Genomic DNA, 72,089 nt, shown 5'->3' on the forward strand with positions numbered 1-72,089 from the left:
GTTCTCCACTTAGCGGTTCTTTCAAAAGTTGGGCCACACACCTCTTGGAAAGATCAAGTTACTTTGGCCTAGCCTTCGATTGGTCTGGAGAAGCAATCGCCATTCCTAGCTGATGAAGCAAATGATTCTGAAAGGAACGGTGAAAAGTGCGGATCCTGTTTCAGTCTTTAGACTGAAACAGGATCCGCACTATTCACCTGTCCCACAAAGGCGCACTTCTCATGTCTGGCGCTAGTCCAAGAAACCCAGGACTGACAGAGGCCCTGCACTTGCCACCCCAGAAAAATATCTCATCTACAAGGAAGGATTCTTCCGCTAGCGGTTGAAAAGGGCTCCCGTTCTTGAAACAGTGGTGAAAAAATGGTGAAATAATACTGAAAACAATCCTATCTTCCAAGGCTCCTGTGCCAGCTATGGGAAATAGCAAGTTACCTGGGCCTCAGCAGAGGTTTCTCTGCGAAAAGCATCATAGGCTTCAGGATGCAGAGACGGACCTCAAGACTATTACGGTGCCAAACACCATGGAAATGGCAAATAATTACCAACACACTGGTCATTTCAAAGTGACTGGATGTAATCTGAAGCACGATCCGCACTTTTCCCATCTCACGCACATATGCACTTTCCACCTCTGGAGGTAAACAAATCAAAGGCAGGGCTGACAGAAGCCCCCCACGTACACCCCTCCCAGAAATCTCAACTACCAGGCAGGATTCTTATGCTAATGCGAGAACCCTGCTCGGGTTCTGAAAATAATGCTGAAACCACAACAGAATAATACTTAAAAGAACACTTTCTTGCTAGTCTCTAGGACCAACTATTGGAAATGCCAAATTTAATGGGCCTCAGCCTGTTTCCTCTGTGAAAACTCTGGTATGCTTAAGGATGCAGAGACCAACCTTAGGACAATTACGGTGAAAAGTGCTTAGGAAAAATACCAAATAGTTCTCCACTTAGCGGTTCTTTCAAAAGTTGGGCCACACACCTCTTGGAAAGATCGAGTTACTTTGGCCTAGCCTTCGATTGGTCTGGAGAAGCAATCGCCATTCCTAGCTGAAGAATCAAATGATTCTGAAAGGAACGGTGAAAAGTGCGGATCCTGTTTCAGTCTTTAGACTGAAACAGGATCCGCACTATTCACCTGCCCCACAAAGGCGCACTTCTCATGTCTGGCGCTAGTCCAACAAACCCAGGACTGACAGAGGCCCTGCACTTGCCACCCCAGAAAAATATCTCATCTCCAAAGAAGGATTTTTCCGCTAACGGTTGAAAAGGGCTCCGGTTCTTGAAACAGTGGTGAAAAAATGGTGAAATAATACTGAAAACAATCCTATCTTCCAAGGCTCCTGTGCCAGCTATGGGAAATACCAAGTTACCTGGGCCTCAGCAGAGGTTTCTCTGCAAAAAGCATCATAGGCTTCAGGATGCAGAGACCGACCTCATGACTATTACGGTGCCAAACGCCATGGAAATGGCAAATAATTACCAACACACTGGTCATTTTAAAGTGTCAGGATGAAATGTAAAGCACGATCCACACTTTTCCCATCTCACGCAAATATGCACTTTCCAACTCTGGAGGTAAACAAATCAAAGGCAGGGCTGACAGAAGCCCCGCACTTACACCCGACCCAGAAATCTCAATTGCCAGGCAGGATTCTTATGCTAATGCGAGAACCCTGCTCGGGTTCTGAAAATAATGCTGAAACCACAACAGAATAATACTTAAAAGAACACTTTCTTGGTAGTCTCTAGGACAAACTATTGGAAATGCCAACATTAATGGGCCTCAGCCTGTTTCGTCTGTGAAAACTCTGGTATGCTTAAGGATGCAGAGACCAACCTTAGGACAATTACGGTGAAAAGTGATTCGGAAAAATACCAAATAGTTCTCCACTTAGCGGTTCTTTCAAAAGTTGGGCCACACACCTCTTGGAAAGATCGAGTTACTTTGGTCTAGCCTTCGATTGGTCTGGAGAAGCAATCGCCATTCCTAGCTGATGAATCAAATGATTCTGAAAGGAACGGTGAAAAGTGCGGATCCTGTTTCAGTCTTTAGACTGAAACAGGATCCGCACTATTCACCTGTCCCACAAAGGCGCACTTCTCATGTCTGGCGCTAGTCCAACAAACCCAGGACTGACAGAGGCCCTGCACTTGCCACCCCAGAAAAATATCTCATCTCCAAAGAAGGATTCTTCCGCTAACGGTTGAAAAGGGCTCCCGTTCTTGAAACAGTGGTGAAAAAATGGTGAAATAATACTGAAAACAATCCTATCTTCCAAGGCTCCTGTGCCAGCTATGGGAAATAGCAAGTTACCTGGGCCTCAGCAGAGGTTTCTCTGCAAAAAGCATCATAGGCTTCAGGATGCAGAGACCGACCTCATGACTATTACGGGGCCAAACGCCATGGAAATGGCAAATAATTACCAACACACTGATCATTTCAAATGTCAGTATGAAATCTGAAGCACGATCCACACTTTTCCCATCTCACGCAATTATGCACTTTCCAACTCTGGAGGTAAACAAATCAAAGGCAGGGGTGACAGAATCCCCCAACTTATACTCCACCCAGAAATCTCAACTACCAGGCAGGATTCTTATGCTAATGCGAGAACCCTGCTCGGGTTCTGAAAATAATGCTGAAACCGCAACGGAATAATACTTAAAAGAACACTTTCTTGCTAGTCTCTAGGACCAACTATTGGAAATACCAAGATTACTGGGCCTCAGCCTGTTTCGTCTGTGAAAACTCTGGTATGCTTAAGGATGCAGAGACCAACCTTAGGACAATTACGGTGAAAAGTGCTTAGGAAAAATACCAAACAGTTCTCCACTTAGCGGTTCTTTCAAAAGTTGGGCCACACACCTCTTGGAAAGATCGGGTTACTTTGGCGTAGCCTTTGATTGGTCTGGAGAAGCAATCGCCATTCCTAGCTGATGAATCAAATGATTCTGAAACGAACGGTGAAAAGTGCGGATCCTGTTTCAGTCTTTAGACTGAAACAGGATCCGCACTATTCACCTGTCCCACAAAGGCGCACTTCTCATGTCTGGCGCTAGTCCAACAAACCCAGGACTGACAGAGGCCCTGCACTTGCCACCCCAGAAAAATATCTCATCTCCAAAGAAGGATTTTTCCGCTAACGGTTGAAAAGGGCTCCGGTTCTTGAAACAGTGGTGAAAAAATGGTGAAATAATACTGAAAACAATCCTATCTTCCAAGGCTCCTGTGCCAGCTATGGGAAATAGCAAGTTACCTGGGCCTCAGCAGAGGTTTCCCTGCAAAAAGCATCATAGGCTTCAGGATGCAGAGACCGACCTCATGACTATTACGGGGCCAAACGCCATGGAAATGGCAAATAATTACCAACACACTGGTCATTTCAAAGTGTCAGGATGAAATCTGAAGCACGATCCACACTTTTCCCATCTCACGCAAATATGCACTTTCCAACTCTGGAGGTAAACAAATCAAAGGCAGGGCTGACAGAAGCCCCGCACTTACACCCCACCATGAAATCTCAACTACCAGGCAGGATTCTTATGCTAATGCGAGAACCCTCCTCGGGTACTGAAAATAATGGTGAAACCACAAAGGAATAATACTTAAAAGAACACTTTCTTGGCAGTCTCTAAGACCAACTATTGGAAATGCCAAGATTACTGGGCCTCAGCCTGTTTCGTCTGTGAAGACACTGGTATGCTTAAGGACGCAGAGACCAACCTTAGGACAATTACGGTGAAAAGTGCTTAGGAAAAATACCAAATAGTTCTCCACTTAGCGGTTCTTTCAAAAGTTGGGCCACACACCTCTTGGAAAGATCGAGGTACATTGGACTAGCCTTCGATTGGTCTGGAGAAGCAATCGCCATTCCAAGCTGAAGAATCAAATGATTCTGAAAGGAACGGTGAAAAGTGCGGATCCTGTTTCAGTCTTTAGACTGAAACAGGATCCGCACTATTCACCTGTCCCACAAAGGCGCACTTCTCATGTCTGGCGCTAGTCCAACAAACCCAGGACTGACAGAGGCCCTGCACTTGCCACCCCAGAAAAATATCTCATCTCCAAAGAAGGATTTTTTTTCCGCTAACGGTTGAAAAGTGCTCCGGTTCTTGAAACAGTTTTGAAAAAATGGTGAAATAATACTGAAAACAATCCTATCTTCCAAGGCTCCTGTGCCAGCTATGGGAAATAGCAAGTTACCTGGGCCTCAGCAGAGGTTTCTCTGCAAAAAGCATCATAGGCTTCAGGATGCAGAGACCGACCTCATGACTATTACGGTGCCAAACGACATGGAAATGGCAAATAATTACCAACACACTGATCATTTCAAATGTCAGTATGAAATCTGAAACACGATCCACACTTTGCCCATCTCACGCAATTATGCACTTTTCAACTCTGGAGGTAAACAAATCAAAGGCAGGGCTGACAGAATCCCCCAACTTATACCCCACCCAGAAATCTCAACTACCAGCCAGGATTCTTATGTTAATGCGAGAACCCTGCTCGGGTTCTGAAAATAATGCTGAAACCACAACAGAATAATACTTAAAAGAACACTTTCTTGCTAGTCTCTAGGATCAACTATTGGAGAGGCCAAATTTAATGGGCCTCAGCCTGTTTCCTCTGTGAAAACTCTGGTATGCTTAAGGATGCAGAGACCAACCTTATGACAACTACGGTGAAAAGTGCTCGGAAAAATACCAAATAGTTCTCCACTTAGCGGTTCTTTCAAAAGTTGGGCCACACACCTCTTGGAAAGATCGAGGTACTTTGGCCTAGCCTTCGATTGGTCTGGAGAAGCAATCGCCATTCCTAGCTGATGAATCAAATGATTCTGAAAGGAACGGTGAAAAGTGCGGATCCTGTTTCAGTCTTTAGACTGAAACAGGATCCACACTATTCACCTGTCCCACAAAGGCACACTTCTCATGTCTGGCGCTAGTCCAACAAACCCAGGACTGACAGAGGCCCTGCACTTGCCACCCCAGAAAAATATCTCATCTCCAAAGAAGGATTCTTCCGCTAACGGTTGAAAAGGGCTCCCGTTCTTGAAACAGTGGTGAAAAAATGGTGAAATAATACTGAAAACAATCCTATCTTCCAAGGCTCCTGTGCCAGCTATGGGAAATAGCAAGTTACCTGGGCCTCAGCAGAGGTTTCTCTGCAAAAAGCATCATAGGCTTCAGGATGCAGAGACCGACCTCATGACTATTACGGGGCCAAACGCCATGGAAATGGCAAATAATTACCAACACACTGATCATTTCAAATGTCAGTATGAAATCTGAAGCACGATCCACACTTTTCCCATCTCACGCAATTATGCACTTTCCAACTCTGGAGGTAAACAAATCAAAGGCAGGGGTGACAGAATCCCCCAACTTATACTCCACCCAGAAATCTCAACTACCAGGCAGGATTCTTATGCTAATGCGAGAACCCTGCTCGGGTTCTGAAAATAATGCTGAAACCGCAATGGAATAATACTTAAAAGAACACTTTCTTGCTAGTCTCTAGGACCAACTATTGGAAATACCAAGATTACTGGGCCTCAGCCTGTTTCGTCTGTGAAAACTCTCGTAAGCTTAAGGATGCAGAGACCAACCTTATGAAAACTACGGTGAAAAGTGCTTCGGAAAAATACCAAATAGTTCTCCACTTAGCGGTTCTTTCAAAAGTTGGGCCACACACCTCTTGGAAAGATCGAGTTACTTTGGCCTAGCCTTCAATTGGTCTGGAGAAGCAATCGCCATTCCTAGCTGATGAATCAAATGATTCTGAAAGGAACGGTGAAAAGTGCTAATCCTGTTTCAGTCTTTAGACTGAAACAGGATCCGCACTATTCACCTGTCCCACAAAGGCGCACTTCTCATGTCTGGCGCTAGTCCAACAAACCCAGGACTGACAGAGGCCATGCACTTGCCACCCCAGAAAAATATCTCATCTCCAAAGAAGGATTCTTCTGCTAACGGTTGAAAAGGGCTCCGGTTCTTGAAACAGTGGTGAAAAAATGGTGAAATAATACTGAAAACAATCCTACCTTCCAAGGCTCCTGTGCCAGCTATGGGAAATACCAAGTTACCTGGGCCTCAGCAGAGGTTTCTCTGCAAAAAGCATCATAGGCTTCAGGATGCAGAGACCGACCTCATGACTATTACGGTGCCAAACGCCATGGAAATGGCAAATAATTACCAACACACTGGTCATTTCAAAGTGTCAGGATGAAATCTGAAGCACGATCCACACTTTTCTCATCTCACGCAAATATGCACTTTCCAGCTCTGGAGGTAAACAAATCAAAGGCAGGGCTGACAGATGCCCCGCACTTAAACCCCACCATGAAATCTCAACTAACAGGCAGGATTCTTATGCTAATGCGAGAAACCTGCTCGGGTTCTGAAAATAACGCTGAAAGCACAACGGAATAATACTTAAAAAAACACTTTCTTGGTAGTCTCTAGGACGAACTATTGGAAATGCCAAGATTACTGGGCCTCAGCCTGTTTCGTCTCTGAAAACTCTCGTATGCTTAAGGATGCAGAGACCAACCCTATGACAATTACGGTGAAAAGTGCTTCCGAAAAATACCAAATAGTTCTCCACTTAGCAGTTCTTTCAAAAGTTGGGCCACACACCTCTTGGAAAGATCGAGTTACTTTGGCCTAGCCTTCGATTGGTCTGGAGAAGCAATCGGCATTCCTAGCTGATGAATCAAATGATTCTGAAAGGAACGGTGAAAAGTGCGGATCCTGTTTCAGTCTTTACCTGAAACAGGATCCGCACTATTCACCTGTCCCACAAAGGCGCACTTCTCATGTCTGGCGCTAGTCCAACAAACCCAGGACTGACAGAGGCCATGCACTTGCCACCCCAGAAAAATATCTCATCTCCAAAGAAGGATTCTTCAACTAACGGTTGAAAAGGGCTCCGGTTCTTGAAACAGTTTTGAAAAAATGGTGAAATAATACTGAAAACAATCCTATCTTCCAAGGCTCCTGTGCCAGCTATGGGAAATAGCAAGTTACCTGGGCCTCAGCAGAGGTTTCTCTGCAAAAAGCATCATAGGCTTCAGGATGCAGAGACCGACCTCAAGACTATTACGGTGCCAATCACCATGGAAATGGCAAATAATTACCAACACACTGGTCATTTCAAAGTGACTGGATGTAATCTGAAGCACGATCCGCACTTTTCCCATCTCACGCACATATGCACTTTCCACCTCTGGAGGTAAACAAATCAAAGGCAGGGCTGACAGAAGCCCCCCACGTACACCCCTCCAAGAAATCTCAACTACCAGGCAGGATTCCTATGCTAATGCGAGAACCCTGCTCGGGTTCTGAAAATAATGCTGAAACCACAACAGAATAATACTTAAAAGAACACTTTCTTGCTAGTCTCTAGGACCAACTATTGGAAATGCCAAATTTAATGGGCCTCAGCCTGTTTCCTCTGTGAAAACTCTGGTATGCTTAAGGATGCAGAGACCAACCTTAGGACAATTACGGTGAAAAGTGCTTAGGAAAAATACCAAATAGTTCTCCACTTAGCGGTTCTTTCAAAAGTTGGGCCACACACCTCTTGGAAAGATCGAGGTACTTTGGCCTAGCCTTCGATTGGTCTGGAGAAGAAATCGCCATTCCTAGCTGAAGAATCAAATGATTCTGAAAGGAACGGTGAAAAGTGCGGATCCTGTTTCAGTCTTTAGACTGAAACAGGATCCGCACTATTCACCTGTCCCACAAAGGCTCACTTCTCATGTCTGGCGCTAGTCCAACAAACCCAGGACTGACAGAGGCCCTGCACTTGCCACCCCAGAAAAATATCCCATCTACAAGGAAGGATTCTTCCGCTAGCGGTTGAAAAGGGCTCCCGTTCTTGAAACAGTGGTGAAAAAATGGTGAAATAATACTGAAAACAATCCTATCTTCCAAGGCTCCTGTGCCAGCTATGGGAAATAACAAGTTACCTGGGCCTCAGCAGAGGTTTCTCTGCGAAAAGCATCATAGGCTTCAGGATGCAGAGACCGACCTCAAGACTATTACGGTGCCAAACACCATGGAAATGGCAAATAATTACCAACACACTGGTCATTTCAAAGTGACTGGATGAAATCTGAAGCACGATCCACACTTTTCCCATCTCACGCACATATGCACTGTCCAACTCTGGAGGTAAACAAATCAAAGGCAGGGCTGACAGAAGCCCCGCACGTACACCCCTCCCAGAAATCTCAACTACCAGGCAGGATTCTTATGCTAGTGCGAGAACCCTGCTCGGGTTCTGAAAATAATGCTGAAACCACAACAGAATAATACTTAAAAGAACACTTTCTTGGTAGTCTCTAGGACAAACTATTGGAAATGCCAACATTAATGGGCCTCAGCCTGTTTCGTCTGTGAAAACTCTGGTATGCTTAAGGATGCAGAGACCAACCTTAGGACAATTACGGTGAAAAGTGCTTAGGAAAAATACCAAATAGTTCTCCACTTAGCGGTTCTTTCAAAAGTTGGGCCACACACCTCTTGGAAAGATCGAGTTACTGTGGTCTAGCCTTCGATTGGTCTGGAGAAGCAATCGCCATTCCTAGCTGATGAATCAAATGATTCTGAAAGGAACGGTGAAAAGTGCGGATCCTGTTTCAGTCTTTAGACTGAAACAGGATCCGCACTATTCACCTGTCCCACAAAGGCGCACTTCTCATGTCTGGCGCTAGTCCAACAAACCCAGGACTGACAGAGGACCTGCACTTGCCACCCCAGAAAAATATCTCATCTCCAAAGACGGATTCTTCCGCTAACGGTTGAAAAGGGCTCCCGTTCTTGAAACAGTGGTGAAAAAATGGGGAAATAATACTGAAAACAATCCTATCTTCCAAGGCTCCTGTGCCAGCTATGGGAAATAGCAAGTTACCTGGGCCTCAGCAGAGGTTTCCCTGCAAAAAGCATCATAGGCTTCAGGATGCAGAGACCGACCTCATGACTATTACGGGGCCAAACGCCATGGAAATGGCAAATAATTACCAACACACTGGTCATTTCAAAGTGTCAGGATGAAATCTGAAGCACGATCCACACTTTTCCCATCTCACGCAAATATGCACTTTCCAACTCTGGAGGTAAACAAATCAAAGGCAGGGCTGACAGAAGCCCCGCACTTACACCCCACCATGAAATCTCAACTACCAGGCAGGATTCTTATGCTAATGCGAGAACCCTCCTCGGGTACTGAAAATAATGGTGAAACCACAAAGGAATAATACTTAAAAGAACACTTTCTTGGCAGTCTCTAAGACCAACTATTGGAAATGCCAAGATTACTGGGCCTCAGCCTGTTTCGTCTGTGAAGACACTGGTATGCTTAAGGACGCAGAGACCAACCTTAGGACAATTACGGTGAAAAGTGCTTAGGAAAAATACCAAATAGTTCTCCACTTAGCGGTTCTTTCAAAAGTTGGGCCACAAACCTCTTGGAAAGATCGAGGTACTTTGGCCTAGCCTTCGATTGGTCTGGAGAAGCAATCGCCATTCCTAGCTGATGAATCAAATGATTCTGAAAGGAACGGTGAAAAGTGCAGATCCTGTTTCAGTCTTTAGACTGAAACAGGATCCGCACTATTCACCTGTCCCACAAAGGCGCACTTCTCATGTCTGGCGCTAGTCCAACAAACCCAGGACTGACAGAGGCCCTGCACTTGCCACCCCAGAAAAATATCTCATCTCCAAAGAAGGATTCTTCCGCTAACGGTTGAAAAGGGCTCCCGTTCTTGAAACAGTGGTGAAAAAATGGTGAAATAATACTGAAAACAATCCTATCTTCCAAGGCTCCTGTGCCAGCTATGGGAAATAGCAAGTTACCTGGGCCTCAGCAGAGCTTTCTCTGCAAAAAGCATCATAGGCTTCTGGATGCAGAGACCGACCTCATGACTATTACGGGGCCAAACGCCATGGAAATGGCAAATAATTACCAACACACTGATCATTTCAAATGTCAGTATGAAATCTGAAGCACGATCCACACTTTTCCCATCTCACGCAATTATGCACTTTCCACCTCTGGAGGTAAACAAATCAAAGGCAGGGGTGACAGAATCCCCCAACTTATACTCCACCCAGAAATCTCAACTACCAGGCAGGATTCTTATGCTAATGCGAGAACCCTGCTCGGGTTCTGAAAATAATGCTGAAACCGCAACGGAATAATACTTAAAAGAACACTTTCTTGCTAGTCTCTAGGACCAACTATTGGAAATGCCAAGATTAATGGGCCTCAGCCTGTTTCGTCTGTGAAAACTCTCGTAAGCTTAAGGATGCAGAGACCAACCTTATGAAAACTACGGTGAAAAGTGCTTCGGAAAAATACCAAATAGTTCTCCACTTAGCGGTTCTTTCAAAAGTTGGGCCACACACCTCTTGGAAAGATCGAGGTACTTTGGCCTAGCCTTCGATTGGTCTGGAGAAGCAATCGCCATTCCTAGCTGATGAATCAAATGATTCTGAAAGGAACGGTGAAAAGTGCTAATCCTGTTTCAGTCTTTAGACTGAAACAGGATCCGCACTATTCACCTGTCCCACAAAGGCGCACTTCTCATGTCTGGCGCTAGTCCAACAAACCCAGGACTGACAGAGGCCCTGCACTTGCCACCCCAGAAAAATATCTCATCTCCAAAGAAGGATTCTTCCGCTAACGGTTGAAAAGGGCTCCCGTTCTTGAAACAGTGGTGAAAAAATGGTGAAATAATACTGAAAACAATCCTATCTTCCAAGGCTCCTGTGCCAGCTATGGGAAATAGCAAGTTACCTGGGCCTCAGCAGAGGTTTCCCTGCAAAAAGCATCATAGGCTTCAGGATGCAGAGACCGACCTCATGACTATTACGGGGCCAAACGCCATGGAAATGGCAAATAATTACCAACACACTGGTCATTTCAAAGTGTCAGGATGAAATCTGAAGCACGATCCACACTTTTCCCATCTCACGCAAATATGCACTTTCCAACTCTGGAGGTAAACAAATCAAAGGCAGGGCTGACAGAAGCCCCGCACTTACACCCCACCATGAAATCTCAACTACCAGGCAGGATTCTTATGGTAATGCGAGAGCCCTCCTCGGGTACTGAAAATAATGGTAAAATGGCAAAGGAATAATACTTAAAAGAACACTTTCTTAGCAGTCTCTAAGACCAACTATTGGAAATGCCAGGATTACTGGGCCTCAGCCTGTTTCGTCTGTGAAGACACTGGTATGCTTAAGGACGCAGAGACCAACCTTAGGACAATTACGGTGAAAAGTGCTTAGGAAAAATACCAAATAGTTCTCCACTTAGCGGTTCTTTCAAAAGTTGGGCCACAAACCTCTTGGAAAATCGAGTTACTTTGGCCTAGCCTTCGATTGGTCTGGAGAAGCAATCGCCATTCCTAGCTGATGAATCAAATGATTCTGAAAGGAACGGTGAAAAGTGCGGATCCTGTTTCAGTCTTTAGACTGAAACAGGATCCGCACTATTCACCTCTCCCACAAAGGCGCACTTCTCATGTCTGGCGCTACTCCAACAAACCCAGGACTGACAGAGGCCCTGCACTTGCCACCCCAGAAAAATATCTCATCTCCAAAGAAGGATTCTTCCGCTAACGGTTGAAAAGGGCTCCCGTTCTTGAAACAGTGGTGAAAAAATGGTGAAATAATACTGAAAACAATCCTATCTTCCAAGGCTCCTGTGCCAGCTATGGAAAAGAGCAAGTTACCTGGGCCTCAGCAGAGGTTTCTCTGCAAAAAGCATCATAGGCTTCAGGATGCAGAGACCGACCTCATGACTATTACGGTGCCAAACGCCATGGAAATGGCAAATAATTACCAACATACTGATCATTTCAAATGTCAGAATGAAATCTGAAGCACGATCCACACTTTTCCCATCTCACGCAATTATGCACTTTCCAACTCTGGAGGTAAACAAATCAAAGGCAGGGCAGACAGAATCCCCCAACTTATACCCCACCCAGAAATCTCAACTACCAGGGAGGATTCTTATGCTAATGTGAGAACCCTGCTCGGGTTCTGAAAATAATGCTGAAACCACAACGGAATAATACTTAAAAGAACACTTTCTTGGTTGTCTCTAGGACAAACCATTGGAAATGCCAAGATTACTGGGCCTCAGCCTGTTTCGTCTGTGAAAACTCTCGTATGCTTAAGGGTGCAGAGACCAACCTTATGACAACAACGGTGAAAAGTGCTTCGGAAAAATACCAAATAGTTCTCCACTTAGCGGTTCTTTCAAAAGTTGGGCCACACACCTCTTGGAAAGATCGAGGTACTTTGGCCTAGCCTTCGATTGGTCTGGAGAAGCAATCGCCATTCCTAGCTGATGAATCAAATGATTCTGAAAGGAACGGTGAAAAGTGCGGATCCTGTTTCAGTCTTTAGACTGAAACAGGATCCGCACTATTCACCTGTCCCACAAAGGCGCAATTCTCATGTCTGGTGCTAGTCCAACAAACCCAGGACTGACAGAGGCCCTGCACTTGCCACCCCAGAAAAATATCTCATCTCCAAAGAAGGATTCTTCCGCTAACGGTTGAAAAGGGCTCCCGCTCTTGAAACAGTGGTGAAAAAATGGTGAAATAATACTGAAAACAATCCTATCTTCCAAGGCTCCTGTGCCAGCTATGGGAAATAGCAAGTTACCTGGGCCTCAGCAGAGGTTTCTCTGCAAAAAGCATCATAGGCTTCAGGATGCAGAGACCGACCTCATGACTATTACGGTGCCAAACGCCATGGAAATGGCAAATAATTACCAACACACTGGTCATTTCAAAGTGTCTGGATGAAATCTGAAGCACGATCCACACTTTTCCCATCTCACGCAACTATGCACTTTCCAACTCTGGAGGTAAACAAATCAAAGGCGGGGCTGACAGAAGCCCCGCACTTACACCCCACCATGAAATCTCAACTACCAGGCAGGATTCTTACTCTAATGCGAGAACCTTGCTCGGGTTCTGAAAATAATGCTGAAACCACAAAGAATAATACTTAAAGGAAAACTTTCCTGGTAGTCTCTAAGACCAACTATTGGAAATGCCAAGATTACTGGGCCTCAGCCTTTTTCGTCTGTGAAGACACTGGTATGCTTAAGGATGCAGAGACCAACCTTATGAAAACAACGGTGAAAAGTGCTTCGGAAAAATACCAAATAGTTCTCCACTTAGCGGTTCTTTCAAAAGTTGGGCCACACACCTCTTGGAAAGATCGAGGTACTTTGGCCTAGCCTTCGATTGGTCTGGAGAAGCAATCGCCATTCCTAGCTGATGAATCAAATGATTCTGAAAGGAACGGTGAAAAGTGCGGATCCTGTTTCAGTCTTTAGACTGAAACAGGATCCGCACTATTCACCTGTCCCACAAAGGCGCACTTCTCATGTCTGGCGCTAGTCCAACAAACCCAGGACTGACAGAGGCCCTGCACTTGCCACCCGAGAAAAATATCTCATCTCCAAAGAAGGATTCTTCCGCTAACGGTTAAAAAGGGCTCCCGTTCTTGATACAGTGGTGAAAAAATGGTGAAGTAATACTGAAAACAATCCTATCTTCCAAGTCTCCTGTGCCAGCTATGGGAAATAGCAAGTTACCTGGGCCTCAGCAGAGGTTTCTCTGCAAAAAGCATCATAGGCTTCAGGATGCAGAGACCGACCTCATGACTATTAGGGGGCCAAACGCCATGTAAATGGCAAATAATTACCAACACACTGGTCATTTCAAAGTGTCAGGATGAAATCTGAAGCACGATCCACACTTTTCCCATCTCACGCAACTATGCACTTTCCAACTCTGGAGGTAAACAAATCAAAGGCTGGGCTGACAGAAGCCCCTGCACTTACACCCCACCCAGAAATCTCAACTACCAGGCAGGATTCTTATGCTAATGCGAGAACCCTGCTAGAGTTCTGAAAATAATGCTGAAACCACAATGGAATAATACTTAAAAAAACACTTTCTTGGTAGTCTCTAGGACCAACTATTGGAAATGCCAAGATTAATGGTCCTCAGCCTGTTTCGTCTGTGAAAACTCTCGTATGCTTAAGGTTGCAGAGACCAACCTTATGACAACTAGGGTGATAATTGCTTCGGAAAAATACCAAATAGTTCTCCACTTAGCGGTTCTTTCAAAAGTTGGGCCACACACCTCTTGGAAAGACCGAGGTACTTTGGCCTAGCCTTCGATTGGTCTGGAGAAGCAATCGCCATTCCTAGCTGATGAATCAAATGATTCTGAAAGGAACGGTGAAAAGTGCGGATCCTGTTTCAGTCTTTAGACTGAAACAGGATCCGCACTATTCACCTGTCCCACAAAGGCGCACTTCTCATGTCTGGCGCTAGTCCAACAAACCCAGGACTGACAGAGGCCCTGCACTTGCCACCCCAGAAAAATATCTCCTCTCCAAAGAAGGATTCTTCCGCTAACGGTTGAAAAGGGCTCCCGGTCTTGAAACAGTGGTGAAAAAATGGTGAAATAATACTGAAAACAATCCTATCTTCCAAGGCTCCTGTGCCAGCTATGGGAAATAGCAAGTTACCTGGGCCTCAGCAGCGGTTTCCCTGCAAAAAGCATCATAGGCTTCAGGATGCAGAGACCGACCTCATGACTATTACGGGGCCAAACGCCATGGAAATGACAAATACTTACCAACACACTGGTCATTTCAAAGTGTCTGGATGAAATCTGAAGCACGATCCACACTTTTCCCATCTCACGCAAATATGCACTTTCCAACTCTGGAGGTAAACAAATCAAAGGCAGGGCTGACAGAAGCCCCGCACTTACACCCCACCATGAAATCTCAACTACCAGGCAGGATTCTTATGCTAATGCGAGAACCCTGCTCGGGTTCTGAAAATAATGCTGAAACCACAACAGAGTAATACTTAAAAGAACACTTTCTTGGTAGTCTCTAGGACCAACTATTGGAAATGCCAATATTACTGGGCCTCAGCCTGTTTCGTCTGTGAAAACTCTAGTATGCTTAAGGATGCAGAGACCAACCTTAGGACAATTACGGTGAAAAGTGCCTCGGAAAAATACCAAATAGTTCTCCACTTAGCGGTTCTTTCAAGAGTTGGGCCACACACCTCTTGGAACGATCGAGTTACTTTGGCGTAGCCTTCGATTGGTCTGGAGAAGCAATCGCCATTCCTAGCTGATGAATCAAATGATTCTGAAAGGAACGGTGAAAAGTGCGGATCCTGTTTCAGTCTTTAGACTGAAACAGGATCCCCACTATTCACCTGTCCCACAAAGGCGCACTTCTCATGTCTGGCGCTAGTCCAACAAACCCAGGACTGACAGAGTCCCTGCACTTGCCTCCCCAGAAAAATATCTCATCTCCAAAGAAGGATTCTTCCGCTAACGGTTGAAAAGGGCTCCCGGTCTTGAAACAGTGGTGAAAAAATGGTGAAATAATAATGAAAACAACCCTATCTTCCAAGGCTCCTGTGCCACCTATGGGAAATAGCAAGTTACCTGGGCCTCAGCAGAGGTTTCTCTGCAAAAAGCATCATAGGCTTCAGGATGCAGAGACCGACCTCATGACTATTACGGGGCCAAACGCCATGGAAATGACAAATAATTACCAACACACTGGTCATTTCAAAGTGCCAGGATGAAATCTGAAGCACGATCCACACTTTTCCCATCTCACGCAAATATGCACTTTCCAACTCTGGAGGTAAACAAATCAAAGGCAGGCCTGACAGAAGCCCCGCACTTACACCCCACCATGAAATCTCAACTACCAGGCAGGATTCTTATGCTAATGCGAGAACCCTGCTCGGGTTCTGAAAATAATGCTGAAACCACAACAGAATAATACTTAAAAGAACACTTTCTTGGTAGTCTCTAGGACCCACTATTGGAAATGCCAAGATTAATGGGCCTCAGCCTGTTTCGTCTGTGAAAACTCTGGTATGCTTAAGGATGCAGAGACCAACCTTAGGACAATTACGGTGAAAAGTGCTTAGGAAAAATACCAAATAGTTCTCCACTTAGCGGTTCTTTCAAAAGTTGGGCAACACACCTCTTTGAAAGATCGAGTTACTTTGGCCTAGCCTTCGATTGGGCTGGAGAAGCAATCGCCATTCCTAGCTGATGAATCAAATGATTCTGAAAGGAACGGTGAAAAGTGCGGATCCTGTTTCAGTCTTTAGACTGAAACAGGATCCGCACTATTCACCTGTCCCACAAAGGCGCACTTCTCATGTCTGGCGCTAGTCCAACAAACCCAGGACTGACAGAGGCCCTGCACTTGCCACCCCAGAAAATTATCTCATCTCCAAAGAAGGATTCTTCCGCTAACGGTTGAAAAGGGCTCCCGGTCTTGAAACAGTTGTGAAAAAATGGTGAAATAATACTGAAAACAATCCTATCTTCCAAGGCTCCTGTGCCAGCTATGGGAAATAGCAAGTTACCTGGGCCTCAGCAGAGGTTTCTCTGCAAAAAGCATCATAGGCTTCAGGATGCAGAGACCGACCTCATGACTATTACGGGGCCAAACGCCATGGAAATGGCAAATAATTACCAACACACTGGTCATTTCAAAGTGTCTGCATGAAATCTGAAGCACGATCCACACTTTTCCCATCTCACGCAAATATGCACTTTCCAACTCTGGAGGTAAACAAATCAAAGGCAGGGCCTACAGAAGCCCTGAGCTTATACTCCACCCAGAAATCTCAACTACCAGGCAGAATTCTTATGCTAATGCGAGACCCCTGCTCGGGTTCTGAAAATAATGCTGAAACCACAAGGGAATAATACTTAAAAAAACACTTTCTTGGTAGTCTCTAGGAGCAACTATTGGAAATACCAAGATTACTGGGCCTCAGCCTGTTTCGTCTGTGAAAACTCTCGTATGCTTAAGGATGCAGAGACCAACCTTATGACAATTACGGTGAAAAGTGCTTCGGAAAAATACCAAATAGTTCTCCACTTAGCGGTTCTTTCAAAACTTGGGCCACACACCTCTTGGAAAGATCGAGGTACTTTGGCCTAGCCTTCGATTGGTCTGGAGAAGCAATCGCCATTCCTAGCTGATGAATCAAATGATTCTGAAAGGAACGGTGAAAAGTGCGGATCCTGTTTCAGTCTTTAGACTGAAACAGGATCCGCACTATTCACCTGTCCCACAAAGGCGCACTTCTCATGTCTGGCGCTAGTCCAACAAACCCAGGACTGACAGAGGCCCTGCACTTGCCTCCCCAGAAAAATATCTCATCTCCAAAGAAGGATTCTTCCGCTAACGGTTGAAAAGGGCTCCCGGTCTTGAAACAGTGGTCAAAAAATGGTGAAATAATACTGAAAACAACCCTATCTTCCAAGGCTCCTGTGCCAGCTATGGGAAATAGCAAGTTACCTGGGCCTCAGCAGAGGTTTCTCTGCAAAAAGCATCATAGGCTTCAGGATGCAGAGACCGACCTCATGACTATTACGGTGCCAAACGCCATGGAAATGGCAAATAATTACCAACACACTGGCCATTTCAAAGTGTCAGGATGAAATCTGAAGCACGATCCACACTTTTCCCATCTCACGCAAATATGCACTTTCCAACTCTGGAGGTAAACAAATCAAAGGCAGGGCTGACAGAAGCCCCGCACTTACACCCCACCCAGAAATCTCAACTACCAGGCAGGATTCTTATGCTAATGCAAGAACCCTGCTCAGGTTCTGAAAATAATGCTGAAGCCACAATGGAATAATACTTAAAAAAACACTTTCTTGGTAGTCTCTAGGAGCAACTATTGGATATACCAAGATTACTGGGCCTCAGCCTGTTTCGTCTGTGAAAACTCTCGTATGCATAAGGATGCAGAGACCAACCTTATGACAATTACGGTGAAAAGTGCTTCGGAAAAATACCAAATAGTTCTCCACTTAGCGGTTCTTTCAAAAGTTGGGCCACACACCTCTTGGAAAGATCGAGGTACTTTGGCCTAGCCTTCGATTGGTCTGGAGAAGCAATCGCCATTCCTAGCTGATGAATCAAATGATTCTGAAAGGAACGGTGAAAAGTGCGTATCCTGTTTCAGTCTTTAGACTGAAACAGGATCCGCACTATTCACCTGTCCCACAAAGGCGCACTTCTCATGTCTGGCGCTAGTCCAACCAACCCAGGACTGACAGAGGCCCTGCACTTGCCACCCCAGAAAAATATCTCCTCTCCAAAGAAGGATTCTTCCGCTAACGGTTGAAAAGGGCTCCCGGTCTTGAAACAGTGGTGAAAAAATGGTGAAATGATACTGAAAACAACCCTATCTTCCAAGGCTCCTGTGCCAGCTATGGGAAATAGCAAGTTACCTGGGCCTCAGCAGAGGTTTCTCTGCAAAAAGCATCATAGGCTTCAGGATGCAGAGACCGACCTCATGACTATTACGGTGCCAAACGCCATGGAAATGGCAAATAATTACCAACACACTGGTCATTTCAAAGTGTCAGGATGAAATCTGAAGCACGATCCACACTTTTCCCATCTCACGCAAGTATGCACTTTCCAACTCTGGAGGTAAACAAATCAAAGGCAGGGCTGACAGAAGCCCCGCACTTACACCCCACCCAGAAATCTCAACTACCAGGCAGGATTCTTATGCTAATGCGAGAACCCTGCTCGGGTTCTGAAAATAATGCTGAAGCCACAACGGAATAATACTTAAAAGAACACTTTCTTGGTAGTCTCTAGGACCAACTATTGGAAATGCCAAGATTAATGGGCCTCAGCCTGTTTCGTCTGTGAAAACTCTCGTATGCTTAACGATGCAGAGACCAACCTTAGGGCAATTACGGTGAAAAGTGCTTCGGAAAAATGCCAAATAGTTCTCCACTTAGCGGTTCTTTCAAAAGTTGGGCCACACACCTCTTGGAAAGATCGAGGTACTTTGGCCTAGCCTTCGATTGGTCTGGAGAAGGAATCGCTATTCCTAGCTGATGAATCAAATGATTCTGAAAGGAACGGTCAAAAGTGCGGATCCTGTTTCAGTCTTTAGACTGAAACAGGATCCGCACTATTCACCTGTCCCACAAAGGCGCACTTCTCATGTCTGGCGCTAGTCCAACAAACCCAGGACTGACAGAGGCCCTGCACTTGCCTCCCCAGAAAAATATCTCATCTCCAAAGAAGGATTCTTCCGCTAACGGTTGAAAAGGGCTCCCGTTCTTGAAACAGTGGTGAAAAAATGGTGAAATAATACTGAAAACAACCCTATCTTCCAAGGCTCCTGTGCCAGCTATGGGAAATAGCAAGTTACCTGGGCCTCAGCAGAGGTTTCTCTGCAAAAAGCATCATAGGCTTCAGGATGCAGAGACCGACCTCCTGACTATTACGGTGCCAAACGCCATGGAAATGGCAAATAATTACCAACACACTGGTCATTTCAAAGTGTCAGGATGAAATCTGAAGCACGATCCACACTTTTCCCATCTCACGCAAGTATGCACTTTCCAACTCTGGAGGTAAACAAATCAAAGGCAGGGCTGACAGAAGCCCCGCACTTACACCCCACCATGAAATCTCAACTACCAGGCAGGATTCTTATGCTAATGCGAGAACCCTGCTCGGGTTCTGAAAATAATGCTGAAACCACAAAGGAATAATACTTAAAGGAACACTTTCTTGGTAGTCTCTAGGACCAACTATTGGAAATGCCAAGATTACTGGGCCTCAGCCTGTTTCGTCTGTGAAAACTCTCGTATGCATAAGGATGCAGAGACCAACCTTATGACAATTAAGGTGAAAAGTGCTTCGGAAAAATACCAAATAGTTCTCCACTTAGCGGTTCTTTCAAAAGTTGGGCCACACACCTCTTGGAAAGATCGAGGTACTTTGGCATAGCCTTCGATTAGTCTGGAGAAGCAATCGCCATTCCTAGCTGATGAATCAAATGATTCTGAAAGGAACGGTGAAAAGTGCGGATCCTGTTTCAGTCTTTAGACTGAAACAGAATCCGCACTATTCACCTGTCCCACAAAGGCACACTTCTCATGTTTGGCGCTAGTCCAACAAACCCAGGACTGACAGAGGCCCTGCACTTGCCGCCCCAGAAAAATACCTCATCTCCAAAGAAGGATTCTTCCGCTAACGGTTGAAAAGGGCTCCCGTTCTTGAAACAGTGGTGAAAAAATGATGAAATAATACTGAAAACAGTCCTATCTTCCAAGGCTCCTGTGCCAGCTATGGGAAATAGCAAGTTACCTGGGCCTCAGCAGAGGTTTCTCTGCAAAAAGCATCATAGGCTTCAGGATGCAGAGACCGACCTCATGACTATTACGGGGCCAATCGCCATGGAAATGGCAAATAATTACCAACACACTGGTCATTTCAAAGTGTCAGGATGAAATCTGAAGCACGATCCACACTTTTCCCATCTCACGCAAATATGCACTTTCCAACTCTGGAGGTAAACAAATCAAAGGCAAGGCTGACAGAAGCCCCGCACTTACACCCCACCATGAAATCTCAACTACCAGGCAGGATTCTTATGCTAATGCGAGAACCCTGCTCCGGTACTGAAAATAATGCTGAAACCACAAAGGAATAATACTTAAAGGAACACTTTCTTGGTAGTCTCTAGGACAAACTATTGGAAATGCCAAGATTACTGGGCCTCAGCCTGTTTCGTCTGTGAAAACTCTCGTATGCTTAAGGATGCAGAGACCAACCTTATGACAATTACGGTGAAAAGTGCTTCGGAAAAATACCAAATAGTTCTCCACTTAGCGGTTCTTTCAAAAGTTGGGCCACACACCTCTTGGAAAGATCGAGGTACTTTGGCCTAGCCTTCGATTGGTCTGGAGAAGCAATCGCCATTCCTAGCTGATGAATCAAATGATTCTGAAAGGAACGGTGAAAAGTGCGGATCCTGTTTCAGTCTTTAGACTGAAACATGATCCGCACTATTCACCTGTCCCACAAAGGCGCACTTCTCATGTCTGGCGCTAGTCCAACAAACCCAGGACTGACAGAGGCCCTGCACTTGCCTCCCCAGAAAAATATCTCATCTCCAAAGAAGGATTCTTCCGCTAACGGTTGAAAAGGGCTCCCGGTCTTGAAACAGTGGTGAAAAAATGGTGAAATAATACTGAAAACAACCCTATCTTCCAATGCTCCTGTGCCAGCTATGGGAAATAGCAAGTTACCTGGGCCTCAGCAGAGGTTTCTCTGCAAAAAGCATCATAGGCTTCAGGATGCAGAGACCGACCTCATGACTATTATGGAGCCAAACGCCATGGAAATGGCAAATAATTACCAACACACTGGTCATTTCAAAGTGTCAGGATGAAATCTGAAGCACGATCCACACTTTTCCCATCTCACGCAATTATGCACTTTCCAACTCTGGAGGTAAACAAATCAAAGGCAGGGCTGACAGAAGCCCCGCACTTACACCCCACCATGAAATCTCAACTACCAGGCAGGATTCTTATGCTAATGCGAGAACCCTGCTCCGGTACTGAAAATAATGCTGAAACCACAACGGAATAATACTTAAAAGAACACTTTCTTGGTAGTCTCTAGGACCAACTATTGGAAATGCCAAGATTAATGGGCCTCAGCCTGTTTCGTCTGTGAAAACTCTCGTATGCTTAAGGATGCAGAGACCAACCTTAGGACAATTACGGTGAAAAGTGCTTCGGAAAAATACCAAATAGTTCTCCACTTAGCGGTTCTTTCAAAAGTTGGGCCACACACCTCTTGGAAAGATCGAGGTACTTTGGCCTAGCCTTCGATTGGTCTGGAGAAGCAATCGCCATTCCTAGCTGATGAATCAAATGATTCTGAAAGGAACGGTGAAAAGTGCGGATCCTGTTTCAGTCTTTAGACTGAAACAGGATCCGCACTATTCACCTGTCCCACAAAGGCGCACTTCTCATGTCTGGCGCTAGTCCAACAAACCCAGGACAGACAGAGGCCCTGCACTTGCCGCCGGAGAAAAATACCTCATCTCCAAAGAAGGATTCTTCCGCTAACGGTTGAAAAGGGCTCCCGTTCTTGAAACAGTGGTGAAAAAATGATGTAATAATACTGAAAACAGTCCTATCTTCCAAGGCTCCTGTGCCAGCTATGGGAAATAGCAAGTTACCTGGGCCTCAGCAGAGGTTTCTCTGCAAAAAGCATCATAGGCTTCAGGATGCAGAGACCGACCTCATGACTATTACGGTGCCAAACGCCATGGAAATGGCAAATAATTACCAACACACTGGTCATTTCAAAGTGCCAGGATGAAATCTGAAGCACGATCCACACTTTTCCCATCTCACGCAAATATGCACTTTCCAACTCTGGAGGTAAACAAATCAAAGGCAGGGCTGACAGAAGCCCCGCACTTACACCCCACCATGAAATCTCAACTACCAGGCAGGATTCTTATGCTAATGCGAGAACCCTGCTCGGGTACTGAAAACAATGCTGAAACCACAACGGAATAATACCTAAGAGAACACTTTCTTGGTAGTCTCTAGGACCAACTATTGGAAATGCCATGATTAATGGGCCAAGATTAATGTTTCGTCTGTGAAAACTCTCGTATGCTTAAGGATGCAGAGACCAACCTTATGACAATTACGGTGAAAAGTGCTTCGGAAAAATAACAAATAGTTCTCCACTTAGCGGTTCTTTCAAAAGTTGGGCCACACACCTGTTGGAAAGATCGATTTACTTTCGCCTAGCCTTCGATTGGTCTGGAGAAGCAATCGCCATTCCTAGCTGATGAATCAAATGATTCTGAAAGGAACGGTGAAAAGTGCGGATCCTGTTTCAGTCTTTAGACTGAAACAGGATCCGCACTATTCACCTGTCCCACAAAGGCGCACTTCTCATGTGTGGCGCTAGTCCAACAAACCCAGGACTGACAGAGGCCCTGCACTTGCCACCCCAGAAAAATATCTCATCTCCAAAGAAGGATTCTTCCGCTAACGGTTGAAAAGGGCTCCCGTTCTTGAAACAGTGGTGAAAAAATGGTGAAATAATACTGAAAACAATCCTATCTTCCAAGGCTCCTGTGCCAGCTATGGGAAATAGCAAGTTACCTGGGCCTCAGCAGAGGTTTCTCTGCAAAAAGCATCATAGGCTTCAGGATGCAGAGACCGAACTCATGACTATTACGGGGCCAAACGCCATGGAAATGGCAAATAATTACCAACACACTGGTCATTTCAAAGAGTCAGGATGAAATCTGAAGCACGATCCACACTTTTCCCATCTCACGCAAATATGCACTTTCCAACTCTGGAGGTAAACAAATCAAAGGCAGGCCTGACAGAAGCCCCGCACTTACACCCCACCATGAAATCTCAACTACCAGGCAGGATTCTTATGCTAATGCGAGAACCCTGCTCGGGTTCTGAAAATAATGCTGAAACCACAACAGAATAATACTTAAAAGAACACTTTCTTGGTAGTCTCTAGGACCCACTATTGGAAATGCCAAGATTAATGGGCCTCAGCCTGTTTCGTCTGTGAAAACTCTGGTATGCTTAAGGATGCAGAGACCAACCTTAGGACAATTACGGTGAAAAGTGCTTAGGAAAAATACCAAATAGTTCTCCACTTAGCGGTTCTTTCAAAAGTTGGGCCACACACCTCTTGGAAAGATCGAGTTACTTTGGCCTAGCCTTCGATTGGGCTGGAGAAGCAATCGCCATTCCTAGCTGATGAATCAAATGATTCTGAAAGGAACGGTGAAAAGTGCGGATCCTGTTTCAGTCTTTAGACTGAAACAGGATCCGCACTATTCACCTGTCCCACAAAGGCGCACTTCTCATGTCTGGCGCTAGTCCAACAAACCCAGGACTGACAGAGGCCCTGCACTTGCCACCCCAGAAAAATATCTCATCTCCAAAGAAGGATTCTTCCGCTAACGTTTGAAAAGGGCTCCCGGTCTTGAAACAGTTGTGAAAAAATGGTGAAATAATACTGAAAACAATCCTATCTTCCAAGGCTCCTGTGCCAGCTATGGGAAATAGCAAGTTACCTGGGCCTCAGCAGAGGTTTCTCTGCAAAAAGCATCATAGGCTTCAGGATGCAGAGACCGACCTCATGACTATTACGGGGCCAAACGCCATGGAAATGGCAAATAATTACCAACACACTGGTCATTTCAAAGTGTCTGCATGAAATCTGAAGCACGATCCACACTTTTCCCATCTCACACAAATATGCACTTTCCAACTCTGGAGGTAAACAAATCAAAGGCAGGGCCTACAGAAGCCCTGAGCTTATACTCCACCCAGAAATCTCAACTACCAGGCAGAATTCTTATGCTAATGCGAGACCCCTGCTGGGGTTCTGAAAATAATGCTAAAACCACAAGGGAATAATACTTAAAAGAACACTTTCTTGGTAGTCTCTAGGACCCACTATTGGAAATGCCAAGATTACTGGTCTTCAGCCAGTTTCTTCTGTTAAAACTGTGGTAGGCTTAAGGATGCAGCGACCAACCTTATGACAATTACGGAGAAAAGTGCTGTGGAAAAATAACAAACAGTTCTCCACTTAGCGGTTCTTTCAAAACTTGGGCCACACACCTCTTGGAATGATCGAGTTACTTTGGCCTAGCCTTCGATTGGTCTGGAGAAGCAATCGCCATTCCTAGCTGATGAATCAAATGATTCTGAAAGGAACGGTGAAAAGTGCGGATCCTGTTTCAGTCTTTAGACTGAAACAGGATCCGCACTATTCACCTGTCCCACAAAGGCGCACTTTCATGTCTGGCGCTAGTCCAACAAACCCAGGACTGACAGAGGCCCTGCACTTCCCACCCCAGAAAAATATCTCATCTCCAAAGAAGGATTCTTCGGCTAATGGTTGAAAAGGGCTCCCGTTCTTGAAACAGTGGTGAAAAAATGGTGAAATAATACTGAAAACAATCCTATCTTCCAAAGCTCCTGTGCCAGTTATGGGAAATAGCAAGTTACCTGGGCCTCAGCAGAGGTTTCTCTGCAAAAAGCATCATAGGCTTCAGGATGCAGAGACCGACCTCATGACTATTACGGTGCCAAACGCCATGGAAATGGCAAATAATTACCAACACACTGGTCATTTCAAAGTGTCAGGATGAAATCTGAGGCAGGATCCACACTTTATCCATCTTCCGCAAACATGCACGTTAAAACTCTGGAGGTAAACAAATCAAAGGCAGGGCATACAGAAGCCCCATGCTTACACTCCTCCTAGAAATCTCAACTACCAGGCAGAATTCTTATGCTAATGCGAGAACCCTGCTGGGGTTCTGAAAATAATGCTGAAACCACAAGGGAATAATACTTAAAAGAACACTTTCTTGGTAGTCTCTAGGACCAACTATTGGAAATGCCAAGATTACTGGGCCTCAGCCTGTTTCGTCTGTGAAGACTCTCCTATGCTTAAGGATGCAGAGACCAACCTTATGACAATTACGGTGAAAAGTGCTTTGGAAAAATAACAAATATTTCTCCACTTAGCGGTTCTTTCAAAAGTTGGGCCTCACACCTCTTGGAAAGATCGAGTTACTTTGGCCTAGCCTTCGATTGGTCTGGAGAAGCAATCGCCATTCCTAGCTGATGAATCAAATGATTCTGAAAGGAACGGTGAAAAGTGCGGATCCTGTTTCAGTCTTTAGACTGAAACAGGATCCGCACTATTCACCTGTCCCACAAAGGCGCACTTCCCATGTCTGGCGCTAGTCCAACAAACCCAGGACTGACAGAGGCCCTGCACTTGCCACCCCAGAAAAATATCTCATCTCCAAAGAAGGATTCTTCCGCTAACGGTTGAAAAGTGCTCCCGTTCTTGAAACAGTGGTGAAAAAATGGTGAAATAATACTGAAAACAATCCTGTCTTCCAAGGCTACTGTGCCAGCTATGGGAAATAGCAAGTTACCTGGGCCTCAGCAGAGGTTTCTCTGCAAAAAGCATCATAGGCTTCAGGATGCAGAGACCGACCTCATGACTATTACGGTGCCAAACGCCATGGAAATGGCAAATAATTACCAACACACTGGTCATTTCAAATTGTCTGGATGAAATATGAAGCACGATCCACACTTTTCCCATCTCACGCAAATATGCACTTTCCAACTCTGGAGGTAAACAAATCAAAGGCAGGGCTGACAGAAGCCCTGCACTTACACCCCAGCATGAAATCTCAACTACCAGGCAGGATTCTTATGCTAATGCCAGAACCCTGCTCGGGTTCTGAAAATAATGCTGAAATCACAACGGAATAATACTTAAAAAAACACTTTCTTGGTAGTCTCTAGGACCAACTATTGGAAATGCCAAGATTACTGGGCCTCAGCCTGTTTCGTCTGTGAAAACTCTCGTATGCTTAAGGATGCAGAGACCAACCTTATGACAATTACGGTGAAAAGTGCTTCGGAAAAATACCAAATAGTTCTCCACTTAGCAGTTCTTTCAAAAGTTGGGCCACACACCTCTTGGAAAGATCGAGTTACTTTGGCCTAGCCTTCGATTGGTCTGGAGAAGCAATCGCCATTCCTAGCTGATGAATCAAATGATTCTGAAAGGAACGGTGAAAAGTGCGGATCCTGTTTCAGTCTTTAGACTGAAACAGGATCCGCACTATTCACCTGTCCCACAAAGGCGCACTTCTCATGTCTGGCGCTAGTCCAACAAACCCAGGACTGACAGAGGCCCTGCACTTGCCACCCCAGAAAAATATCTCATCTCCAAAGAAGGATTCTTCCGCTAACGGTTGAAAAGGGCTCCCGTTCTTGAAACAGTGGTGAAAAAATGGTGAAATAATACTGAAAACAATCCTATCTTCCAAGGCTCCTGTGCCAGCTATGGGAAATAGCAAGTTACCTGGGCCTCAGCAGAGGTTTCTCTGCAAAAAGCATCATAGGATTCAGGATGCAGAGACCGACCTCATGACTATTACGGTGCCAAACGCCATGGAAATGGCAAATAATTACCAACACACTGGTCATTTCAAAGTGTCAGGATGAAATCTGAAGCACGATCCACAGTTTTCCCATCTCACCCAAATATGCACTTTCCAACTCTGGAGGTAAACAAATCAAAGGCAGGGCTGACAGAAGCCCCGCACTTACACCCCACCATGAAATCTCAACTACCAGGCAGGATTCTTATGCTAATGCGAGAACCCTGCTCGGGTTCTGAAAATAATGCTGAAACCACAACAGAATAATACTTAAAAGAACACTTTCTTGGTAGTCTCTAGGACCAACTATTGGAAATGCCAAGATTACTGGGCCTCAGCCTGTTTCGTCTGTGAAAACTCTGGTATGCTTAAGGATGCAGAGACCAACCTTAGGACAATTTCGGTGAAAAGTGCTGTGCAAAAATAACAAATAGTTCTCCAATGAGCGGTTCTTTCAAAAGTTGGGCCACACACCTCTTGGAAAGATCGAGTTACTTTGGCCTAGCCTTCGATTGGTCTGGAGAAGCAATCGCCATTCCTAGCTGATGAATCAAATGATTCTGAAAGGAATGGTGAAATGTGCGGATCCTGTTTCAGTCTTTAGACTGAAACAGGATCCGCACTATTCACCTGTCCCACAAAGGGGCACTTCTCATCTCTGGCGCTAGTCCAACAAACCCAGGACTGACAGAGGCCCTGCACTTGCCACCCCAGAAAAATATCTCATCTCCAAAGAAGGATTCTTCCGCTAACGGTTGAAAAGGGCTCCCGTCCTTGAAACACTGGTGAAAAAATGGTGAAATAATACTGAAAACAATCCTATCTTCCAAGGCTCCTGTGCCAGCTATGGGAAATAGCAAGTTACCTGGGCCTCAGCAGAGGTTTCTCTGCAAAAAGCGTCATAGGCTTCAGGATGCAGAGCCCGACCTCATGACTATTACGGTGCCAAACGCCATGGAATTGGCAAATAATTACCAACACACTGGTCATTTCAAAGTGTCAGGATGAAATCTGAAGCACGATCCACACTGTTCCCATCTCACGCAAATATGCACTTTCCAACTCTGGAGGTAAACAAATCAAAGGCAGGGCTCACAGAAGCCCCGAACTTACACCCCACCATGAAATCTCAACTACCAGGCAGGATTCTTATGCTAATGCGAGAACCCTGCTCGGGTTCTGAAAATAATGCTGAAACCACAATGGAATAATACTTAAAATAACACTTTCTTGGTAGTCTCTAGGACCAACTATTGGAAATGCCAAGATTACTGGGCCTCAGCCTGTTTCATCTGTGAAAACTCTGGTATGCTTAAGGATGCAGCGACCAACCTTATGACAATTACGGAGAAAAGTGCTGTGGAAAAATAACAAACAGTTCTCCACTTAGCGGTTCTTTCAAAACTTGAGCCACACACCTCTTGGAAAGATCGAGTTACTTTGGCGTAGCCTTCGATTGGTCTGGAGAAGCAATCGCCATTCCTAGCTTATGAATCAAATGATTCTGAAAGAAACGGTGAAAAGTGCGTATCCTGTTTCAGTCTTTAGACTGAAACAGGATCCGCACTATTCTCCTGTCCCACAAAGGCGCACTTTCATGTCTGGCGCTAGTCCAACAAACCCAGGACTGACAGAGGCCCTGCACTTGCCACCCCAGAAAAATATCTCATCTCCAAAGAAGCATTCTTCGGCTAACGGTTGAAAAGGGCTCCCGTTCTTGAAACAGTGGTGAAAAAATGGTGAAATAATACTGAAAACAATCCTATCTTCCAAAGCTCCTGTGCCAGCTATGGGAAATAGCAAGTTACCTGGGCCTCAGCAGAGGTTTCTCTGCAAAAAGCATCATAGCCTTCAGGATGCAGAGACAGACCGCATGACTATTACGGTGCCAAACGCCATGGAAATGGCAAATAATTACCAACACACTGGTCATTTCAAAGTGTCAGGATGAAATCTGAAGCACGATCCACACTTTTCCCATCTTCCGCAAACATGCACTTTAAAACTCTGGAGGTAAACAAATCAAAGGCAGAGCATACAGAAGCCCCATGCTTACACTCCTCCTAGAAATCTCCACTACCAGGCAGAATTCTTATGCTATTGCGAGAACCCTGCTGGGGTTCTGAAAATAATGCTGAAACCACAAGGGAATAATACTTAAAAGAACACTTTCTTGGTAGTCTCTAGGACCAACTATTTGAAATGCCAAGATTACTGGGCCTCAGCCTGTTTCGTCTGTGAAGACTCTCCTATGCTTAAGGATGCAGAGACCAACCTTATGACAATTACGGTGAAAAGTGCTTTGGAAAAATAACAAATATTTCTCCACTTAGCGGTTCTTTCAAAAGGTGGGCCACACACCTCTTGGAAAGATCGAGTTACTTAGGCCTAGCCTTCGATTGGTCTGGAGAAACAATCGCCATTCCTAGCTGATGAATCAAATGATTCTGAAAGGAACGGTGAAAAGTGCGGATCCTGTTTCAGTCTTTAGACTGAAACAGGATCCGCACTATTCACCTGTCCCACAAAGGCGCACTTCTCTTGTCTGGCGCTAGTCCAACAAACCCAGGACTGACAGAGGCCCTGCACTTGCCACCCCAGAAAAATATCTCATCTCCAAAGAAGGATTCTTCCGCTAACGGTTGAAAAGGGCTCCCGTTCTTGAAACAGTGGTGAAAAAATGGTGAAATAATACTGAAAACAATCCTATCTTCCAAGGCTCCTGTGCCAGCTATGGGAAATAGCAAGTTACCTGGGCCTCAGCAGAGGTTTCTCTGCAAAAAGCATCATAGGCTTCAGGATGCAGAGCCCGACCTCATGACTATTACGGTGCCAAACGCCATGGAAATGGCAAATAATTACCAACACACTGGTCATTTCAAAGTGTCTGGATGAAATCTGAAGCATGATCCACACTTTTCCCATCTCACGCAAATATGCACTTTCCAACTCTGGAGGTAAACAAATCAAAGGCAGGGCCTACAGAAGCCCTGAGCTTACACTCCACCCAGAAATCTCAACTACCAGGCAGAATTCTTATGCTAATGCGAGAACCCTGCTGGGGTTCTGAAAATAATGCTGAAACCACAAGGGAATAATACTTAAAAGAACACTTTCTTGGTAGTCTCTAGGACCAACTATTGGAAATGCCAAGATTACTGGTCCTCAGCCAGTTTCGTCTGTGAAAACTCTGGTAGGCTTAAGGATGCAGCGACCAACCTTATGACAATTACGGAGAAAAGTGCTGTGGAAAAATACCAAATAGTTCTCCACTTAGCGGTTCTTTCAAAACTTGGGCCACACACCTCTTGGAAAGATCGAGTTACTTTGGCCTAGCCTTCGATTGGTCTGGAGAAGCAATCGCCATTCCTATCTGATGAATCAAATGATTCTGAAATAAACGGTGAAAAGTGCGGATCCTGTTTCAGTCTAAAGACTGAAACAGGATCCGCACTATTCCCCTGTCCCACAAAGGCGCACTTCTCATGTCTGGCGCTAGTCCAACAAACCCAGGATGACAGAGGCCCTGCACTTGCCACCCCAGAAAAATATCTCATCTCCAAGGAAGGATTCTTCCGCTAACGGTTGAAAAGGGCTCCCGTTCTTGAAACAGTGGTGAAAAAATGGTGAAATAATACTGAAAACAATCCTATCTTCCAAGGCTCCTGTGCCAGCTATGGGAAATAGCAAGTTACCTGGGCCTCAGCAGAGGTTTCTCTGCAAAAAGCATCATAGGCTTCAGGATGCAGAGACCGACCTCATGACTATTACGGTGCCAAACGCCATGGAAATGGCAAATAATTACCAACACACTGGTCATTTCAAAGTGTCAGGATGAAATCTGAAGCACGATCCACACTTTTCTCATCTCAAGCAAATATGCACTTTAAAACTCTGGAGGTAAACAAATCAAAGGCAGGGCCTACAAAAGACCCGCACTTACACCCCACCCTGAAATCTCAACTACCAGGCAGAATTCTTATGCTAATGCGAGACCCCTGCTCGGGGTCTGAAAATAATGCTGAAACCACAACGGAATAATACTTAAAAGAACACTTTCTTGGGAGTCTGTAGGACCAACTATTGGAAATGCCAAGATTAATGGGTCTCAGCTTGTTTCGTCTGTCAAAACTCTGGTAGGCTTAAGGATGCAGTGACCAACCTTATGACAATTACGGTGAAAAGTGCTGTGGAAAAATAACACATAGTTCTCCACTTAGCGGTTCTTTCAAAAGTTGGGCCACACACCTCTTGGAAAGATCGAGTTACTTTGGCCTAGCCTTCGATTGGTCTGGAGAAGCAATCGCCATTCCTAGCTGATGAATCAAATGATTCTGAAAGGAACGGTGAAAAGTGCGGATCCTGTTTCAGTCTTTAGACTGAAACAGGATCCGCACTATTCACCTGTCCCTCAAAGGCGCACTTCTCATGTCTGGCGCTAGTCCAACGAACCCAGGAATGACAGAGGCCCTGCACTTGCCCCCCCAGAAAAATGTCTCATCTCCAAAGAAGGATTCTTCCGCTAACGGTTGAAAAGGGCTCCCGTTCTTGAAACAGTGGTGAAAAAATGGTGAAATAATACTGAAAACAATCCTATCTTCCAAGGCTCCTGTGCCAGCTATGGGAAATAGCAAGTTACGTGGGCCTCAGCAGAGGTTTCTCTGCAAAAACCATCATAGGCTTCAGGATGCAGAGACCGACCTCATGACTATTACGGGGCCAAACGCCATGGAAATGGCAAATAATTACCAACACACTGGTCATTGCAAAGTGTCAGAATGAAATCTGAAGCACGATCCACACTTTTCCCATCTCACGCAAATATGCACTTTCCAACTCTGAAGGTAAACAAATCAAAGGCAGGGCTGACAGAAGCCCCGCACTTACAACCCACCATGAAATCTCAACTACCAGGCAGAATTCTTATGCTAATGCGAGAACCCTGCCCGGGTACTGAAAATAATGCTGAAACCACAACGGAATAGTACTTAAAAGAACACTTTCTTGGTAGTCTCTAGGACCAACTATTGGAAATGCCAAGATTAATGGGCCTCAGCCTGTTTCGTCTGTGAAAACTCTGGTATGCCTAAGGATGCAGAGACCAACCTTAGGACAATTAAGGTGAAAAGTGCTTGGGAAAAATACCAAATAGTTCTCCACTTAGCGGTTCTTTCAAAAGTTGGGCCACACACCTCTTGGAAAGATCGAGTTACTTTGGCCTAGCCTTCGATTGGTCTGGAGAAGCAATCGCCATTCCTAGCTGAGGAATCAAATGATTCTGATAGGAAGGGTGAAAAGTGCGGATCCTGTTTCAGTCTTTAGACTGAAACAGGATCCGCACTATTCTCCTGTCCCACAAAGACGCACTTCTCATGTCTGGCGCTAGTCCAACAAACCCAGGACTGACAGATGCCCTGCACTTGCCACCCCAGAAAAATATCTCATCTCCAAAGAAGGATTCTTCCGCTAACGGTTGAAAAGGGCTCCCGTTCTTGAAACAGTGGTGAAAAAATGGTGAAATAATACTGAAAACAATCCTATCTTCCAAGGCTCCTGTGCCAGCTATGGGAAATAGCAAGTTACCTTGGCCTCAGCAGAGGTTTCTCTGCAAAAAGCATCATAGGCTTCAGGATGCAGAGACCGACCTCATGACTATTACGGTGCCAAACGCCATGGAAATGGCAAATAATTACCAACACACTGGTCATTTCAAAGTGTCAGGATGAATTCTGAAGCACGATCCACACTTTTCCCATCTCACGCAAATATGCACTTTCCAACTCTGGAGGTAAACAAATCAGAGGCAGGGCTGACAGAAGCCCCGCACTTACACCCCACCATGAAATCTCAACTACCAGGCAGGATTCTTATGCTAATGCGAGAACCCCGCTCGGGTACTGAAAATAATGCTGAAACCACAATGGAATAATACTTAAAAGAACACTTTCTTGGTAGTCTCTAGGACCAACTATTGGAAATGCCAAGATTACTGGGCCTCAGCCTTTTCGCCTGTGAAAACTGTCCTATGCTTAAGGATGCAGAGACCAACCTTAGGACATTTACGGTGAAAAGTGCTTCGGAAAAATACCAAATAGTTCTCCACTTAGCGGTTCTTTCAAAAGTTGGGCCACACACCTCTTGGAAAGATCGAGTTACTTTGGCCTAGCCTTCGATTGGTCTGGAGAAGCAATCGCCATTCCTAGCTGATGAATCAAATGATTCTGAAAGGAACGGTGAAAAGTGCGGATCCTGTTTCAGTCTTTAGACTGAAACAGGATCCGCACTATTCACCTGTCCCACAAAGGCGCACTTCTCATGTCTGGCGCTAGTCCAACAAACCCAGGACTGACAGAGGCCCTGCACTTGCCACCCCAGAAAAATGTCTCATCTGCAAAGAAGGATTCTTCCGCTAACGGTTGAAAAGGGCTCCCGTTCTTGAAACAGTGGTGAAAAAATGGTGAAATAATACTGAAAACAATCCTATCTTCCAAGGCTCCTGTGCCAGCTATGGGAAATAGCAAGTTACCTGGGCCGCAGCAGAGATTTCTCTGCAAAAAGCATGATAGCCTTCAGGATGCAGAGACCGACCTCATTACTATTACGGTGCCAAACGCCATGGAAATGGCAAATAATTACCAACACACTGATCATTTCAAATGTCAGGATGAAATGTGAAGCACGATCCACACTTTTAACAACTCATGCAAATATGCACTTTCCAACTCTGGAGGTAAACAAATCAAAGGCAGGGCCTACAGAAGCCCCGCACTTCCACCTCACCCAGAAATCTCAACTACCAGGCAGGATTCTTATGCTAATGCTAGAACCCTGCTCGGGTTCTGAAAATAATGCTGAAACCACAATGGAATAATACTTAAAAAAAAACACTTTCTTGATAATCTCTAGGACCAACTATTGGAAATGCCAAGATTAATGGGCCTCAGCCTGTTTCGTCTGTGAAAACTCTGGTATGCTTAAGGATGCAGAGACCAACCTTAGGACAATTACGGAGAAAAGTGCTTCGGAAAAATACCAAATAGTTCTCCACTTAGCGGTTCTTTCAAAAGTTGGGCCACACACCTCTTGGAAAGATCCAGTTACTTTGGCCTAGCCTTCGATTGGTCTGGAGAAGCAATCGCCATTCCTAGCTGATGTATCAAATGATTCTGAAAGGAATGGTGAAAAGTGCGGATCCTGTTTCAGTCTTTAGACTGAAACAGGATCCGCACTATTCACCTGTCCCACAAAGGCGCACTTCTCATGTCTGGCGCTAGTCCAACAAACCCAGGACTGACAGAGGCCCTGCACTTGCCACCCCAGAAAAATATCTCATCTCCAAAGACGGATTCTTCCGCTAACGGTTGAAAAGTGCTCCCGTTCTTGAAACAGTGGTGAAAAAATGGTGAAAAAATACTGAAAACAATCCTATCTTCCAAGGCTCCTGTGCCAGCTATGGGAAATAGCAAGTTACCTGGGCCTCAGCAGATATTTCTCTGCAAAAAGCATCATAGGCTTCAGGATGCAGAGCCCGACCTCATGACTATTACGGTGCCAAACGCCATGGAAATGGCAAATAATTACCAACACACTGGTCATTTCAAAGTGTCAGGATGAAATCTGAAGCACGATCCACACTGTTCCCATCTCACGCAAATATGCACTTTCCAACTCTGGAGGTAAACAAATCAAAGGCAGGGCTGACAGAAGCCCCACACTTACACCCCACCATGAAATCTCAACTACCAGGCAGGATTCTTATGCTAATGCGAGAACCCTGCTCCGGTACTGAAAATAATGCTGAAACCACAACGGAATAATACTTAAAAGAACACTTTCTTGGTAGTCTCTAGGACCAACTATTGGAAATGCCAAGATTACTGGGCCTCAGCCTGTTTCGTCTGTGAAAACTCTCGTATGCTTAAGGATGCAGAGACCAACCTTATGACAATTACGGTGAAAAGTGCTTAGGAAAAATACCAAATAGTTCTCCACTCTAGCGGTTCTTTCAAAAGTTGGGCCACACACCTCTTGGAAAGATCGAGTTACTTCGGCCTAGCCTTCGATTGGTCTGGAGAAGCAATCGCCATTCCTAGCTGATGAATGAAATGATTCTGAAAGGAACGGAGAAAAGTGCGGATCCTGTTTCAGTCTTTAGACTGAAACAGGATCCGCACTATTCACCTGTCCCACAAAGGCGCACTTCTCATGTCCGGCACTAGTCCAACAAACCCAGGACTGACAGAGGCCCTGCACTTGCCACCACAGAAAAATATCTCATCTCCAAAGAAGGATTCTTCCGCTAACGGTTGAAAAGGGCTCCCGTTCTTGAAACAGTGGTGAAAAAATGGTGAAATAATACTGAAAACAATCCTATCTTCCAATGCTCCTTTGCCAGCTATGGGAAACAGCAAGTTACCTGGGCCTCAGCAGAGGTTTCTCTGCAAAAAGCATCATTGGCTTCAGGATGCAGAGACCGACCTCATGACTATTACGGTGCCAAAAGCCATGGAAATGGCAAATAATTACCAACACACTGGTTATTTCAAAGTGTCAGGATGAAATCTGAAGCACGATCCACACTCTTCCCATCTCACGCAAATATGCACTTTCCAACTCTGGAGGTAAACAAATCAAGGCAGGGCTGACAGAAGCCCCGCACTTACACCCCACCATGAAATCACAACTACCAGGCAGGATTCTTATGCTAATGCGAGAACCCTGCTCGGGTTCTGAAAATAATGCTGAAACCACAACGGAATCATACTTAAAAGAACACTTTCTTGGTAGTCTCTAGGACCAACTATTGGAAATGCCAAGATTACTGGGCCTCAGACTGTTTCGTCTGTGAAAACTCTCGTATGCTTAAGCATGCAGAGACCAACCTTATGACAATTAGGGTGAAAAGTGCTTCGGAAAAATACCAAATAGTTCTCCACTTATCAGTTCTTTCAAAAGTTGGGCCACACACCTCTTGGAAAGATCGAGTTACTTTGGCCTAGCCTTCGATTTGTCTGGAGAAGCAATCGCCATTCCTAGCTGATGAATCAAATGATTCTGAAAGGAACGGTGAAAAGTGCGGATGTTGTTTCAGTCTTTAGACTGAAACAGGATCCGCAGTATTCACCTGTCCCACAAAGGCGCACTTCTCATGTCCGACGCTAGTCCAACAAACCCAGGACTGACAGAGGCCCTGCACTTGCCACCCCAGAAAAATATCTCATCTGCAAAGAAGGATTCTTCCGCTAACGGTTGAAAAGGGCTCCCGTTCTTGAAACAGTGGTGAAAAAATGGTGAAATAATACTGAAAATAATCCTATCTTCCAATGCTCCTGTGCCAGCTATGGGAAACAGCAAGTTACCTGGGCCTCAGCAGAGGTTTCTCTGCAAAAAGCATCATAGGCTTCAGGATGCAGAGACCGACCTCATGACTATTACGGTGCCAAACGCCATGGAAATGGCAAATAATTACCAACACACTGATCATTTCAAATGTCAGGATGAAATGTGAAGCACGATCCACACTTTTAACAACTCATGCAAATATGCACTTTCCAACTCTGGAGGTAAACAAATCAAAGGCAGGGCCTACAGAAGCCCCGCACTTCCACCTCACCCAGAAATCTCAACTACCAGGCAGGATTCTTATGCTAATGCGAGAACCCTGCTCGGGTTCTGAAAATAATGCTGAAACCACAATGGAATAATACTTAAAAGAACAATTTCTTGGTAGTCTCTAGGACCAACTATTGGAAATGCCAAGATTACTGGGCCTCAGCCTGTTTCGCCTGTGAAAACTGTCGTATGCTTAAGGATGCAGAGACTAACCTTATGACAATTACGGTGAAAAGTGCTTCGGAAAAATACCAAATAGTTCTCCACTTAGCGGTTCTTTCAAAAGTTGGGCCACACACCTCTTGGAAAGATCGAGTTACTTAGGCCTAGCCTTCGATTGGTCTGGAGAAGCAATCGCCATTCCTAGCTGATGAATCAAATGATTCTGAAAGGAACGGTGAAAAGTGCGGATGTTGTTTCAGTCTTTAGACTGAAACAGGATCCGAACTATTCACCTGTCCCACAAAGGCGCACTTCTCATGTCCGACGCTAGTCCAACAAACCCAGGACTGACAGAGGCCCTGCACTTGCCACCCCAGAAAAATATCTCATCTGCAAAGAAGGATTCTTCCGCTAACGGTTGAAAAGGGCTCCCGTTCTTGAAACAGTGGTGAAAAAATGGTGAAATAATACTGAAAACAATCCTATCTTCCAAGGCTCCTGTGCCAGCTATGGGAAATAGCAAGTTACCTGGGCCGCAGCAGAGATTTCTCTGCAAAAAGCATGATAGCCTTCAGGATGCAGAGACCGACCTCATTACTATTACGGTGCCAAACGCCATGGAAATGGCAAATAATTACCAACACACTGATCATTTCAAATGTCAGGATGAAATGTGAAGCACGATCCACACTTTTAACAACTCATGCAAATATGCACTTTCCAACTCTGGAGGTAAACAAATCAAAGGCAGGGCTGACAGAAGCCCCACACTTACACCCCACCATGAAATCTCAACTACCAGGCAGGATTCTTATGCTAATGCGAGAACCCTGCTCCGGTACTGAAAATAATGCTGAAACCACAATGGAATAATACTTAAAAGAACAATTTCTTGGTAGTCTCTAGGACCAACTATTGGAAATGCCAAGATTACTGGGCCTCAGCCTGTTTCGCCTGTGAAAACTGTCGTATGCTTAAGGATGCAGAGACTAACCTTAGGACAATTACGGTGAAAAGTGCTTCGGAACAATACCAAATAGTTCTCCACTTAGCGGTTCTTTCAAAAGTTGGGCCACACACCTCTTGGAAAGATCGAGTTACTTTGGCCTAGCCTTCGATTGGTCTGGTGAAGCAATCGCCATTCCTAGCTGATGAATCAAATGATTCTGAAAGGAACGGTGAAAAGTGCGGATCCTGTTTCAGTCTTTAGACTGAAACAGGATCCGCACTATTCACCTGTCCCACAAAGGCGCACTTCTCATGTCTGGCGCTAGTCCAACAAACCCAGGACTGACAGAGGCCCTGCACTTTCCTCCCCAGAAAAATATCTCGTCTCCAAAGAAGGATTCTTCCGCTAACGGTTGAAAAGGGCTCCCGGTCTTGAAACAGTGGTGAAAAAATGGTGAAATAATACTGAAAACAACCCTATCTTCCAAGGCTCCTGTGCCAGCTATGGGAAATAGCAAGTTACCTGGGCCTCAGCAGAGGTTTCTCTGCAAAAAGCATCATAGGCTTCAGGATGCAGAGACCGACCTCATGACTATTACGGTGCCAAACGCCATGGAAATGGCAAATAATTACCAACACACTGGCCATTTCAAAGTGTCAGGATGAAATGTGAAGCACGATCCACACTTTTCTCATCTCACGCAAATATGCACTTTCCAACTCTGGAGGTAAACAAATCAAAGGCAGGGCTGACAGAAGCCCCGCACTTACACCCCACCCAGAAATCTCAACTACCAGGCAGGATTCTTATGCTAATGCAAGAACCCTGCTCGGGTTCTGAAAATAATGCTGAAGCCACAATGGAATAATACTTAAAAAAACACTTTCTTGGTAGTCTCTAGGAGCAACTATTGGATATACCAAGATTACTGGGCCTCAGCCTGTTTCGTCTGTGAAAACTCTCGTATGCATAAGGATGCAGAGACCAACCTTATGACAATTACGGTGAAAAGTGCTTCGGAAAAATACCAAATAGTTCTCCACTTAGCGGTTCTTTCAAAAGTTGGGCCACACACCTCTTGGAAAGATCGAGGTACTTTGGCCTAGCCTTCGATTGGTCTGGAGAAGCAATCGCCATTCCTAGCTGATGAATCAAATGATTCTGAAAGGAACGGTGAAAAGTGCGGATCCTGTTTCAGTCTTTAGACTGAAACAGGATCCGCACTATTCACCTGTCCCACAAAGGCGCACTTCTCATGTCTGGCGCTAGTCCAACCAACCCAGGACTGACAGAGGCCCTGCACTTGCCAACCCAGAAAAATATCTCCTCTCCAAAGAGGGATTCTTCCGATAACGGTTGAAAAGGGCTCCCGGTCTTGAAACAGTGGTGAAAAAATGGTGAAATGATACTGAAAACAACCCTATCTTCCAAGGCTCCTGTGCCAGCTATGGGAAATAGCAAGTTACCTGGGCCTCAGCAGAGGTTTCTCTGCAAAAAGCCTCATAGGCTTCAGGATGCAGAGACCAACCTCATGACTATTACGGGGCCAAACGCCAAGGAAATGGCAAATAATTACCAACACACTGGTCAATTCGAAGTGTCAGGAGGAAATCTGAAGCACGATCCACACTTTTCCCATCTCACACAAATATGCACTTTCCAACTCTGGAGGTAAACAAATCAAAGGCAGGGCTGACAGAAGCCCCGCACTTACACCCCACCATGAAATCTCAACTACCAGGCAGGATTCTTATGCTAATGCGAGAACCCTGCTCCGGTACTGAAAATAATGCTGAAACCACAAAGGAATAATACTTAAAAGAACACTTTCTTGGTAGTCTCTAAGACCAACTATTGGAAATGCAAAGATTACTGGGCCTCAGCCTGTTTCGTCTGTGAAGACACTGGTATGCTTAAGGATGCAGAGACCAACCTTATGACAATTACGGTGAAAAGTGCTTCGGAAAAATACCAAATAGTTCTCCACTTAGCGGTTCTTTCAAAAGTTGGGCCACACAACTCTTGGAAAGATCGAGGTACTTTGGCCTAGCCTTCGATTGGTCTGGAGAAACAATCGCCATTCCTAGCTGATGAATCAAATGATTCTGAAAGGAACGGTGAAAAGTGCGGATCCTGTTTCAGTCTTTAGACTGAAACAGGATCCGCACTATTCACCTGTCCCACAAAGGCGCACTTCTCATGTCTGGCGCTAGTCCAACAAACCCAGGACTGACAGAGGCCCTGCACTTGCCTCCCCAGAAAAATATCTCATCTCCAAAGAAGGATTCTTCCGCTAACGGTTGAAAAGGGCTCCCGTTCTTGAAGCAGTGGTGAAAAAATGGTGAAATAATACTGAAAACAACCCTATCTTCCAAGGCTCCTGTGCCAGCTATGGGAAATAGCAAGTTACCTGGGCCTCAGCAGAGGTTTCTCTGCAAAAAGCATCATAGGCTTCAGGATGCAGAGACCGACCTCATGACTATTACGGTGCCAAACGCCATGGAAATGGCAAATAATTACCAACACACTGGTCATTTCAAAGTGTCAGGATGAAATCTGAAGCACGATCCACACTTTTCCCATCTCACGCAAATATGCACTTTCCAACTCTGGAGGTAAACAAATCAAAGGCAGGGCTGACAGAAGCCCCGCACTTACACCCCACCATGAAATCTCCACTACCAGGCAGGATTCTTATGCTAATGCGAGAACGCTGCTCGGGTACTGAAAACAATGCTGAAACCACAACGGAATAATACCTAAGAGAACACTTTCTTGGTAGTCTCTAGGACCAACTATTGGAAATGCCATGATTAATGGGCCAAGATTAATGTTTCGTCTGTGAAAACTCTCGTATGCTTAAGGATGCAGAGACCAACGTTATGACAATTACGGTGAAAAGTGCTTCGGAAAAATACCAAATAGTTCTCCACTTAGCGGTTCTTTCAGGAGTTGGGCCACACACCTCTTGGAAAGATCGAGGTACTTTGGCCTAGCCTTCGATTGGTCTGGAGAAGCAATCGCCATTCCTAGCTGATGAATCAAATGATTCTGAAAGGAACGGTGAAAAGTGCGGATCCTGTTTCAGTCTTTAGACTTAAACAAGATCCGCACTATTCACCTGTCCCACAAAGGCGCACTTCTCATGTCTGGTGCTAGTCCAACAAACCCAGGACTGACAGAGGCCCTGCACTTGCCACCCCAGAAAAATATCTCATCTCCAAAGAAGGATTCTTCCGCTAACGGATGAAAAGGGCTCCCGTTCTTGAAACAGTGGTGAAAAAATGGTGAAATAATACTGAAAACAATCCTATCTTCCAAGGCTCCTGTGCCAGCTATGGGAAATAGCAAGTTACCTGGGCCTCAGCAGAGGTTTCTCTGCAAAAAGCATCATAGGCTTCAGGATGCAGAGACCGACCTCATGACTATTACGGTGCCAAACGCCATGGAAATGGCAAATAATTACCAACACACTGGTCATTTCTAAGTGCCAGGATGAAATCTGAAGCACGATCGACAGTTTTCCCATCTCACGCAACTATGCGCTTTCCAACTCTGGAGGTAAACAAATCAAAGGCAGGGCTGACAGAAGCCCCGCACTTACACCCCACCATGAAATCTCAACTACCAGGCAGGATTCTTATGCTAATGCGAGAACCCTGCTCGGGTTCTGAAAATAATGCTGAAACCACAACGGAATAATACTTAAAAAAAACTTTCTTGGTAGTCTCTAGGACCAACTATTGGAAATGCCAAGATTACTGGGCCTCAGCCTGTTTCGTCTGTGAAAACTCTCGTATGCTTAAGGATGCAGAGACAAACCTTATGACAATTACCGTGAAAGTGCTTCGGAAAAATACCAAATAGTTCTCCACTTAGCGGTTCTTTCAAAAGTTGGGCCACACACCTCTTGGAAAGATCGAGTTACTTAGGCCTAGCCTTCGATTGGTCTGGAGAAGCAATCGCCATTCCTAGCTGATGAATCAAATGATTCTGAAAGGAACGGTGAAAAGTGCGGATGTTGTTTCAGTCTTTAGACTGAAACAGGATCCGCACTATTCACCTGTCCCACAAAGGCGCACTTCTCATGTCCGACGCTAGTCCAACAAACCCAGGACTGACAGAGGCCCTGCACTTGCCACCCCAGAAAAATATCTCATCTGCAAAGAAGGATTCTTCCGCTAACGGTTGAAAAGGGCTCCCGTTCTTGAAACAGTGGTGAAAAAATGGTGAAATAATACTGAAAACAATCCTATCTTCCAAGGCTCCTGTGCCAGCTATGGGAAATAGCAAGTTACCTGGGCCGCAGCAGAGATTTCTCTGCAAAAAGCATGATAGCCTTCAGGATGCAGAGACCGACCTCATTACTATTACGGTGCCAAACGCCATGGAAATGGCAAATAATTACCAACACACTGATCATTTCAAATGTCAGGATGAAATGTGAAGCACGATCCACACTTTTAACAACTCATGCAAATATGCACTTTCCAACTCTGGAGGTAAACAAATCAAAGGCAGGGCCTACAGAAGCCCCGCACTTCCACCTCACCCAGAAATCTCAACTACCAGGCAGGATTCTTATGCTAATGCGAGAACCCTGCTCGGGTTCTGAAAATAATGCTGAAACCACAATGGAATAATACTTAAAAAAAAACACTTTCTTGATAATCTCTAGGACCAACTATTGGAAATGCCAAGATTAATGGGCCTCAGCCTGTTTCGTCTGTGAAAACTCTGGTATGCTTAAGGATGCAGAGACCAACCTTAGGACAATTACGGTGAAAAGTGCTTCGGAAAAATACCAAATAGTTCTCCACTTAGCGGTTCTTTCAAAAGTTGGGCCACACACCTCTTGGAAAGATCCAGTTACTTTGGCCTAGCCTTCGATTGGTCTGGAGAAGCAATCGCCAATCCTAGCTGATGAATCAAATGATTCTGAAAGGAATGGTGAAAAGTGCGGATCCTGTTTCAGTCTTTAGACTGAAACAGGATCCGCACTATTCACCTGTCCCACAAAGGCGCACTTCTCATGTCTGGCGCTAGTCCAACAAACCCAGGACTGACAGAGGCCCTGCACTTGCCACCCCAGAAAAATATCTCATCTCCAAAGACGGATTCTTCCGCTAACGGTTGAAAAGTGCTCCCGTTCTTGAAACAGTGGTGAAAAAATGGTGAAATAATACTGAAAACAATCCTATCTTCCAATGCTCCTTTGCCAGCTATGGGAAACAGCAAGTTACCTGGGCCTCAGCAGAGGTTTCTCTGCAAAAAGCATCATTGGCTTCAGGATGCAGAGACCGACCTCATGACTATTACGGTGCCAAACGCCATGGAAATGGCAAATAATTACCAACACACTGATCATTTCAAATGTCAGGATGAAATGTGAAGCACGATCCACACTTTTCCCAACTCACGCAAATATGCACTTTCCAACTCTGGAGGTAAACAAATCAAGGCAGGTCTGACAGAAGCCCCGCACTTACACCCCACCAAGAAATCTCAACTACCAGGCAGGATTCTTATGCTAATGCGAGAACCCTGCTCGGGTTCTGAAAATAATGCTGAAACCACAACGGGATAATACTTAAAAAAAACTTTCTTGGTAGTCTCTAGGACCAACTATTGGAAATGCCAAGATTACTGGGCCTCAGCCTGTTTCGTCTGTGAAAACTCTCGTATGCTTAAGGATGCAGAGACAAACCTTATGACAATTACCGTGAAAGTGCTTCGGAAAAATACCAAATAGTTCTCCACTTAGCGGTTCTTTCAAAAGTTGGGCCACACACCTCTTGGAAAGATCGAGTTACTTAGGCCTAGCCTTCGATTGGTCTGGAGAAGCAATCGCCATTCCTAGCTGATGAATCAAATGATTCTGAAAGGAACGGTGAAAAGTGCGGATGTTGTTTCAGTCTTTAGACTGAAACAGGATCCGAACTATTCACCTGTCCCACAAAGGCGCACTTCTCATGTCCGACGCTAGTCCAACAAACCCAGGACTGACAGAGGCCCTGCACTTGCCACCCCAGAAAAATATCTCATCTGCAAAGAAGGATTCTTCCGCTAACGGTTGAAAAGGGCTCCCGTTCTTGAAACAGTGGTGAAAAAATGGTGAAATAATACTGAAAACAATCCTATCTTCCAAGGCTCCTGTGCCAGCTATGGGAAATAGCAAGTTACCTGGGCCGCAGCAGAGATTTCTCTGCAAAAAGCATGATAGCCTTCAGGATGCAGAGACCGACCTCATTACTATTACGGTGCCAAACGCCATGGAAATGGCAAATAATTACCAACACACTGATCATTTCAAATGTCAGGATGAAATGTGAAGCACGATCCACACTTTTAACAACTCATGCAAATATGCACTTTCCAACTCTGGAGGTAATCAAATCAAAGGCAGGGCTGACAGAAGCCCCACACTTACACCCCACCATGAAATCTCAACTACCAGGCAGGATTCTTATGCTAATGCGAGAACCCTGCTCCGGTACTGAAAATAATGCTGAAACCACAATGGAATAATACTTAAAAGAACAATTTCTTGGTAGTCTCTAGGACCAACTATTGGAAATGCCAAGATTACTGGGCCTCAGCCTGTTTCGCCTGTGAAAACTGTCGTATGCTTAAGGAAGCAGAGACTAACCTTAGGACAATTACGGTGAAAAGTGCTTCGGAACAATACCAAATAGTTCTCCACTTAGCGGTTCTTTCAAAAGTTGGGCCACACACCTCTTGGAAAGATCGAGTTACTTTGGCCTAGCCTTCGATTGGTCTGGTGAAGCAATTGCCATTCCTAGCTGATTAATCAAATGATTCTGAAAGGAAGGGTGAAAACTGCGGATCCTGTTTCAGTCTTTAGACTGAAACAGGATCCGCACTATTCACCTGTCCCACAAAGGCGCACTTCTCATGTCTGGCGCTAGTCCAACAAACCCAGGACTGACAGAAGCCCTGCACTTTCCTCCCCAGAAAAATATCTCGTCTCCAAAGAAGGATTCTTCCGCTAACGGTTGAAAAGGGCTCCCGGTCTTGAAACAGTGGTGAAAAAATGGTGAAATAATACTGAAAACAACCCTATCTTCCAAGGCTCCTGTGCCAGCTATGGGAAATAGCAAGTTACCTGGGCCTCAGCAGAGGTTTCTCTGCAAAAAGCATCATAGGCTTCAGGATGCAGAGACCGACCTCATGACTATTACGGTGCCAAACGCCATGGAAATGGCAAATAATTACCAACACACTGGCCATTTCAAAGTGTCAGGATGAAATCTGAAGCACGATCCACACTTTTCCCATCTCACGCAAATATGCACTTTCCAACTCTGGAGGTAAACAAATCAAAGGCAGGGCTGACAGAAGCCCCGCACTTACACCCCACCCAGAAATCTCAACTACCAGGCAGGATTCTTATGCTAATGCAAGAACCCTGCTCGGGTTCTGAAAATAATGCTGAAGCCACAATGGAATAATACTTAAAAAAACACTTTCTTGGTAGTCTCTAGGAGCAACTATTGGATATACCAAGATTACTGGGCCTCAGCCTGTTTCGTCTGTGAAAACTCTCGTATGCATAAGGATGCAGAGACCAACCTTATGACAATTACGGTGAAAAGTGCTTCGGAAAAATACCAAATACTTCTCCACTTAGCGGTTCTTTCAAAAGTTGGGCCACACACCTCTTGGAAAGATCGAGGTACTTTGGCCTAGCCTTCGATTGGTCTGGAGAAGCAATCGCCATTCCTAGCTGATGAATCAAATGATTCTGAAAGGAACGGTGAAAAGTGCGGATCCTGTTTCAGTCTTTAGACTGAAACAGGATCCGCACTATTCACCTGTCCCACAAAGGCGCACTTCTCATGTCTGGCGCTAGTCCAACCAACCCAGGACTGACAGAGGCCCTGCCCTTGCCAACCCAGAAAAATATCTCCTCTCCAAAGAGGGATTCTTCCGATAACGGTTGAAAAGGGCTCCCGGTCTTGAAACAGTGGTGAAAAAATGGTGAAATGATACTGAAAACAACCCTATCTTCCAAGGCTCCTGTGCCAGCTATGGGAAATAGCAAGTTACCTGGGCCTCAGCAGAGGTTTCTCTGCAAAAAGCCTCATAGGCTTCAGGATGCAGAGACCAACCTCATGACTATTACGGGGCCAAACGCCAAGGAAATGGCAAATAATTACCAACACACTGGTCAATTCGAAGTGTCAGGAGGAAATCTGAAGCACGATCCACACTTTTCCCATCTCACACAAATATGCACTTTCCAACTCTGGAGGTAAACAAATCAAAGGCAGGGCTGACAGAAGCCCCGCACTTACACCCCACCATGAAATCTCAACTACCAGGCAGCATTCTTATGCTAATGCGAGAACCCTGCTCCGGTACTGAAAATAATGCTGAAACCACAAAGGAATAATACTTAAAAGAACACTTTCTTGGTAGTCTCTAAGACCAACTATTGGAAATGCAAAGATTACTGGGCCTCAGCCTGTTTCGTCTGTGAAGACACTGGTATGCTTAAGGATGCAGAGACCAACCTTATGACAATTACGGTGAAAAGTGCTTCGGAAAAATACCAAATAGTTCTCCACTTAGCGGTTCTTTCAAAAGTTGGGCCACACAACTCTTGGAAAGATCGAGGTACTTTGGCCTAGCCTTCGATTGGTCTGGAGAAACAATCGCCATTCCTAGCTGATGAATCAAATGATTCTGAAAGGAACGGTGAAAAGTGCGGATCCTGTTTCAGTCTTTAGACTGAAAGAGGATCCGCACTATTCACCTGTCCCACAAAGGCGCACTTCTCATGTCTGGCGCTAGTCCAACAAACCCAGGACTGACAGAGGCCCTGCACTTGCCTCCCCAGAAAAATATCTCATCTCCAAAGAAGGATTCTTCCGCTAACGGTTGAAAAGGGCTCCCGTTCTTGAAGCAGTGGTGAAAAAATGGTGAAATAATACTGAAAACAACCCTATCTTCCAAGGCTCCTGTGCCAGCTATGGGAAATAGCAAGTTACCTGGGCCTCAGCAGAGGTTTCTCTGCAAAAAGCATCATAGGCTTCAGGATGCAGAGACCGACCTCATGACTATTACGGTGCCAAACGCCATGGAAATGGCAAATAATTACCAACACACTGGTCATTTCAAAGTGCCAGGATGAAATCTGAAGCACGATCCACACTTTTCCCATCTCACGCAAATATGCACTTTCCAACTCTGGAGGTAAACAAATCAAAGGCAGGGCTGACAGAAGCCCCGCACTTACACCCCACCATGAAATCTCCACTACCAGGCAGGATTCTTATGCTAATGCGAGAAGGCTGCTCGGGTACTGAAAACAATGCTGAAACCACAACGGAATAATACCTAAGAGAACACTTTCTTGGTAGTCTCTAGGACCAACTATTGGAAATGCCATGATTAATGGGCCAAGATTAATGTTTCGTCTGTGAAAACTCTCGTATGCTTAAGGATGCAGAGACCAACCTTAGGACAATTACGGTGAAAAGTGCTTCGGAAAAATACCAAATAGTTCTCCACTTAGCGGTTCTTTCAGGAGTTGGGCCACACACATCTTGGAAAGATCGAGGTACTTTGGCCTAGCCTTCGATTGGTCTGGAGAAGCAATCGCCATTCCTAGCTGATGAATCAAATGATTCTGAAAGGAACGGTGAAAAGTGCGGATCCTGTTTCAGTCTTTAGACTTAAACAAGATCCGCACTATTCACCTGTCCCACAAAGGCGCACTTCTCATGTCTGGTGCTAGTCCAACAAACCCAGGACTGACAGAGGCCCTGCACTTGCCACCCCAGAAAAATATCTCATCTCCAAAGAAGGATTCTTCCGCTAACGGATGAAAAGGGCTCCCGTTCTTGAAACAGTGGTGAAAAAATGGTGAAATAATACTGAAAACAATCCTATCTTCCAAGGCTCCTGTGCCAGCTATGGGAAATAGCAAGTTACCTGGGCCTCAGCAGAGGTTTCTCTGCAAAAAGCATCATAGGCTTCAGGATGCAGAGACCGACCTCATGACTATTACGGTGCCAAACGCCATGGAAATGGCAAATAATTACCAACACACTGGTCATTTCTAAGTGCCAGGATGAAATCTGAAGCACGATCGACAGTTTTCCCATCTCACGCAACTATGCGCTTTCCAACTCTGGAGGTAAACAAATCAAAGGCAGGGCTGACAGAAGCCCTGCACTTACACCCCACCATGAAATCTCAACTACCAGGCAGGATTCTTATGCTAATGCGAGAACCCTGCTCGGGTTCTGAAAATAATGCTGAAACCACAACAGAATAATACTTAAAAGAACACTTTCTTGGTAGTCTCTAGGACCAACTATTGGAAATGCCAAGATTACTGGGCCTCAGCCTGTTTCGTCTGTGAAAACGCTCGTATGCTTAAGGATGCAGAGACCAACGTTAGGACAATTAAGGTGAAAAGTGCTTAGGAAAAATACCAAATAGTTCTCCACTTAGTGGTTCTTTCAAAAGTTGGGCCACACATCTCTTGGAAAGATCGAGTTACTTTGGCCTAGCCTTCGATTGGTCTGGAGAAGCAACCGCCATTCCTAGCTGATGAATCAAATGATTCTGAAAGGAATGGTGAAAAGTGCGGATCCTGTTACAGTCTTTAGACTGAAACAGGATCCGCACTATTCACCTGTCCCACAAAGACGCACTTCTCATGTCTGGCGCTAGTCCAACAAACCCAGGACTGACAGAGGCCCTGCACTTGCCACCCCAGAAAAATATCTCATCTCCAAAGAAGGATTCTTCCGGTAACGGTTGAAAAGGGCTCCCGTCCTTGAAACAGTGGTGAAAAAATGGTGAAATAATACTGAAAACAATCCTATCTTCCAAGGCTCCTGTGCCAGCTATGGGAAATAGCAAGTTACCTGGGCCTCAGCAGAGGTTTCTCTGCAAAAAGCATCATAGGCTTCAGGATGCAGAGACCGACCTCATGACTATTACGGGGCCAAACGCCATGGAAATGGCAAATAATTACCAACACACTGGTAATTTCAAAGTTTCTGGATGAAATCTGAAGCATGATCCACACTTTTCCCATCTCACGCAAATATGCACTTTCCAACTCTGGAGGTAAACAAATCAAAGGCAGGGCTGACAGAAGCCCCGCACTTACACCCCACCATGAAATCTCAACTACCAGGCAGGATTCTTATGCTAATGCGAGAACCCTGCTCGGGTTCTGAAAATAATGCTGAAACCACAACAGAATAATACTTAAAAGAACACGTTCTTGGTAGTCTCTAGGACCAACTATTGGAAATGCCAAGATTAATGGGCCTCAGCCTGTTTCGTCTGTGAAAACTCTGGTATGCTTAAGGATGCAGAGACCAACGTTAGGACAATTACGGTGAAAAGTGCTTAGGAAAAATACCAAATAGTTCTCCACTTAGCGGTTCTTTCAAAAGTTGGGCCACACACCTCTTGGAAAGATCGAGTTACTTTGGCCTAGCCTTCGATTGGTCTGGAGAAGCAATCGCCATTCCTAGCTGATGAATCAAATGATTCTGAAAGGAAAGGTGAAAAGTGCGGATCCTGTTTCAGTCTTTAGACTTAAACAGGATCCGCACTATTCACCTGTCCCACAAAGGCGCACTTCTCATGTCTGGTGCTAGTCCAACAAACCCAGGACTGACAGAGGCCCTGCACTTGCCACCCCAGAAAAATATCTCATCTCCAAAGAAGGATTCTTCCGCTAACGGATGAAAAGGGCTCCCGTTCTTGAAACAGTGGTGAAAAAATGGTGAAATAATACTGAAAACAATCCTATCTTCCAAGGCTCCTGTGCCAGCTATGGGAAATAGCAAGTTACCTGGGCCTCAGCAGAGGTTTCTCTGCAAAAAGCATCATAGGCTTCAGGATGCAGAGACCGACCTCATGACTATTACGGTGCCAAACGCCATGGAAATGGCAAATAATTACCAACACACTGGTCATTTCTAAGTGCCAGGATGAAATCTGAAGCACGATCGACACTTTTCCCATCTCACGCAACTATGCGCTTTCCAACTCTGGAGGTAAACAAATCAAAGGCAGGGCTGACAGAAGCCCCGCACTTACACCCCACCATGAAATCTCAACTACCAGGCAGGATTCTTATGCTAATGCGAGAACCCTGCTCGCTTTCTGAAAATAATGCTGAAACCACAACAGAATAATACTTAAAAGAACACTTTCTTGGTAGTCTCTAGGACCAACTATTGGAAATGCCAAGATTACTGGGCCTCAGCCTGTTTCGTCTGTGAAAACTCTGGTATGCTTAAGGATGCAGAGACCAACGTTAGGACAATTAAGGTGAAAAGTGCTTAGGAAAAATACCAAATAGTTCTCCACTTAGCGGTTCTTTCAAAAGTTGGGCCACACATCTCTTGGAAAGATCGAGTTACTTTGGCCTAGCATTCGATTGGGCTGGAGAAGCAATCGCCATTCCTAGCTGATGAATCAAATGATTCTGAAAGGAATGGTGAAAAGTGCGGATCCTGTTACAGTCTTTAGACTGAAACAGGATCCGCACTATTCACCTGTCCCACAAAGACGCACTTCTCATGTCTGGCGCTAGTCCAACAAACCCAGGACTGACAGAGGCCCTGCACTTGCCACCCCAGAAAAATATCTCATCTCCAAAGATGGATTCTTTCGCTAACGGTTGAAAAGGGCTCCCGTCCTTGAAACAGTGGTGAAAAAATGGTGAAATAATACTGAAAACAATCCTATCTTCCAAGGCTCCTGTGCCAGCTATGGGAAATAGCAAGTTACCTGGGCCTCAGCAGAGGTTTCTCTGCAAAAAGCATCATAGGCTTCAGGATGCAGAGACCGACCTCATGACTATTACGGGGCCAAACGCCATGGAAATGGAAAATAATTACCAACACGCTGGTCAACTCGAAGTGTCAGGATGAAATCTGAAGTACGATCCACACTTTTCCCATCTCACGCAAATATGCACTTTCCAACTCTGGAGGTAAACAAATCAAAGGCAGGGCTGACAGAAGCCCCGCACTTACACCCCACCATGAAATCTCAACTACCAGGCAGGATTCTTATGCTAATGCGAGAACCCTGCTCCGGTACTGAAAATAATGCTGAAACACCAAAGGAATAATACTTAAAGGAACACTTTCTTGGTAGTCTCTAAGACCAACTATTGGAAATGCCAAGATTAATGGGCCTCAGCCTGTTTCGTCTGTGAAGACACTGGTATGCTTAAGGATGCAGAGACCAACCTTATGACAATTACGGTGAAAAGTGCTTCGGAAAAATACCAAATACTTCTCCACTTAGCGGTTCTTTCAAAAGTTGGGCCACACACCTCTTGGAAAGATCGAGGTACTTTGGCCTAGCCTTCGATTGGTCTGGAGAAGCAATCGCCATTCCTAGCTGATGAATCAAATGATTCTGGAAGGAACGATGAAAAGTGCGGATCCTGTTTCAGTCTTTAGACTGAAACAGAATCCGCACTATTCACCTGTCCCACAAAGGCGCACTTCTCATGTCTGGCGCTAGTCCAACAAACCCAGGACAGACAGAGGCCCTGCACTTGCCGCCGGAGAAAAATACCTCATCTCCAAAGAAGGATTCTTCCGCTAACGGTTGAAAAGGGCTCCCGTTCTTGAAACAGTGGTGAAAAAATGATGTAATAATACTGAAAACAGTCCTATCTTCCAAGGCTCCTGTGCCAGCTATGGGAAATAGCAAGTTACCTGGGCCTCAGCAGAGGTTTCTCTGCAAAAAGCATCATAGGCTTCAGGATGCAGAGACCGACCTCATGACTATTACGGTTCCAAACGCCATGGAAATGGCAAATAATTACCAACACACTGGTCATTTCAAAGTGCCAGGATGAAATCTGAAGCACGATCCACACTTTTCCCATCTCACGCAAATATGCACTTTCCAACTCTGGAGGTAAACAAATCAAAGGCAGGGCTGACAGAAGCCCCGCACTTACACCCCACCATGAAATCTCCACTACCAGGCAGGATTCTTATGCTAATGCGAGAACCCTGCTCCGGTACTGAAAATAATGCTGAAACCACAACGGAATAATACTTAAAAGAACACTTTCTTGGTAATCTCTAGGACCAACTATTGGAAATGCCAAGATTAATGGGCCTCAGCCTGTTTCGTCTGTGAAAACTCTCGTATGCTTAAGGATGCAGAGACCAACCTTAGGACAATTACGGTGAAAAGTGCTTCGGAAAAATACCAAATAGTTCTCCACTTAGCGGTTCTTTCAAAAGTTGGGCCACACACCTCTTGGAAAGATCGAGGTACTTTGGCCTAGCCTTCGATTGGTCTGGAGAAGCAATCGCCATTCCTAGCTGATGAATCAAATGATTCTGAAAGGAACGGTGAAAAGTGCGGATCCTGTTTCAGTCTTTAGACTGAAACAGGATCCGCACTATTCACCTGTCCCACAAAGGCGCACTTCTCATGGTTGGCGCTAGTCCAACAAACCCAGGACTGACAGAGGCCCTGCACTTGCCTCCCCAGAAAAATATCTCATCTCCAAAGAAGGATTCTTCCGCTAACGGTTGAAAAGGGCTCCCGTTCTTGAAACAGTGGTGAAAAAATGGTGAAATGATACTGAAAACAACCCTATCTTCCAAGGCTCTTGTGCCAGCTATGGGATATAGCAAGTTACCTGGGCCTCAGCAGAGGTTTCTCTGCAAAAAGCATCATAGGCTTCAGGATGCAGAGACCGACCTCATGACTATTACGGTGCCAAACGCCATGGAAATGGCAAATAATTACCAACACACTGGTCATTTCAAAGTGTCAGGAGGAAATCTGAAGCACGATCCACACTTTTCCAATCTCACGCAACTATGCACTTTCCAACTCTGGAGGTAAACAAATCAAAGGCAGGGCTGACAGAAGCCCCGCACTTACACCCCACCATGAAATCTCAACTACCAGGCAGGATTCTTATGCTAATGCGAGAACCCTGCTCGGGTACTGAAAACAATGCTGAAACCACAACGGAATAATACCTAAGAGAACACTTTCTTGGTAGTCTCTAGGACCAACTATTGGAAATGCCATGATTAATGGGCCAAGATTAATGTTTCGTCTGTGAAAACTCTCGTATGCTTAAGGATGCAGAGACCAACCTTATGACAATTACGGTGAAAAGTGCTTCGGAAAAATAACAAATAGTTCTCCACTTAGCGGTTCTTTCAAAAGTTGGGCCACACACCTGTTGGAAAGATCGATTTACTTTCGCCTAGCCTTCGATTGGTCTGGAGAAGCAATCGCCATTCCTAGCTGATGAATCAAATGATTCTGAAAGGAACGGTGAAAAGTGCGGATCCTGTTTCAGTCTTTAGACTGAAACAGGATCCGCACTATTCACCTGTCCCACAAAGGCGCACTTCTCATGTCTGGCGCTAGTCCAACAAACCCAGGACTGACAGAGGCCCTGCACTTGCCGCCCCAGAAAAATATCTCCTCTCCAAAGAAGGATTCTTCCGCTAACGGTTGAAAAGGGCTCCCGTTCTTGAAACAGTGGTGAAAAAATGGTGAAATAATACTGAAAACAATCCTATCTTCCAAGGGTCCTGTGCCAGCTATGGGAAATAGCAAGTTACCTGGGCCTCAGCAGAGGTTTCTCTGCAAAAAGCATCATAGGCTTCAGGATGCAGAGACCGACCTCATGACTATTACGGGGCCAAACGCCATGGAAATGGCAAATAATTACCAACCCACTGGTCATTTCAAAGTGTCAGGATGAAATCTGAAGCACGATCCACACTTTTCCCATCTCACGCAAATATGCACTTTCCAACTCTGGAGGTAAACAAATCAAAGGCAGGCCTGACAGAAGCCCCGCACTTACACCCCACCATGAAATCTCAACTACCAGGCAGGATTCTTATGCTAATGCGAGAACCCTGCTCGGGTTCTGAAAATAATGCTGAAACCACAACAGAATAATACTTAAAAGAACACTTTCTTGGTAGTCTCTAGGACCCACTATTGGAAATGCCAAGATTAATGGGCCTCAGCCTGTTTCGTCTGTGAAAACTCTGGTATGCTTAAGGATGCAGAGACCAACCTTAGGACAATTACGGTGAAAAGTGCTTAGGAAAAATACCAAATAGTTCTCCACTTAGCGGTTCTTTCAAAAGTTGGGCCACACACCTCTTGGAAAGATCGAGTTACTTTGGCCTAGCCTTCGATTGGTCTGGAGAAGCAATCGCCATTCCTAGCTGATGAATCAAATGATTCTGAAAGGAACGGTGAAAAGTGCGGATCCTGTTTCAGTCTTTAGACTGAAACAGGATCCGCAATATTCACCTGTCCCACAAAGGCGCACTTCTCATGTCTGGCGCTAGTCCAACAAACCCAGGACTGACAGAGGCCCTGCACTTGCCACCCCAGAAAAATATCTCATCTCCAAAGAAGGATTCTTCCGCTAACGGTTGAAAAGGGCTCCCGGTCTTGAAACAGTTGTGAAAAAATGGTGAAATAATACTGAAAACAATCCTATCTTCCAAGGCTCCTGTGCCAGCTATGGGAAATAGCAAGTTACCTGGGCCTCAGCAGAGGTTTCTCTGCAAAAAGCATCATAGGCTTCAGGATGCAGAGACCGACCTCATGACTATTACGGGGCCAAACGCCATGGAAATGGCAAATAATTACCAACACACTGGTCATTTCAAAGTGTCTGCATGAAATCTGAAGCACGATCCACACTTTTCCCATCTCACGCAAATATGCACTTTCCAACTCTGGAGGTAAACAAATCAAAGGCAGGGCCTACAGAAGCCCTGAGCTTATACTCCACCCAGAAATCTCAACTACCAGGCAGAATTCTTATGCTAATGCGAGACCCCTGCTGGGGTTCTGAAAATAATGCTGAAACCACAAGGGAATAATACTTAAAAGAACACTTTCTTGGTAGTCTCAAGGACCCACTATTGGAAATGCCAAGATTACTGGTCTTCAGCCAGTTTCGTCTGTTAAAACTGTGGTAGGCTTAAGGATGCAGCGACCAACCTTATGACAATTACGGAGAAAAGTGCTGTGGAAAAATAACAAACAGTTCTCCACTTAGCGGTTCTTTCAAAACTTGGGCCACACACCTCTTGGAATGATCGAGTTACTTTGGCCTAGCCTTCGATTGGTCTGGAGAAGCAATCGCCATTCCTAGCTGATGAATCAAATGATTCTGAAAGGAACGGTGAAAAGTGCGGATCCTGTTTCAGTCTTTAGACTGAAACAGGATCCGCACTATTCACCTGTCCCACAAAGGCGCACTTCTCATGTCTGGCGCTAGTCCAACAAACCCAGGACTGACAGAGGCCCTGCACTTCCCACCCCAGAAAAATATCTCATCTCCAAAGAAGGATTCTTCGGCTAATGGTTGAAAAGGGCTCCCGTTCTTGAAACAGTGGTGAAAAAATGGTGTAATAATACTGAAAACAATCCTATCTACCAAAGCTCCTGTGCCAGTTATGGGAAATAGCAAGTTACCTGGGCCTCAGCAGAGGTTTCTCTGCAAAAAGCATCATAGCCTTCAGGATGCAGAGACCGACCGCATGACTATTACGGTGCCAAACGCCATGGAAATGGCAAATAATTACCAACACACTGGTCATTTCAAAGTGTCAGGATGAAATCTGAGGCAGGATCCACACTTTTCCGATCTTCCGCAAACATGCACGTTAAAACTCTGGAGGTAAACAAATCAAAGGCAGGGCATACAGAAGCCCCATGCTTACACTCCTCCTAGAAATCTCAACTACCAGGCAGAATTCTTATGCTAATGCGAGAACCCTGCTGGGGTTCTGAAAATAATGCTGAAACCACAAGGGAATAATACTTAAAAGAACACTTTCTTGGTAGTCTCTAGGACCAACTATTGGAAATGCCAAGATTACTGGGCCTCAGCCTGTTTCGTCTGTGAAGACTCTCCTATGCTTAAGGATGCAGAGACCAACCTTATGACAATTACGGTGAAAAGTGCTTTGGAAAAATAACAAATATTTCTCCACTTAGCGGTTCTTTCAAAAGTTGGGCCTCACACCTCTTGGAAAGATCGAGTTACTTTGGCCTAGCCTTCGATTGGTCTGGAGAAGCAATCGCCATTCCTAGCTGATGAATCAAATGATTCTGAAAGGAACGGTGAAAAGTGCGGATCCTGTTTCAGTCTTTAGACTGAAACAGGATCCGCACTATTCACCTGTCCCACAAAGGCGCACTTCCCATGTCTGGCGCTAGTCCAACAAACCCAGGACTGACAGAGGCCCTGCACTTGCCACCCCAGAAAAATATCTCATCTCCAAAGAAGGATTCTTCCGCTAACGGTTGAAAAGTGCTCCCGTTCTTGAAACAGTGGTGAAAAAATGGTGAAATAATACTGAAAACAATCCTGTCTTCCAAGGCTACTGTGCCAGCTATGGGAAATAGCAAGTTACCTGGGCCTCAGCAGAGCTTTCTCTGCAAAAAGCATCATAGGCTTCAGGATGCAGAGACCGAACTCATGCCTATTACGGGGCCAAACGCCATGGAAATGGCAAATAATTACCAACACACTGGTCATTTCAAATTGTCTGGATGAAATATGAAGCACGATCCACACTTTTCCCATCTCACGCAAATATGCACTTTCCAACTCTGGAGGTAAACAAATCAAAGGCAGGGCTGACAGAAGCCCTGCACTTACACCCCAGCATGAAATCTCAACTACCAGGCAGGATTCTTATGCTAATGCCAGAACCCTGCTCGGGTTCTGAAAATAATGCTGAAATCACAACGGAATAATACTTAAAAAAACACTTTCTTGGTAGTCTCTAGGACCAACTATTGGAAATGCCAAGATTACTGGGCCTCAGCCTGTTTCGTCTGTGAAAACTCTCGTATGCTTAAGGATGCAGAGACCAACCTTATGACAATTACGGTGAAAAGTGCTTCGGAAAAATACCAAATAGTTCTCCACTTAGCAGTTCTTTCAAAAGTTGGGCCACACACCTCTTGGAAAGATCGAGTTACTTTGGCCTAGCCTTCGATTGGTCTGGAGAAGCAATCGCCATTCCTAGCTGATGAATCAAATGATTCTGAAAGGAACGGTGAAAAGTGCGGATCCTGTTTCAGTCTTTAGACTGAAAGAGGATCCGCACTATTCACCTGTCCCACAAAGGCGCACTTCTCATGTCTGGCGCTAGTCCAACAAACCCAGGACTGACAGAGGCCCTGCACTTGCCACCCCAGAAAAATATCTCATCTCCAAAGAAGGATTCTTCCGCTAACGGTTGAAAAGGGCTCCCGTTCTTGAAACAGTGGTGAAAAAATGGTGAAATAATACTGAAAACAATCCTATCTTCCAAGGCTCCTGTGCCAGCTATGGGAAATAGCAAGTTACCTGGGCCTCAGCAGAGGTTTCTCTGCAAAAAGCATCATAGGCTTCAGGATGCAGAGACCGACCTCATGACTATTACGGGGCCAAACGCCATGGAAATGGAAAATAATTACCAACACACTGGTCATTTCAAAATGCCAGGATGAAATCTGAAGCACGATCCACACTTTTCCCATCTCACGCAAATATGCACTTTCCAACTCTGGAGGTAAACAAATCAAAGGCAGGGCTGACAGAAGCCCCGCACTTACACCCCACCATGAAATCTCAACTAACAGGCAGGATTCTTATGCTAATGCGAGAACCCTGCTCCGGTACTGAAAATAATGCTGAAACACCAAAGGAATAATACTTAAAGGAACACTTTCTTGGTAGTCTCTAAGACCAACTATTGGAAATGCCAAGATTAATGGGCCTCAGCCTGTTTCGTCTGTGAAGACACTGGTATGCTTAAGGATGCAGAGACCAACCTTATGACAATTACGGTGAAAAGTGCTTCGGAAAAATACCAAATACTTCTCCACTTAGCGGTTCTTTCAAAAGTTGGGCCACACACCTCTTGGAAAGATCGAGGTACTTTGGCCTAGCCTTCGATTGGTCTGGAGAAGCAATCGCCATTCCTAGCTGATGAATCAAATGATTCTGGAAGGAACGATGAAAAGTGCGGATCCCGTTTCAGTCTTTAGACTGAAACAGAATCCGCACTATTCACCTGTCCCACAAAGGCGCACTTCTCATGTCTGGCGCTAGTCCAACAAACCCAGGACTGACAGAGGCCCTGCACTTGCCGCCCCAGAATAATACCTCATCTCCAAAGAAGGATTCTTCCGCTAACGGTTGAAAAGGGCTCCCGTTCCTGAAACAGTGGTGAAAAAATGATGAAATAATACTGAAAACAGTCCTATCTTCCAAGGCTCCTGTGCCAGCTATGGGAAATAGCAAGTTACCTGGGCCTCAGCAGAGGTTTCTGTGCAAAAAGCATCATAGGCTTCAGGATGCAGAGACCGACCTCATGACTATTACGGTGCCAAACGCCATGGAAATGGCAAATAATTACCAACACACTGGTCATTTCAAAATGCCAGGATGAAATCTGAAGCACGATCCACACTTTTCCCATCTCACGCAAATATGCACTTTCCAACTCTGCAGGTAAACAAATCAAAGGCAGGGCTGACAGAAGCCCCGCACTTACACCCCACCATGAAATCTCAACTACCAGGCAGGATTCTTATGCTAATGCGAGAACCCTGCTCCAGTACTGAAAATAATGCTGAAACCACAACGGAATAATACTTAAAAGAACACTTTCTTGGTAGTCTCTAGGACCAACTATTGGAAATGCCAAGATTAATGGGCCTCAGCCTGTTTCGTCTGTGAAAACTCTCGTATGCTTAAGGATGCAGATACCAACCTTAGGACAATTACGGTGAAAAGTGCTTCGGAAAAATACCAAATAGTTCTCCACTGAGTGGTTCTTTCAAAAGTTGGGCCACACACCTCTTGGAAAGATCGAGGTACTTTGGCCTAGCCTTCGATTGGTCTGGAGAAGCAATCGCCATTCCTAGCTGATGAATCAAATGATTCTGAAAGGAACGGTGAAAAGTGCGGATCCTGTTTCAGTCTGTAGACTGAAACAGGATCCGCACTATTTACCTGTCCCACAAAGGCGCACTTCTCATGTCTGGCGCTAGTCCAACAAACCCAGGACAGACAGAGGCCCTGCACTTGCCGCCGGAGAAAAATACCTCATCTCCAAAGAAGGATTCTTCCGCTAACGGTTGAAAAGGGCTCCCGTTCTTGAAACAGTGGTGAAAAAATGATGTAATAATACTGAAAACAGTCCTATCTTCCAAGGCTCCTGTGCCAGCTATGGGAAATAGCAAGTTACCTGGGCCTCAGCAGAGGTTTCTCTGCAAAAAGCATCATAGGCTTCAGGATGCAGAGACCGACCTCATGACTATTACGGTGCCAAACGCCATGGAAATGGCAAATAATTACCAACACACTGGTCATTTCAAAGTGCCAGGATGAAATCTGAAGCACGATCCACACTTTTCCCATCTCACGCAAATATGCACTTTCCAACTCTGGAGGTAAACAAATCAAAGGCAGGGCTGACAGAAGCCCCGCACTTACACCCCACCATGAAATCTCCACTACCAGGCAGGATTCTTATGCTAATGCGAGAACCCTGCTCCGGTACTGAAAATAATGCTGAAACCACAACGGAATAATACTTAAAAGAACACTTTCTTGGTAGTCTCTAGGACCAACTATTGGAAATGCCAAGATTACTGGGCCTCAGCCTGTTTCGTCTGTGAAAACTCTCGTATGCTTAAGGATGCAGAGACCAACCTTAGGACAATTACGGTGAAAAGTGCTTCGGAAAAATACCAAATAGTTCTCCCCTTAACGGTTCTTTCAAAAGTTGGGCCACACACCTCTTGGAAAGATCGAGGTACTTTGGCCTAGCCTTCGATTGGTCTGGAGAAGCAATCGCCATTCCTAGCTGATGAATCAAATGATTCTGAAAGGAACGGTGAAAAGTGCGGATCCTGTTTCAGTCTTTAGACTGAAACAGGATCCGCACTATTCACCTGTCCCACAAAGGCGCACTTCTCATGGTTGGCGCTAGTCCAACAAACCCAGGACTGACAGAGGCCCTGCACTTGCCTCCCCAGAAAAATATCTCATCTCCAAAGAAGGATTCTTCCGCTAACGGTTGAAAAGGGCTCCCGTTCTTGAAACAGTGGTGAAAAAATGGTGAAATGATACTGAAAACAACCCTATCTTCCAAGGCTCTTGTGCCAGCTATGGGATATAGCAAGTTACCTGGGCCTCAGCAGAGGTTTCTCTGCAAAAAGCATCATAGGCTTCAGGATGCAGAGACCGACCTCATGACTATTACGGTGCCAAACGCCATGGAAATGGCAAATAATTACCAACACACTGGTCATTTCAAAGTGTCAGGAGGAAATCTGAAGCAGGATCCACACTTTTCCAATCTCACGCAACTATGCACTTTCCAACTCTGGAGGTAAACAAATCAAAGGCAGGGCTGACAGAAGCCCCGCACTTACACCCCACCATGAAATCTCAACTACCAGGCAGGATTCTTATGCTAATGCGAGAACCCTGCTCGGGTACTGAAAACAATGCTGAAACCACAACGGAATAATACCTAAGAGAACACTTTCTTGGTAGTCTCTAGGACCAACTATTGGAAATGCCATGATTAATGGGCCAAGATTAATGTTTCGTCTGTGAAAACTCTCGTATGCTTAAGGATGCAGAGACCAACCTTATGACAATTACGGTGAAAAGTGCTTCGGAAAAATAACAAATAGTTCTCCACTTAGCGGTTCTTTCAAAAGTTGGGCCACACACCTGTTGGAAAGATCGATTTACTTTCGCCTAGCCTTCGATTGGTCTGGAGAAGCAATCGCCATTCCTAGCTGATGAATCAAATGATTCTGAAAGGAACGGTGAAAAGTGCGGATCCTGTTTCAGTCTTTAGACTGAAACAGGATCCGCACTATTCACCTGTCCCACAAAGGCGCACTTCTCATGTCTGGCGCTAGTCCAACAAACCCAGGACTGACAGAGGCCCTGCACTTGCCACCCCAGAAAAATATCTCCTCTCCAAAGAAGGATTCTTCCGCTAACGGTTGAAAAGGGCTCCCGTTCTTGAAACAGTGGTGAAAAAATGGTAAAATAATACTGAAAACAATCCTATCTTCCAAGGCTCCTGTGCCAGCTATGGGAAATAGCAAGTTACCTGGGCCTCAGCAGAGGTTTCTCTGCAAAAAGCATCATAGGCTTCAGGATGCAGAGACCGAACTCATGACTATTACGGGGCCAAACGCCATGGAAATGGCAAATAATTACCAACACACTGGTCATTTCAAAGTGTCAGGATGAAATCTGAAGCACGATCCACACTTTTCCCATCTCACGCAAATATGCACTTTCCAACTCTGGAGGTAAACAAATCAAAGGCAGGCCTGACAGAAGCCCCGCACTTACACCCCACCATGAAATCTCAACTACCAGGCAGGATTCTTATGCTAATGCGAGAACCCTGCTCGGGTTCTGAAAATAATGCTGAAACCACAACAGAATAATACTTAAAAGAACACTTTCTTGGTAGTCTCTAGGACCCACTATTGGAAATGCCAAGATTAATGGGCCTCAGCCTGTTTCGTCTGTGAAAACTCTGGTATGCTTAAGGATGCAGAGACCAACCTTAGGACAATTACGGTGAAAAGTGCTTAGGAAAAATACCAAATAGTTCTCCACTTAGCGGTTCTTTCAAAAGTTGGGCCACACACCTCTTGGAAAGATCGAGTTACTTTGGCCTAGCCTTCGATTGGGCTGGAGAAGCAATCGCCATTCCTAGCTGATGAATCAAATGATTCTGAAAGGAATGGTGAAAAGTGCGGATCCTGTTTCAGTCTTTAGACTGAAACAGGATCCGCACTATTCACCTGTCCCACAAAGGCGCACTTCTCATGTCTGGCGCTAGTCCAACAAACCCAGGACTGACAGAGGCCCTGCACTTGCCACCCCAGAAAAATATCTCATCTCCAAAGAAGGATTCTTCCGCTAACGGTTGAAAAGGGCTCCCGGTCTTGAAACAGTTGTGAAAAAATGGTGAAATAATACTGAAAACAATCCTATCTTCCAAGGCTCCTGTGCCAGCTATGGGAAATAGCAAGTTACCTGGGCCTCAGCAGAGGTTTCTCTGCAAAAAGCATCATAGGCTTCAGGATGCAGAGACCGACCTCATGACTATTACGGGGCCAAACGCCATGGAAATGGCAAATAATTACCAACACACTGGTCATTTCAAAGTGTCTGCATGAAATCTGAAGCACGATCCACACTTTTCCCATCTCACGCAAATATGCACTTTCCAACTCTGGAGGTAAACAAATCAAAGGCAGGGCCTACAGAAGCCCTGAGCTTATACTCCACCCAGAAATCTCAACTACCAGGCAGAATTCTTATGCTAATGCGAGACCCCTGCTGGGGTTCTGAAAATAATGCTAAAACCACAAGGGAATAATACTTAAAAGAACACTTTCTTGGTAGTCTCTAGGACCCACTATTGGAAATGCCAAGATTACTGGTCTTCAGCCAGTTTCTTCTGTTAAAACTGTGGTAGGCTTAAGGATGCAGCGACCAACCTTATGACAATTACGGAGAAAAGTGCTGTGGAAAAATAACAAACAGTTCTCCACTTAGCGGTTCTTTCAAAACTTGGGCCACACACCTCTTGGAATGATCGAGTTACTTTGGCCTAGCCTTCGATTGGTCTGGAGAAGCAATCGCCATTCCTAGCTGATGAATCAAATGATTCTGAAAGGAACGGTGAAAAGTGCGGATCCTGTTTCAGTCTTTAGACTGAAACAGGATCCGCACTATTCACCTGTCCCACAAAGGCGCACTTTCATGTCTGGCGCTAGTCCAACAAACCCAGGACTGACAGAGGCCCTGCACTTCCCACCCCAGAAAAATATCTCATCTCCAAAGAAGGATTCTTCGGCTAATGGTTGAAAAGGGCTCCCGTTCTTGAAACAGTGGTGAAAAAATGGTGAAATAATACTGAAAACAATCCTATCTTCCAAAGCTCCTGTGCCAGTTATGGGAAATAGCAAGTTACCTGGGCCTCAGCAGAGGTTTCTCTGCAAAAAGCATCATAGGCTTCAGGATGCAGAGACTGACCTCATGACTATTACGGTGCCAAACGCCATGGAAATGGCAAATAATTACCAACACACTGGTCATTTCAAAGTGTCAGGATGAAATCTGAGGCAGGATCCACACTTTATCCATCTTCCGCAAACATGCACGTTAAAACTCCGGAGGTAAACAAATCAAAGGCAGGGCATACAGAAGCCCCATGCTTACACTCCTCCTAGAAATCTCAACTACCAGGCAGAATTCTTATGCTAATGCGAGAACCCTGCTGGGGTTCTGAAAATAATGCTGAAACCACAAGGGAATAATACTTAAAAGAACACTTTCTTGGTAGTCTCTAGGACCAACTATTGGAAATGCCAAGATTACTGGGCCTCAGCCTGTTTCGTCTGTGAAGACTCTCCTATGCTTAAGGATGCAGAGACCAACCTTATGACAATTACGGTGAAAAGTGCTTTGGAAAAATAACAAATATTTCTCCACTTAGCGGTTCTTTCAAAAGTTGGGCCTCACACCTCTTGGAAAGATCGAGTTACTTTGGCCTAGCCTTCGATTGGTCTGGAGAAGCAATCGCCATTCCTAGCTGATGAATCAAATGATTCTGAAAGGAACGGTGAAAAGTGCGGATCCTGTTTCAGTCTTTAGACTGAAACAGGATCTGCACTATTCACCTGTCCCACAAAGGCGCACTTCCCATGTCTGGCGCTAGTCCAACAAACCCAGGACTGACAGAGGCCCTGCACTTGCCACCCCAGAAAAATATCTCATCTCCAAAGAAGGATTCTTCTGCTAACGGTTGAAAAGTGCTCCCGTTCTTGAAACAGTGGTGAAATAATACTGAAAACAATCCTGTCTTCCAAGGCTACTGTGCCAGCTATGGGAAATAGCAAGTTACCTGGGCCTCAGCAGAGGTTTCTCTGCAAAAAGCATCATAGGCTTCAGGATGCAGAGACCGACCTCATGACTATTACGGTGCCAAACACCATGGAAATGGCAAATAATTACCAACACACTGGTCATTTCAAAGTGTCAGGATGAAATCTGAAGCACGATCCACACTTTTCCCATCTCACGCAAGTATGCACTTTCCAACTCTGGAGGTAAACAAATCAAAGGCAGGGCTGACAGAAGCCCCGCACTTACACCCCACCATGAAATCTCAACTACCAGGCAGGATTCTTATGCTAATGCGAGAACCCTGCTCCGGTTCTAAAAATAATGCTGAAACCACAATGGAATAATACCTAAAAAAACACTTTCTTGGTAGTCTCTAGGACCAACTATTGGAAATGCCAAGATTACTGGGCCTCAGCCTGTTTCGTCTGTGAAAACTCTCGTATGCTTAAGGATGCAGAGACCAACCTTATGAAAATTATGATGAAAAGTGCTTCGGAAAAATACCAAATAGTTCTCCACTTAGCGGTTCTTTCAAAAGTTGGGCCACACACCGCTTGGAAAGATCGAGTTACTTTGGCCTAGCCTTCGATTGGTCTGGAGAAGCAATCGCCATTCCTAGCTGATGAATCAAATGATTCTGAAAGGAACGGTGAAAAGTGCGGATCCTGTTTCAGTCTTTAGACTGAAACAGGATCCGCACTATTCACCTGTCCCACAAAGGCGCACTTCTCATGTCTGGCGCTAGTCCAACAAACCCAGGACTGACAGAGGCCCTGCACTTGCCACCCCAGAAAAATATCTCATCTCCAAAGAAGGATTCTTCCGCTAACGGTTGAAAAGGGCTCCCGTTGTTGAAACAGTGGTGAAAAAATGGTGAAATAATACTAAAAACAATCCTATCTTCCAAGGCTCCTGTGCCAGCTATGGGAAATAGCAAGTTACCTGGGCCTCAGCAGAGGTTTCTCTGCAAAAAGCACCATAGGCTTCAGGATGCAGAGACTGACCTCATGACTATTACGGGGCCAAAAGCCATGGAAATGGCAAATAATTACCAACACACTGGTCATTTCAAAGTTTCAGGATGAAATCTGAAGCACGATCGACACTTTTCCCATCTCACGCAAGTATGCACTTTCCAACTCTGGAGGTAAACAAATCAAAGGCAGGGCTGACAGAAGCCCCGAACTTACACCCCACCATGAAATCTCAACTACCAGGCAGGATTGTTATGCTAATGCGAGAACCCTGCTCGGGTTCTGAAAATCATGCTGAAACCACAATGGAATAATACTTAAAAGAACACTTTCTTGGTAGTCTGTAACACCAACTATTGGAAATGCCAAGATTAATGGGCCTCAGCCTGTTTCGTCTGTGAAAACTCTCGTATGCTTAAGGATGCAGAGACCAACCTTAGGAAAATTACGGTGAAAAGTGCTTAGGAAAAATACCAAATAGTTCTCCACTTAGCGGTTCTTTCAAAAGTTGGGCCACACACCTCTTGGAAAGATCGAGTTACTTTGGCCTAGCCTTCGATTGGTCTGGAGAAGCAATCGCCATTCCTAGCTGATGAATCAAATGATTCTGAAAGGAACGGTGAAAAGTGCGGATCCTGTTTCAGTCTTTAGACTGAAACAGGATCCGCACTATTCACCTGTCCCACAAAGGCGCACTTCTCATGTCTGGCGCTAGTCCAGCAAACCCAGGACTGACAGAGGCCCTGCACTTGCCACCCCAGAAAAATATCTCATCTCCAAAGAAGGATTCTTCCGCTACCGGTTGAAAAGGGCTCCCGTCCTTGAAACAGTGGTGAAAAAATGGTGAAATAATACTGAAAACAATCCTATCTTCCAAGGCTCCTGTGCCAGCTATGGGAAATAGCAAGTTACCTGGGCCTCAGCAGAGGTTTCTCTGCAAAAAGCATCATAGGCTTCAGGATGCAGAGACCGACCTCATGACTATTACATTGCCAAACGCCATGGAAATGGCAAATAATTACCAACACACTGGTCATTTCAAAGTGTCAGGATGAAATCTGAAGCACCATCCACACTTTTCCCATCTCACGCAAGTATGCACTTTCCAACTCTGGAGGTAAACAAATCAAAGGCAGGGCTGACAGAAGCCCCGCACTTACACCCCACCATGAAATCTCAACTACCAGGCAGGATTGTTATGCTAATGCGAGAACCCTGCTCGGGTTCTGAAAATAATGCTGAAACCACAGCAGAATAATACTTAAAAGAACATTTTCTTGGTAGTCTCTAGGACCACCTATTGGAAATGCCAAGATTACTGGTCCTCAGCCTGTTTCGTCTGTGAAAACTCTCGTATGCTTAAGGATGCAGAGACCAACCTTAGGACAATTACGGTGAAAAGTGCTTCGGAAAAATATCAAATAGTTCTCCACTTAGCGGTTCTTTCAAAAGTTGGGCCACACACCTCTTGGAAAGATCGAGGTACTTTGGCCTAGCCTTCGATTGGTCTGGAGAAGCAATCGCCATTCCTAGCTGATGAATCAAATGATTCTGAAAGGAACGGTGAAAAGTGCGGATCCTGTTTCAGTCTTTAGACTGAAACAGGATCCGCACTATTCACCTGTCCCACAAAGGCGCACTTCTCATGTCTGGCGCTAGTCCAACAAACCCAGGACTGACAGAGGCCCTGCACTTGCCACCCCAGAAAAATATCTCATCTCCAAAGAAGGATTCTTCCGCTAACGGTTGAAAAGGGCTCCCGTTCTTGAAACAGTGGTGAAAAAATGGTGAAATAATACTGAAAACAATCCTATCTTCCAAGGCTCCTGTGCCAGCTATGGGAAATAGCAAGTTACCTGGGCCTCAGCAGAGGTTTCTCTGCAAAAAGCATCATAGGATTCAGGATGCAGAGACCGACCTCATGACTATTACGGTGCCAAACGCCATGGAAATGGCAAATAATTACCAACACACTGGTCATTTCAAAGTTTCTGGATGAAATCTGAAGCACGATCCACACTTTTCCCATCTCACCCAAATATGCACTTTCCAACTCTGGAGGTAAAAAAATCAAAGGCAGGGCTGACAGAAGCCTGGCACTTACACCCCACCCAGAAATCTCAACTACCAGGCAGGATTCTTATGCTAATGCGAGAACCCTGCTCCGGTTCTAAAAATAATGCTGAAACCACAATGGAATAATACCTAAAAAAACACTTTCTTGGTAGTCTCTAGGACCAACTATTGGAAATGCCAAGATTACTGGGCCTCAGCCTGTTTCGTCTGTGAAAACTCTCGTATGCTTAAGGATGCAGAGACCAACCTTATGAAAATTATGATGAAAAGTGCTTCGGAAAAATACCAAATAGTTCTCCACTTAGCGGTTCTTTCAAAAGTTGGGCCACACACCGCTTGGAAAGATCGAGTTACTTTGGCCTAGCCTTCGATTGGTCTGGAGAAGCAATCGCCATTCCTAGCTGATGAATCAAATGATTCTGAAAGGAACGGTGAAAAGTGCGGATCCTGTTTCAGTCTTTAGACTGAAACAGGATCCGCACTATTCACCTGTCCCACAAAGGCGCACTTCTCATGTCTGGCGCTAGTCCAACAAACCCAGGACTGACAGAGGCCCTGCACTTGCCACCCCAGAAAAATATCTCATCTCCAAAGAAGGATTCTTCCGCTAACGGTTGAAAAGGGCTCCCGTTCTTGAAACAGTGGTGAAAAAATGGTGAAATAATACTGAAAACAATCCTATCTTCCAAGGCTCCTGTGCCAGCTATGGGAAATAGCAAGTTACCTGGGCCTCAGCAGAGGTTTCTCTGCAAAAAGCATCATAGGCTTCAGGATGCAGAGACCGACCTCATGACTATTACGGTGCCAAACGCCATGGAAATGGCAAATAATTACCAACACACTGGTCATTTCAAAGTGTCAGGATGAAATCTGAAGCACGATCCACAGTTTTCCCATCTCACGCAACTATGCACTTTCCAACTCTGGAGGTAAACAAATCAAAGGCAGGGCTGACAGAAGCCCCGCACTTACACCCCACCATGAAATCTCAACTACCAGGCAGGATTCTTATGCTAATGCGAGAACAATGCTCGGGTTCTGAAAATAATGCTGAAACCACAACAGAATAATACTTAAAAGAACACTTTCTTGGTAGTCTCTAGGACAAACTATTGAAAATGCCAAGATTACTGGGCCTCAGCCTGTTTCGTCTGTGAAAACTCTCGTATGCTTAAGGATGCAGAGACCAACCTTAGGACAATTACGGTGAAAAGTGCTTAGGAAAAATACCAAATAGTTCTCCACTTAGCGGTTCTTTCGAAAGTTGGGCCACACACCTCTTGGAAAGATCGAGTTACTTTGGCGTAGCCTTCGATTGGTCTGGAGAAGCAATCGCCATTCCTAGCTGATGAATCAAATGATTCTGAAAGGAACGGTGAAAAGTGCGGATCCTGTTTCAGTCTTTAGACTGAAACAGGATCCGCACTATTCACCTGTCCCACAAAGGCGCACTTCTCATGTCTGGCGCTAGTCCAACAAACCCAGGACTGACAGAGGCCCTGCATTTGCCACCCCAAAAAAATATCTCATCTCCAAAGAAGGATTCTTCCGCTAACGGTTGAAAAGGGCTCCGGTTCTTGAAACAGTGGTGAAAAAATGGTGAAATAATACTGAAAACAATACTATCTTCCAAGGCTCCTTTGCCAGCTATGGGAAATAGCGAGTTACCTGGGCCTCAGCAGAGGTTTCTCTGCAAAAAGCATCATAGGCTTCAGGATGCGGAGACCAACCTCATGACTATTACGGTGCCAAACGCCATGGAAATGGCAAATAATTACCAACACACTGGTCATTTCAAGGTGTCAGGATGAAATCTGAAGCACGGTCCACACTTTTCCCATCTCACGCAAATATGCACTTTCCAACTCTGGAGGTAAACAAATCAAAGGCAGGGCTGACAGAAGCCCCGCACTTACACCCCACCATGAAATTTCAACTACCAGGCAGAATTCTTATGCTAATGCGAGAACCCTGCTCGGGTTCTGAAAATAATGCTGAAACCACAACAGAATAATACTTAAAAGAACACTTTCTTGGTAGTCTCTAGGACCAACTATTGGAAATGCCAAGATTACTGGGGCTCAGCCTGTTTCGTCTGTGAAAACTCTGGTATGCTTAAGGATGCAGAGACCAACCTTAGGACAATTTCGGTGAAAAGTGCTGTGGAAAAATAACAAATAGTTCTCCAATGAGCGGTTCTTTCAAAAGTTGGGCCACACACCTCTTGGAAAGATCGAGTTACTTTGGCCTAGCCTTCGATTGGTCTGGAGAAGCAATCGCCATTCCTAGCTGATGTATCAAATGATTCTGAAAGGAATGGTGAAATGTGCGGATCCTGTTTCAGTCTTTAGACTGAAACAGGATCCGCACTATTCACCTGTCCCACAAAGGCGCACTTCTCATTTCTGGCGCTAGTCCAACAAACCCAGGACTGACAGAGGCCCTGCACTTGCCACCGCAGAAAAATATCTCATCTCCAAAGAAGGCTTCTTCCGCTAACGGTTGAAAAGGGCTCCCGTTCTTGAAACAGTGGTGAAAAAATGGTGAAATAATACTGAAAACAATCCTATCTTCCAAGGCTCCTGTGCCAGCTATGGGAAATAGCAAGTTACCTGGGCCTCAGCAGAGGTTTCTCTGCAAAAAGCTTCATAGGCTTCAGGATGCAGAGACCGACCTCATGACTATTACGGTGCCAAACGCCATGGAAATGCAAATAATTACCAACACACTGGTCATTTCAAAGTGTCTGGATGAAATCTGAAGCACGATCCACACTTTTCCCATCTCACGCAAATATGCACTTTCCAACTCTGGAGGTAAACAAATCAAAGGCAGGGCTGACAGAAGCCCCGCACTTACACCCCACCATGAAATCTCAACTACCAGGCAGGATTCTTATGCTAATGCGAGAACAATGCTCGGGTTCTGAAAATAATGCTGAAACCACAACAGAATAATACTTAAAAGAACACTTTCTTGGTAGTCTCTAGGACCAACTATTGAAAATGCCAAGATTACTGGGCCTCAGCCTGTTTCGTCTGTGAAAACTCTGGTATGCTTAAGGATGCAGAGACCAACCTTAGGACAATTACGGTGAAAAGTGCTTAGGAAAAATACCAAATAGTTCTCCACTTAGCGGTTCTTTCGAAAGTTGGGCCACACACCTCTTGGAAAGATCGAGTTACTTTGGCGTAGCCTTCGATTGGTCTGGAGAAGCAATCGCCATTCCTAGCTGATGAATCAAATGATTCTGAAAGGAACGGTGAAAAGTGCGGATCCTGTTTCAGTCTTTAGACTGAAACAGGATCCGCACTATTCACCTGTCCCACAAAGGCGCACTTCTCATGTCTGGCGCTAGTCCAACAAACCCAGGACTGACAGAGGCCCTGCATTTGCCACCCCAAAAAAATATCTCATCTCCAAAGAAGGATTCTTCCGCTAACGGTTGAAAAGGGCTCCGGTTCTTGAAACAGTGGTGAAAAAATGGTGAAATAATACTGAAAACAATACTATCTTCCAAGGCTCCTTTGCCAGCTATGGGAAATAGCGAGTTACCTGGGCCTCAGCAGAGGTTTCTCTGCAAAAAGCATCATAGGCTTCAGGATGCGGAGACCAACCTCATGACTATTACGGTGCCAAACGCCATGGAAATGGCAAATAATTACCAACACACTGGTCATTTCAAAGTGTCAGGATGAAATCTGAAGCACGGTCCACACTTTTCCCATCTCACGCAAATATGCACTTTCCAACTCTGGAGGTAAACAAATCAAAGGCAGGGCTGACAGAAGCCCCGCACTTACACCCCACCATGAAATTTCAACTACCAGGCAGAATTCTTATGCTAATGCGAGAACCCTGCTCGGGTTCTGAAAATAATGCTGAAACCACAACAGAATAATACTTAAAAGAACACTTTCTTGGTAGTCTCTAGGACCAACTATTGGAAATGCCAAGATTACTGGGGCTCAGCCTGTTTCGTCTGTGAAAACTCTGGTATGCTTAAGGATGCAGAGACCAACCTTAGGACAATTTCGGTGAAAAGTGCTGTGGAAAAATAACAAATAGTTCTCCAATGAGCGGTTCTTTCAAAAGTTGGGCCACACACCTCTTGGAAAGATCGAGTTACTTTGGCCTAGCCTTCGATTGGTCTGGAGAAGCAATCGCCATTCCTAGCTGATGTATCAAATGATTCTGAAAGGAATGGTGAAATGTGCGGATCCTGTTTCAGTCTTTAGACTGAAACAGGATCCGCACTATTCACCTGTCCCACAAAGGCGCACTTCTCATTTCTGGCGCTAGTCCAACAAACCCAGGACTGACAGAGGCCCTGCACTTGCCACCGCAGAAAAATATCTCATCTCCAAAGAAGGCTTCTTCCGCTAACGGTTGAAAAGGGCTCCCGTTCTTGAAACAGTGGTGAAAAAATGGTGAAATAATACTGAAAACAATCCTATCTTCCAAGGCTCCTGTGCCAGCTATGGGAAATAGCAAGTTACCTGGGCCTCAGCAGAGGTTTCTCTGCAAAAAGCTTCATAGGCTTCAGGATGCAGAGACCGACCTCATGACTATTACGGTGCCAAACGCCATGGAAATGCAAATAATTACCAACACACTGGTCATTTCAAAGTGTCTGGATGAAATCTGAAGCACGATCCACACTTTTCCCATCTCACGCAAATATGCACTTTCCAACTCTGGAGGTAAACAAATCAAAGGCAGGGCTGACAGAAGCCCCGCACTTACACCCCACCATGAAATCTCAACTACCAGGCAGGATTCTTATGCTAATGCGAGAACAATGCTCGGGTTCTGAAAATAATGCTGAAACCACAACAGAATAATACTTAAAAGAACACTTTCTTGGTAGTCTCTAGGACCAACTATTGAAAATGCCAAGATTACTGGGCCTCAGCCTGTTTCGTCTGTGAAAACTCTGGTATGCTTAAGGATGCAGAGACCAACCTTAGGACAATTACGGTGAAAAGTGCTTAGGAAAAATACCAAATAGTTCTCCACTTAGCGGTTCTTTCGAAAGTTGGGCCACACACCTCTTGGAAAGATCGAGTTACTTTGGCGTAGCCTTCGATTGGTCTGGAGAAGCAATCGCCATTCCTAGCTGATGAATCAAATGATTCTGAAAGGAACGGTGAAAAGTGCGGATCCTGTTTCAGTCTTTAGACTGAAACAGGATCCGCACTATTCACCTGTCCCACAAAGGCGCACTTCTCATGTCTGGCGCTAGTCCAACAAACCCAGGACTGACAGAGGCCCTGCATTTGCCACCCCAAAAAAATATCTCATCTCCAAAGAAGGATTCTTCCGCTAACGGTTGAAAAGGGCTCCGGTTCTTGAAACAGTGGTGAAAAAATGGT

The sequence above is a fragment of the Lemur catta genome, chromosome 5 (assembly GCF_020740605.2).
Source record: "Lemur catta isolate mLemCat1 chromosome 5, mLemCat1.pri, whole genome shotgun sequence".
NCBI lineage: Eukaryota > Metazoa > Chordata > Mammalia > Primates > Lemuridae > Lemur > Lemur catta.